Source organism: Caretta caretta, chromosome 10, assembly GCF_965140235.1.
Source record: "Caretta caretta isolate rCarCar2 chromosome 10, rCarCar1.hap1, whole genome shotgun sequence".
In the NCBI taxonomy this organism is placed as follows: Eukaryota; Metazoa; Chordata; order Testudines; family Cheloniidae; genus Caretta; species Caretta caretta.
This window is the reverse complement of record NC_134215.1, coordinates 67,271,162-67,343,250: the sequence shown is the minus strand read 5'-3', so window position 1 is coordinate 67,343,250 and position 72,089 is coordinate 67,271,162. Positions and strand designations below refer to the sequence as shown.

The window sequence follows — 72,089 nt, the reverse complement described above, 5'->3', positions numbered from 1 at the left end:
CAGTTGGGCCCAATGTGGCTCAAAGTATTAGAACACGTTACATGAAAGTTGAATTCAAGTTTTACTTTGCTTTTAAGATTTAAAATTGCATGGAGTGTTCTAACAAATTACAAATTTGGGGTCTGCTCTTAGTTGAATGTTGTTTACAAGTATCCATTTTTCCACAGACCTTGACGGAGGAGGGGTGTAACATATATTGGTGCCATTTGACCTTCTTGGTAACCCTCTTTCATTAGGGAGTTGCTGATAGGAACTGTCATTCGACAGCTATAAAGCCCACAGCTCATAGATAGGCCATCTGGAAAGACTACAGCCTAAGCTAAATCTGAAGTCCACTGAGTTGTGGAGGGAAGGCAGGTGTGAGGAAGGAAAAAACTGGAGACGCAGCTCTGAGGAGTATTTTGTCAAGGCTTTACAGTGCAGTAAGCAAATTAATAATACATCAGGATGAGCTGGTAGAAAATGTCCAATCCACACCCCGATCGATACAACTGTTCCTGATCTTTAGAAAAGTTACAGTAACTAACATATATTGGAATTCATGCATAAGGTGATTAACATCTAATTTTTTAATAGTGCCCGTTAGTAACAGAGGTTTCTATGTACTGACAATACTTCTTGTCATTCAGTGTGTATCACAGTATTTCTTATATATACACAATATTTCCTATATATGAAGGAATCCTCTAAGTAGTCAAGGACATAAACAGAGGATATACTTACCAGAATTTTCACCTAAAAGCAATGAAGCAAGTGTAGCTACAAGAATCTGTCTCCTTCATTTTTTCCATTAAATAGTCTTCTGCTAACACAGCTGTAGCTAAGGTTATGTCAGCATTTCCACTTTCAGTATTTCTAACCCAGCCATAAAAGTTAACTCTGGGCTGAAACTTGGCTTACATATTAGTTCGGCAATGTTCAATAGGTGGGGGAAGGAACGAAAGATGAGAAACCCTATACAAATGCAACCTTAAGATTGCACAGTTAAAAGTATTAAGGTCAAGAAATGCTAAGGTTTAAGTCTGTACATCACTATCATCCCACACGTGCTGCACATATGTAGTAGTTCCTAGCTAAAGTCATAGGTTGACAGGTTACTGATTTTGAGTAAAAATGAATATCATAAAAAATACAAGCTGTGCAATCAGGGCAAGTTAATGCTGCTGTAGGAAAGTTAAATTTTGCATTTCCTGAGAAGTAATTTTAACTAACCGTAAGCCTGCATAATGTAGGGGGGGAGTTGTACTTAATTTCTTTGATTTTTTTTTTTTTTTAAGGAAGAAGTGAAAAATATTGCTTCTGCAAAGTAATGTCAGCATTGAAACACTCAGCAGGAAGTTTTGTAGTACACATTTAATTTATGAGATGTGTGAGGGTGTAGTGGGGTCTTCTGCAGCCTGTGTGCTCACTCAAGGCCAGGGGTACCTCTACTGATAACAATTGATCCTTCTTCGAGTAATTGCTCATGTGTATTCCACAGTAGGTGTGCGTGCTTGCCACGTGCACCGGTGCCGGAAGTTTTTCCCCTAGTAGCACCCATAGGGGGAGCACCGCTGCACCCCCTGGAGTGGCACCTCCATGGCACAGTATAAAGGGAGCTGCACACTCCCCCACACCCTCCATTCCTTCTTGCCGCCAGTGAAGGTGCGTTGGAACTATTCTGCTCCAGCTAATCTGTAGCTTGTCCCCAGAACTTTTCCGTTCGCTTAGTGCTAGTACCTGTTGTTAGTCAGTTCTTTCAGTTGGTTCAGTTAGCTAGAATTCCCGGGCCAGGGCATGCCCCTGGCTTCAAGGCGTGTGACACTTGCAGGCGTTCTATGCCAAGAAGTGACCCGCACGTGGACTGCCTATGCTGTTTGGGTGAGAGTCACATCAGCGACCGCTGTAAGATTTGTAGATCTTTTAAACCCTGAACAAAAAGGGAAAGAGACATTAGACTCCCAGCCGTTCTCCCCAGCTCGGGCATGCTGCGCCGATTCAGCTCCGATCACCGCGACTTCGGTGCGTGGCAACCCTTCGGTGCCTTCCACTAGCCGGCACCGCTCCCCATCTACGGGACACAAGAAGCCGAGGAAAGGCCCATCTTCACAGCAGCATTGAGAGAAAGTAGGGGCAGAGGCTAGACCTATGTCGGGAAGCCCTCGTTCCCCTCCAGCCCCTAGACCTCCGACTCACGTTGAACGGAGTAGCTCAGCTGCGTCAGGTCAGGCCTCTCCGGATGTCCGGATGCGTTCGACGCCGGAGGCCTTGCAAGCGGCTCGAGACGTCATGACCATGCCGGTAACGGGGGCGCCGCCGGTGTCGGGCCCCCGCTCTAGCAGCAAACCATCACTGGGCTCCCCACAATCGCCCCCAGCTCGGCGCAGGTCTTGGTCAGGAGACTGCTCCCGACCCTGCTTGCCACCCAGCAATCATTCGGGACGCAGTCCTCGTGCATCGCCGTCAACGCCCGCTAGACTGTCTGGTTGGGTGCTGTCCAAACGGGGCTCCCGGCACCATTCCACACCGCGGAGTGATTGCCAACGTGACCAAGAAAGACGTTGCAGACAGTCACCGAGTTGTTGGGGCTACCACAGTCAGTCACGGCACGGGCGCCATTGCCGCTCCCAGTCAGACTCCTGCTCCCGCTCCCTGCCGAGACACCGCCTCCGCAGCTCAAGGCATAGATCTCCGGCACCGCGCCATCGAAGGTCTGCGTGTCAGAGTAGATCACGGAGCAGAAGCTATGAGTGGTACCGCTCCTTTCCATCGGGGTCATGGTTCCGTGGACGCCATCGCTCCCGGCACCACTGTTCCTCCCACGATAGCGCCAGGTCACTTTTCAGCCCAACCTCCACTCGCAGCCGCCCCTCCTTGGGTCAACCTAGTCAAGCCAACCAGCTGGTGCCGCAGCAAAGGCAATGGCACGGGGCCCCATGGCAAGGGCAGTGGTACCAGTGGGCACCGTGGCCTCCGACATAGCCCCAGGTAGGAGCTCACTTGGTAACTGGAGCTTCAGAGGCGCTGTTCTCCTTGCTCTTTAGGCCCACAGGAGCTAAATCGGTGGGACATGCATCCTCAGCACCACGCCCGGAGTCTGACCAAGGGCTGGACCCTCCGGTGCCAGCAGACATTCAGAGCTCTGTGCCGGCCTTCTCCCCCACTCCGGATGACACAGTTGAGACCTCTCCGCCCAGCAGGAGGACTTCAGAGCACACCAGGAGCTCCTCAAAAGGGTAGCATCAAGCCTTAACCTCCAAGCAGAGGAGATGGAGGGGCCCTCGGACTCCCTTTTTAATATTCTGTCCTCCCCGGTGCTGGGCAGGGTGGCTTTGCCCCTCCACAAGGGGGTGGCAAACATTTTGAATGCCTTGTGGCAAACGCCGGCTTCTCTGGCCCCCACTTCAAAGAAGGCAGAGCGCAAATATTTTGTACCTGCCGAAGGGCATGAATACCTTTATACCCACCTGGAGCCCAACTCCCTGGTGGCCAAATCTGTCAATCACAGAGAAAGACAGGGCCAACCAGCTCCCACGCCCAAAAAATAAAGATTTAAGGAGACTGGACTCTTCTGGTAGGAAGCTGTATTCATCTTCAAGTTTCTAGCTGCGGGTGGCTAACCACCAAGCTCTCCTGAACAGATAAGAATTTAACTTGTGGTGCACACTGCCAAAATTCGAGGTTTCCCTCCCACAGCGAGACAAGAAAGAGTTCAAGGCGCTGCTGGAGGAGGGTGTAACTGCCGCCAAAGCTGCCCTACAGGCAGCATCGGATGCGGCGGACACGGCTGCTCGATCCATGGCCTCAGCAGTATCCATGCGGAGGGCATCATGGCTTCTGCTGTCCGGGCTATCCACAGAGTCCCAGTCAATTATACAGGATCTTCCGTTTGATTGTAAGGCCCTGTTCACAGAACAAATGGATGCCAGGCTGCATGGCATGAAGGATTCCCGCACGACCTTGCAGACCCTGGGGCTTTACATACCGCCGGCCAAAGCCAACTTCAAGCCGCAGCAGGCCCCTGTTCAGGCTTCTCAGCCTAGATATGAGCCCGCCTATAATAAGTCTAAGGACTGTAAGGGGCGCCCTCAACGGCAGTCACATCCTGCCCTGCAACCTGGGCCCTCTAAGGGCAAGCAGGAGGGAAAAAGGCGCTTTTGATGGGTGCCAGGGGGTACCCAGGCAACTCCCAAGGGGATTCCCCCTTCAATAAAGCTTCCCTTCCACAGTTGCTTGTGTGCTTTCCTCTCGGAATGGTCGTGACTAACCTCAGACCAATGGGTCCTCAACACCTTCTCTCTGGGCTACACGCTGCAGTTTGTCTCGCCCCTGCCCAACCACCCCCATCCCTCGCTCTTCTGGGGGACCCATCACATGTGGACCTGTTAGAGCAGGAGGTGTGCTGGCTCCTCAGTCTGGGAGCTGTGGAAATGGTGCCCGGGAAGTTCTTGGGCAGGGGGTTTTACTCCTGTTATTTCCTTATCCCCAAGGTGAAAGGGGGTCTAAGGCCTATCCTGGATCTGCGGGACCTGAACCAGTTCATGGTCAAGCTCAAGTTCCGCATGGTCTCCCTGGCCTTTATCATACCCTCCCTGGACCCCAGGGATTGGTACGTGGCTCTGGACCTGCAGGACGCGTATTTCCATGCTCATATATTCGAGGGGCACAGGTGTTTCCTCCAGTCCCTAGTGGAGCAGAACCACTATCAGTTCACGGTCCTCCCGTTTGGCCTATCCACTGCCCCCAGGGTGTTCACTAAGTGTATGTTGGTGGTGGTGGCCTACCTCAGGCGCCGGGGGGATCCAGATCTTCCCCTACCTGGATGACTGGCTGGTCAAGGGCAGCTCCTGGTCGCAGGTGCTGGACCACATGGTGCTCCCTTTGTCCACTTGTTCCAACCTGGGTCTGTTAGTAAACAAGGCCAAGTCAACATTAGTTCCAGTCCAGCAGATAGAGTTCATCGGGGCGCTCCTGGATGCCTCGATGGCCATGGCCTCCCTCCCACTGGGCAGGTTCGAGACCCTGAAAAGGCCAATCGCCTCAGTCTCGAAATTCCCTGTGACAATGGCTAGGGTGTGCCTACAGCTCCTGGGTCACATGTCGGCGTGCACGTACGTAGTATGCCACACCAGACTCCGGATGAGGCCCCTCCAACTTTGGTTGGCCTCACAGTTCTCCCAAGCCCGGAACAGTATGGACAAAGTCCTCACGGTGCCCGACCCAGTGATTGCCTCCCTGAGTTGGTAGCCCTCCCCGAGCAACATGCTCCAAGGGGTATCCTTCCAGGACTCGGCCCTGTCGCTGGAGCTAGTGTCTGATGCATCAGACCTGGGTTGGGGGGCCCATATGGGGACAGTTCAGACCTAAGGTCCGCTGTGGTTGACCACGGAGTTGTCCCTCCACATGAACGTCAGAGAGCTCAGGGCGGTACGCCTGGCATGTATGGCTTTCCGCTCACACTTAGAGGGCAAGATAATCAGGGTCCTCACGGGCAGCACAGCCTCGATTGTTTTACATCAACAGGCAAGGCGGGACCCAGTCCTTGGCCCTCTGCCAAGAAGCCTTCAAGCTGTGGGACTTCTGTATAGCCCACGACATCTCCCTGAGGGCCTCCCACCTGTTGGGAGCCCGCAACACGCGGGACGATGGTTTGAGCAGGGATTTCTCCTCCCAGCATGAGTGGTCTCTCCACTCAGAGGTGGCTCACCAGACCTTCCGAGCGTGGGGAATTCCCCAGGTGGACCTGTTCACGATGAGGCAGAATAGGCGTCGCCCCCGGTTCTGCTCCGGGGGGGGGGGGGCGCTTGGGATGGGGTGCTATCTCAGATGCCTTCCTCCTGCCGTGATCAGGCCAGCTTCTTTATGCCTTCCCCCTTTCCCCCTCATCAGCAAGGTCCTAGAGAAGGTGAAGTTAGACAAGGCATGGGTCATTTTAATCACCCCGGCTTGGCTCCGGCAGCATTGGTACGGGACCCTCATGAGCCTAGTGGTGGCCCTGCCACAGCCATTGCCTCTCTGCCCAGACTTGCTCTCCCAGAACCGAGGCCGTCTCCTCCACCCCAACTTAGAGGCTCTCCACCTCATGGTGTGGCTGCTCAATGGCTAGGCGAGGAGGAGCAGGTGTGTTCGGAAGGAGTCCAGCGCGTCCTCCTGGAAAGTCGGTCGCCGCCCACACGCCAAGCCTACTTGGCAAAGTGGTCCAGGTTCTCCAGGTGGGCTGTCGAGCAGGGTGTTTCCCCGACGGCCACCCCGATTCAGCTTATCCTGGATTTCCTCCTCCTCCTTAGGACCCAGGGCCTGGACCCCACCTCGGTCAGGGTGCACCTGGCAGCCATATCTGCCTTCCATCCACCGGTGCAGGGTCTACGGTGTTCTCCCATACTTTGACCAGATGGTTCCTCAAGGGATTGAACTGTCTTTTCCCATATGCTAGGCCCCCTGTCCCACAGTGGGATCTGATCTTGGTGGTGTCCCATCTCACGGGACCCCCTTTGAACCTTTGGCCATGTGCTCCTGGTCTCATCTTTCATGGAAGGTGGCCTTCCTGGTTGCCATCACGTCGGCCAGGAAGGTATTGGAGCTCAGGGCTCTGACCTCTGACCCCTGTACATGGTTTTTCACAAGGATAAGGTCCAGCTCCGCCCACACCCCATGTTCCGCCCTAAAGTGGTCTCCGCCTTTCACATGGGCCTGGACATCTTCCTGCCTGTCCTCTGCCCCAAGCCTCACGTGCCCAATGAGGAACGCCGCCTCCACACGTTCGATGTGCGAAGGGCGCTAGCTTTCTACCTGGAACGGACTAAGCCATTCAGGAAGTCTTCGCAACTGTTTATTGCTTCGGCTGAGCACATGAAGGGGCAGTCGATTTCCACCCAGCACCTCTCTTGCTGGATCACCTTGTGCATCTGTACCTGTTACAATCTGTCAGGAGTTCCCGCATCACCGATCATGAAGGCACACTTGACATGGGCACAGGTCTCGTCAGCTGCCTTCGTGGCCCACATCCCAATTCAGGACATCTGTAGGGCTGCTGCCTTGTCCTCTGTTCACACGTTCACCTTGCACTATGTGATTGTCTCCCAAACCAGGGACAACGCTGGGTTCGGTAGGGCTGTACTCCATCCGGGAATCTGTGAACTCCTACCCACCTCCAACAGATATAGCTTGGAATCACCTACTGTGGAATACACATGAGCAATCACTCGAAAAAGAAAAGACAGTTACCTTTTTCCATAACTGGTGTTCTTTGAGATGTGTTGCTCATGTCCATTCCACATCCCGCCCTCCTTCCCCTCTGTCGGAGTTGTCCGGCAAGAAGGAACTGAGGGTGGGGGGAGCGTGCAGCTCCCCTTATACTGCGCCATGGGGGTGCTACTCCAGCCAGGCGCAGCGGTGCTCTCCCTACAGGTTCCCCTAGGAGAAAAACTTTTGGCACCGGTGCATGTGGCGAGCACACACACCTACTGTGGAATACACATGAGCAACACATCTCGAAGAACACCATTTACGGAAAAAGGTAACTGTCTTTTCAAAGGACTTCTTAAACGCCACAGAGGCTTTTCTTGTCCGTTTGCCCCTTTTTTCAGGGCTCTGAGCTTATTCACCTAAATAAAGCTCCAAAATGAAACTCAAGGTCCAAAAACACAGTCCATCAGCTTTACCCTCTTGTCAGGTCACTCCCACTCCCTGTAGTCTCACTGCACATGTTCCAGGTCTTTTTGCTGAAGCCTGCTCATTCCAAGCAGTCTCCAATTCACTCTGCTCCCAGGCCTTTCTGCTTTGGCAGGCCACTCCCAGCCCCTGGCTGGAGCGTTCGCTTTCTGGCTTTTGCCTCCAAACCCCCCGCTGTCAGGGTCTTCCCTACAGAAACCTTTCTTGCTTCCCCCTTCACTGGAGCCCTCTGCTGCCCTTTATGGGGAATTATCCTGCTCTTGCCCCGATGTGGCTCATTCTGTAATCTGGGTTGGCTAGCTCCAGGGCCGGCTCCAGGCACCGGCTTCCCAGCTTTTGCAGCTTTTGCGCGGCAGCTCTGCTGCTCTTTTGTTGCGGCTGCGGCAATTCGGCGGCTACCGTTTGGGGCGGCAAAGTTGGTGGCGCCGCCCCTGGCTAGCCCCATCCTTAATGGGTGAGCCACTTGATTATAGAGGGGATAGCGGCAATTCACACCTCATGGGGTTGGGGTTGAGTAGTGTGGATCAGGGGTAAATGACAGCCTTTGCTACAAGTTCAGTTTTTTCTGGAATTTTTTTCTACAAGATTCTCTACCTCTTCAAATTGCCCTACCTCTTCAAGTTGAGTTTAGTCCTTCTGCCATTGAAGTCAATGTCAAAAATCCCATTGATGTGAATGAGGGCAGGACTGAGCCCACTGTTTTGGCTGTATCTGAGCATTAAAAAGGTGTGTGCTTTTTAAATACTAGAGAGCCTGGAATTAATGGGATTTTGCAGAATAAAACAAATATTGTAGAGATACCCTAACCTTCTTGATCTGCCATTTTTTTTTCTTGTCCTCGACGTTAAGGCAGTGGTTTTATGGAGAACTTTGCTGACACACAGTATCTTGCAAAATATCACTTCAGCATCCTGGCATCAGCGGTCAGTTTTAATACCTGCCTGAACCCCCCTGGGAGGGCCAGGAATGGAGAATGCATAGTGTGATCTTACACATTGGGCAGGGCTTTGTTAGATTAATTAAAAACTCCTACCCGAGCATACCAAGGGGTGTTTTTTCAGTCACTTTGATAACTTTAACCATCACATTAATTTTTATAACCAATTCCCAGATGTACCTCCTCCTTTTTGACAACTATTCTACATGCCACATCCCAAAGTTCCACTATTTTTTGAGTAAGTTCAGACTTTTTTAAAAGGTGAATTTTTTCACCGTTGCGGAACAAATCCTCCAACTTTTTAAAAACAACATTACTCACCTTTGGACGCTGACCAGGCATGAAAAATTTCAATACAAAAGGTTAGTTTTTTTGGCCAGGGTGAAAACAGATGGTTTTAACTGAAACTGTTATGCAGCCTCAACTGCAGCGGTCACTACCAGATTATGTTCTCTCTCTCTCAATATTTTGAACAAATCATAGCCAAAAAAATTACTTGGCAAAATATGTAAAATGACAGTATGAGCTGTTATTAAAAAGAGTGAGGATATTTGTGCATTGAAATACACTTAGTAATAAGTATTTTATTGTGGTCGGGCTCAAAGTCCCAATCTTTTACATTACCTATATCCTGATTAAACTCTCACAGCTACACATTTTAAATTATTTTTAATTCTGTTACAGCTGCACTATAGAGTCCCTAATAACATCAAACACCTGTTCACAATTCACAATGTTTTGCCAACTTCTTTCCCTTCCCTCAACTATTCTCCCTCCCACAACCACCCCTACACACACTCTGCAGGGTGTGAGACCAGTTTGCTTTAGGGTGAGGAGGCCTGGGAGATAGATAAGATTGTGTGTGCATGAGGCGGTGGGGGCTTGGCTCTATGGTGACCAGATTAAACGGAGAAAATATCGGGACACCTGGGGGAAGCGCAAAAAAAAAAAAAAAAAGCGGCCGGAGTTGCCAAAGCAAAAAAATAACCAAAAGAACGCTGGAGTGGCCAATATCAGGACAAATGGCGATACCTGGTCGGGACATGGGACAAAGACCTAAAAATCAGGACAGTCCCGATTTTATCCGGATGTCTGGTCACCCTACTTGGCTCCCTTTTGGAGCCATTAGAACTTGATCCCTCATTTCCCATTGGCTTAACTAGGAGCACCTTGCAGAAGGCATGTGGTCCCTCACAGGATCAGACCATCATATGGTAAAGGAAAGGGTGCAGAACCACATGACCTTAAGCACTAACTACATACATCTTTATTTCCATCTGTTGAGCATGTTACTCCCACAAAATTCTTGGCACTTACTGCCTAGTGTAACGCGTTGGGGGAGTGTGTGTATATGTACCACCTGTTTTCAGGTGTTTCAGCTTCTTAACAACCTTAGCCTGTAGAATGTGGTTAGATGTGAGAGTCTCCATCAGCTCAAGCATCCGAACTCACGTGACTCTGTTACACACAACCACACAATGGCATTTATGTGGCTATGGATAGTTAAAGTGAAACTGGGAATTGTGTCTAGTCCTTTTGCTCTTGATAAAAACAGGTTTACTAATGTTAAAATTGTGATACAACCTAAATGAATTTCCCTCTCCCTCATTTTCTATTCTTAACTCTTCTTGTGTGCCAGTGGGCTCTCAGATCAGCACGTGAAATTTATATTTAATTTTAGGAAATTTATAACCATCACAAATTTGAGTCAAATACACAAAAGCACAGGGCAGACATTAGGCAGAATGAACATCCCAAAAATATTTCTATTTAATTTTTCACTTCTTGAGCACAATTATCTTGCTGATATGGAATGATGTAAGGAATATACATATCTGGCTAATGCCAGTTGTAACTTTGAAATTCTTTGCTTTAAAGCATTTCTCAAAACCTATTTTTTTAAAAAGCTTGAGCATGAATTTGAAGTTCATGCAAGTAAGAGTATAATAACAGTAGCCTCACTTGATCCCTGTCCAAACTTTCCCTACAGAGCTTGGGAAGAACTCCTCTGGGCTGGATTTGTGTTTCATCAGGTACTGCTTTAATTGAGACAAGGGACACAGTTTCAGAGTAAACCAACAGAAGGTATTAACAGAGCCTTTTGGGTAACATGAAAGAGTGCCTCAGTCCTTCTGTCTCTTGAGAGTCTAAACACCAACTGAATTGTCTCACTTCGTTTTCCCTTGCGGAAATGCTTAGCCTTACCAAACACTGCTTAGTCTTACAGGTATATTCCCACCAATTAAAGAGGAGAGGTTCCTCACAAGTTCTGCCAGTGCACCCAGCTAGCTTCAACAGAGGTTGCCAAACGTAATAAACAGTGTCAAAGTGTGTGGTGGTTTTGGGATCTGTTCCAATGGGGACCAAGGTGAGATGATCACACCCATACTCACAATCTTAACTATCCATAAAACTAGATCCTTGTGTATTTCTACAGAATAAACTTGGGGCCATATTCATCAAATTAGTGGAGTTGCACCAGGGATGCTTTTGGCTTGATGTTTTATAGACTACTTTTCCCACTGGCACAGTACTACCTACAGAGTGACCTACAAGGCAACGTTGAGATCTGAATTAGGTTTAGTTTAGGTCTTGGGCCTGAGGTATGAAGCCAAATCAGATTTTGGGTTCAGATTTGACATCACTAAAACTTCACAAAGTCTTCTTGTTATGTTTGAGCTGCAGATGGCAGAAATTTTATAAGGTTCCAAGACGTCTCTGCATCTGAACCAAAAAATAGGTGCCTTCGAATCTTGGATCCAGTCAAGTACTGAAGCCAGAGGTTTGGATTTGGAGGGAGAATTGAATCCAAAATCCCCTTAAATTTGAAGGGAGTTAGCCCAAAATCAGAATTCTGAATCTATCTTTAGTAATCTACAACTGTGCTAAGAGCACATTAAAGCCTAATTACTATTAGCATATTTACTAAGCTCCTTTTCATATCTTGCCAAATGGGAGCTTCTGCACAGCGATAATACATTTGGCATAGTGGATATGCATTGCTGTTTTTGTTGCTCTGTGACCACTGAGAAATGAGGAACGCTAGTTGTAAAACACTGCTCTACTCCACCTCCAAAGCATTGGAGTGAGTCAGCTATTTTCTATTCGAAAAACAGGTACCCTGCTTAATCTGATCATACATTAAGCACTACAATAGAACAAAAGACACAACCACAGATAATGCCATAAACGGGAAAGACAACATCTAGGATGGATTCCATCCAGTTAGCTGGAGTCATCGCTACTCCTGCAAAAGACCTGTCCGTGCTTGAACGAAGCCCCTTGCATTGCTGGGGGGGATCTGCCATCATTCTCCCCTGTGGAAGATTTTGCCACGGACAGCTTTAAAATCTAGAACAACCCTGTCAGTAGAGGCTGCAGAAAGCGATGCATTGATCAGGGCATCTTGGGCTGCCATGGGAATGAACCTTCTCTGGCCAAGTGTTATATTAGTCTTATTTTGGTACAAAGGGAAGGCAGTGGGTCCTTTCTGCCGGTGTGACCTCTTCTCTCCCTGGCAGAAGTCCTGTGCCTTGCTTGGATTGACAGAAGCCAGCATAGTAGCTCCAGGGTGAATTCAGCCCATTGGCTCTCTGTGGGGAGCTGACTCCGAGTTGCATGAAAACTACAAGCTGGTTCTCTGATTACTTTAAACTCTCCCAAATGTTTAAAATTTCAAATTTTATTTTTCTGTGAAACAATGTTCAAGGTGAGTACTTAGTCCCCTAGCATGGGCTAGAGCTGTAATTCAAGAGGAATAATAATAATTTACACTGTCAGCACCGTTCACCTGAGGATCTCAAGATAATTTAAAAAAAATAAGGTCTTACAACAGCCCTATGAGATGGGTAAGATTGTTGTATTCATCTCACCTGTGGGGACACTAAAGCACAGAAAGGCTTAGGTGACTTGCCCAAGGTCACATGGTGACTCCAGATTTTGTCATGGACTTTAGTTTCCCACTGTGACAATGAGAGAATACTGTTGGCAAAAGAGCCCACCCTGCCACTGTGTCCCAAAATTATTGTTTTTCAGCCACTGGACAACATTGGGGCTGTCCGGATTGGATTAAGGCATAGACCCAGTGGGCATAGACCCAATGCTTAAGGCCCAGCTCCTGGAATCATGCAATTACCTCAGAATGGCAGCCCTTTCTCCCTCTTATTTTTTAAGAAAATTTTTAACTTTCGTGGTTATGAAGAAAAGCTTGAAAACATGACTGGAGTGAAACTGATGCAGGTATATCTGCCTGAGACTCAGGGCACGTCTACACTACAGGGCTAAGTCAACCTACATTACGCAACTCCAGCTATGTGATTAACGTAGCTGGAGTCAATGTACCTTAGGTCAACTTATTGTGGTGTCCATGCTGGGTCGATGGGAGACACTCTCCCATTAACTTACCTTACGCATCTCGTTCTGGTGGAATACCAGAATCGACGGGAGAGCAATTGGCAGTTGATTTAGCAGGTCTAGATCTGCTAAATCGACCCCTGCTGTGCATCAATCCCCCAGTAAGTGAAGACAAGCCCTGAGACAATAGTTCTGAGAGGAGTGATAGTACCCATGCAACTCAATGGGGTGTTAACTCCAAGACTCATTGCTCTGTGGGGCCCTGTCAGTCCCAGCAGAGGACTGTGCGTGTCATAGGAGTAGAACTGTAACAGGCTTAGCCAACCCACCTAAGCAGATGCATCTGGGCTACTGGGGCGTGTACTGGGAGCTACTGCTGCTGTCCCTGCCTCTCAGCAGAGGGCAGAGGAGAAAGGGACCACTGCTGCCACTCTGGGAGAAGAAGGGAAGCGCTATACCACTGCCCTGCCTCTCTGGGAGGGGCAGAGGGATCCTCTATCACTGCCACTCAAAGTAGGAGGCAAGGCCACATGTCCTGGGATCCTTAATCTGGCCCTGGGTGTGGTAAGGATGCATGTTGCCACCTGGAATCACCTGCACACCTGGCCGTGATGGAGTCCAGCCCCTCCACAGGGGTACAAGAAGGGGAAGGCTCCCATCCACTTGCCAATCGGCAGTAGGCTGTGTGCTCTCTGGCCCTGTGTATCCACCAGTGTTTGGAAGTTAGAAATAGGGACATCTGAGTAGAAAAATAGAGACACACCTTTTCTCACCATTGAAATGCATTGGCTTAGCAGAGAGCTTTTGAGAAGGACAGAGAGGAAACAAGGAAAATATTTTGCTTTTAAAAAACAATTGCACTCTCTTTCTTAAAAAGGGCTGGCTGGCTCACGCTTACTTACTGCATCCTTGCTAACTGCCTGGGAAACCGTTTCCTGCAACTCTGTGCCTGACATAATTTATGTCAGAAGCACAATTGGTTGGGGCAAGTTTGTGATTGTAGCTGGCATTTCTGCCATGCCTCATGCTGACTGCAGTCTCTCCCTGCATCCCTGGTGTCTGAACACATTATATACTTTGCATGAGGAGAGCCTCAGAAGTCAGTCCTAGGGAGGAGAGCCACAGGGCAGACAACTGCACAAGCTGAATGAAAACTGAGTTATAATCCGTTCTAGGCTTATTAGAAAAGAGTGGGGGATAGACTTGCTACATCATGTAGAAACTGCAATGTAAATGCTGCCTAGCAGAGAAACCGTTTGATCAGAGGGAACATTAGCAAAATATAACCGCTGATGGATGATTCCTGCAGAACTAGAATACAGATCATTATACTGATGGGTGCTATTAACACACATTTTGTTATAATAGGCTAACCTATTTAAAGGACTATAGGGAAATGAAATGGCTGTTGCAATTTGCAGTGGGATTATATTAATTCCATTAATAATATTTGGCTGAAGTGCTATCCAACTACTGTATATTGTCATTTTTTTCATTTAACCATGTCATGACTGGCCTTTCAGAATTCTCCTCCCTGCCCCCTCCCTGCCATGCAGGCACAGTGGAACTGTTCTTTATTATTACAGACAACATGAAAGTGAATGAGGTAGCCTCTACTCAAGTTAGGAGGGAGTTACACCAGTAAAGATTTCCTGGGCCTAATCCTCCTCCTGTCTGAAGTCAATGGGAGTTTGGTATTGACTTCATTGGCAGCAGGTTGAAGTCCACTATTGGGCCTCTTCTCAGTGGATACACAACAAATTCAGATATAGAGCAGAGTGGAACTGGAATGTCTGTTCTGTGGGAAATTCCAGAACTTCAGAACTTGTTCTGAATGGGAATGAAAAAAGCAAAATTTTGAAACTTCCTGCAAAAGAAAATAATGGTCATTCAGGACCATCAAATCATTTCGCTTTGATAGTGTTGAATTATTTCAATAATGTCAATATGTTTCATTTTGACTTCTATATTACACTATAAAATTTAATTTAAGATTTTATATATATATATATATATATTATAACATTTAGTTTTGACTTCATTATTTCATATAGTTTTAGACTTATTTTAAACTAAATTTTAATGTTAATATTATATATAATTCGACCTTATCAAAATGAAACATTTTGACATTATTGAAATGATTCATTTAGATAATGCAATTCTAGGATGTATCAGGCAAGGTATTTCCGGTAGAGAGGGAGAAGTATTAATGACATTGTATAAACCACTGATAAGACCTCATTTGGAATACTGTGTACAATTCTGGCAGCCCGTGTTCAAGAAGGATGAACTGTGTTTGGAACAGGTGTAGAGAAGAGCTGTTAGGATGATCGGAGTATGGCGATCCTGTCTTATGAGAGGAAACTGGAAGAGCTGGTCTTTTTTTTGTCTAGCAAAAAGAATGCTGAGAGGAGATATGCTTGCTCTCTATAAATATATTGGCGGTTTAATACCAGAGAAAGCTAAGAGCTGTTTAAACTAAAAGACCACCCTGGCACAAGAACAAATGGGTATAAACTGACAGAGAACAAATTCAGGCAGGAAATTAGAAGAAGGTTCCTAACCATCAGAGGGGTGAGATCTGGAACAGCCGTCCACAGGAGTTGTGGGAACAAACAACTTAATTAGTTTCAAGAGAGAGGTGGATAAATTATTAATGTGATTGTAGGATGGAGTTGCTTGTAATTGTAGGGGGCAGGGCTCGACAGCCCTAGGGCTCACCTTTGGTTCGTGTCTGAGTTTGTTCCTAAAAGCTCATCCTTTAAGGTTTCAGCCAGACTTCTGCAGGAGTCATGAAAGGATTTTTTCCCTCCCAATGTATTCTGGGATTTTTTAAAAAGTGTTCCTTCCTTTGAAGCGTTAGGAATGGCCACAGCTGGAGATGGGGCATAGGATGGGATGGACTAGGGCTCTGAGGTGCTACTGAGTATTCTCTCTCGGCTGCTTGGCTGACTGGTTCTTCCTCACATGCTCAAGGTCTTACTGATCGTCATATGTGGGGTCAGGAAGCAATTTTGCCCCAGGTCAGATTGGCAGTGATGTTGGGGGAGTTTTGCCTTCCTCTGCAGCTTGTAGGTACAGGTCACCTTGCCATGATTATCTGGATATATCTCACTTAATCCTTTCCTTCCCATTGTGGGGACCTCAGGCATGGGTGTACCTTAGTCCCTCCTATTCTCTGCATATGGCACATAAATCTAGTGTTCTGTGGGCTTTAATACTTATGTCTAATTTTGGTTGTTGGGTTCAGTGTGGGGGAGTTGGGTGATGCTGGTGGCCTGTGATATACAGGAAATCAGACTAGAAGACATAGTGGTCCATTCTGGCCTTAAACGCTGTGCCTGTCTGACTCTTTCACGCTGAAATAGACGTGTTCCTACAAAATGATTTGATTTCTGACTAAATTGCATTTTTTGAAGGAAAACTATTCTGTAGAAAATTGGTTTTGGTCAGCTCTAGCCAGATACTTTAAAATACATAAATGCTTTGACTGAATTTTATTGCTCATGAAAATGAGAAGAAATGATAGTAGCTAGGTTCAAGTCAAAATGCTGCCAGACTGTGCAAAGATTTCCACACAGTTCTGTTAAGTCTTCATCCAGAGACCATTCAGTTCAGTAGAAAGACTCTCATGACTGAAGTGGGCTTTGGCTCAGGCTCTCAATGTCTCAGTCTAGCCTGGCAGCAGTCGTGCTGTCCTATGACTGGGCTTATTTAAACAAGACTGCTCAGTTTGAAATTGCCTCAGACACTGGTGATTTTGTGATGTAGACAAATGCCCACTAGGAACTAAAGGGAGTTAATCAAACTCACTTCACATTTGACCCAAGATTTCAAAGAGGGAAAGGCTGGTGTATTAATCCATTAGGCCACCAGCCCCTCACTACAAGCATATGTATGCTACTGTATTAAATATCTACAATATGATGTTGCTGTGCAGTATTTTTGTAGAACTAGTACAAAGTCGCATAGTGAATTCACATGAAAATTAGAGGGGAGTTAGATGGTCAAACAATTACACAATTGAGAATTGGAGCCCTAGTCTGAATTTAAAGCGAGGTCCTGTCTTTTTAATTGACTGACCCAAAACTCGAGATCTGACTCGCTCAGGACTTTGGGAATAGGAAAGAAAGTGGTGGAACGTGGCTCTGAATTTTGCACTCTAGTCCCTTCTCTGCTTTAGACTATAAAGTTATATTTCTTTGTCAGAAACCAAAGTCCTTTTGAGAAATCCAGTTTGTAAACATGCATGTAGCTTCTTGAAGTGGGTTGTTAACAAGGAAACTTTAAAATTCTATCAAGGGTTTTGGACTGTGAGGGTATTACTGTGTGTGTGTGTGTGTGTGTGTGTGTGTGTGTGTGTGTGTGTGTGTGTGTGTGTGTGTGTGTAGATAGATAGATTGTTTATGGTTTGTGGTTTTTTATTTTTGGTTTTCTGGATATACTTTGAAGTATATGGGAATGGGGAGCTCAATAGGAAAATCTAGTGACTGGCATAATTCTAAATCTAAACTGAAAAGCAGAATTCAACTATAGGCAGATGTTTTTTATACTGCAGGATTTTTGCTGCGTTTATGCTAAATGAGACTTCCTGAGATAAGACAACAGAGGTTACATTCTGACATTAGTAACCTCATTGAAAGGAGATTGGGTGGAGGGGGAAAGTTTAGGGAGCTCTCAAGTATAACTTGCAACTTCAGGCACTTCTCTGCTCCTTTTATCTTGGAGAACTGAAGAGCACAAATGGCAACAAAAAATGGCACGTCTTACTGCTATGAGGGCAGGAACTATGAAGGGAGCTTTAAAAAATCATTGATTTAACATGTTACTTCATATAAACATTTATATTCTAAAATTTTGTTTGGCATCCCAAAACTTGGCATTTTGATAAGGAGAAGAAGCAGATTTGGGTGTTAGATGAGTGAATCAGGTCATTGGGCCACAGAATTCCTGAAATTTCATCCTCTGAAAATAAATTAATATTTTAGAGGGCATTAGGAGAGAGAGGTTTTTTAAAGTGAGTAAATCTGACTTCTGTAACAAGACTTTTATTTCACGTCACCTGTCTGTTTTTATTATATCTTTCACTTTGCAAGAAGCATAACAAAAATCTGAAGAGGACCCTTGCCTGTAGCAGGAAGCATAATCTCTGTCTCATTATTATATGCTGGCATCAGCACACTGACATTGCTAATTGCCTCCACATTATACTGGCTGAATTCCAACCATAGTGGCATAAAAATTAATGAACAACACACAGCTCACACATAAGGAACATATGGTGCAATACTGGTCAATTACATTTTAGTTTAAAATAATGTATTGAGGGAGCCCTGATCAAAGCATTTTCACAAAATGACAAAGGGCCCAGTTCAGCTTGCCTTACTTATACAAGCATTCCCATTGTCCTGACTGAGACTGCTCATGTGAGCAAGGCTGGTACAATATTGCCCAAAATTGTAAACAGAGTGCCAAAAAAGTTGTTTCAGTGTAGCAGCCGTGTTAGTCTGTATTTGCAAAAAGAACAGGAGGACTTGTGGCACCTTAGAGACTAACCAATTTATTTGAGCATAAGCTTTCGTGAGCTACAGCTCACTTCATCGGATGCATTCAGTTGTTGGGTTTTTTAAAATATCCTTTTGTGCCACTTTATTGGGAGAAATGTTTTGTTTTAATTTACTTCAGTGAAGCATGTTACAGGAAATAATTGTTGACTTCTTTGAAATATGTAGTGAATTCTTTAAAGATGTTATCTTTGTCTACAGTAGACTGCATAACTTGATCTGTGAATGCATTGTTGCAGAAAGATAACACACAATTATTTCCCATCAGAAAATGCATAACCCAAAGTTTAACTGCATTGTTTTTATCTATGTAGATGCTGCATACAAAATCCAGATTTAGAATTAAGATTTTAATACAAGGCTCTTTAAAGTTTCCTTCAAATTGAAAAGCTTACTCAAGATTAATGGTAGACTTTGGGTTCTGCTTTCTTACTAAAGCACATGCTGGGTAACCCCTTGTTAATGTTATTAGGAGTTAAATATTTGCAGTGAGCGAATTGTGACAGGGTTTTACAGCAATTATACAAATGTATAATGTAAGAACACTGCTCACTTAATACTCTCTGCTGCCCTAATCTGAAGTAAATAGATCCCATAATACTGCGAGGACTGCCTATTCAATAGAAATTGTTGACTTTGTCATGCTGGCGATTTCCTATTGTTACAAATACAAGACCTGTTCTTGACCTAACAGGCACTGAGCATCAAAAATTCCCATTAACTAATACAGGCCCTATCCCATACGACTGAAATCAGCAGCCTAAATTAATTCCTGGGCAAGAGCTGAGCTCTATGCAGGGCTCCAGGGCAGATGAAGCTGACTTTCAGTAACCTTTGTGCTTCTTGTGTCGTGGGCCAGACAGGTGCCAGCTTGGTCCCTGCTGGAGGTTAGAATAGCCTGAGGGTTTCCCAAACCAAAGTTTGGCTTCTGATGGCCCCTTTGGGCCATTACAGCAGCTGGAAAGAGCTGGGTATAAAAATGCTCAAGCTGTACCCCCAAAATGTTGCCGTCTGTGGGAATTCTCTGGGGACAGTATCAAGCTGCTTTATAGTCCTTTCTATGCTGGTTCTGACAGCGTAAAGAATCCATGAGACAAACATGAATTGGGACCAACGGGAATTTAGTGTGGCAACTCTTCACCTATTTTGCTGAATATTTTACTATTTTTAACCTACTATAGAGGAATAAATCTTTCTTCTTGAAAAGACCCTTAAAATACCCTTTCTGAAATATTTTATAATCTGGATTTTCTCTTCAGTATATGCTGACATAAAGCACTTCAAGTATGCATTTGTTTACTTGTTCTGGAACTGTAGGAAATAATTGTATAAGGTGCTGTTTTTCAATTTTTAAAAGCAAGTTAAGATTTTTTTCCTTTTTTTAGAAAAAGATAAACACTAATGTCTTAAGAGGAAAAAGTAAAGCAGTAAATAGTTGAGAACACAGTACAGGGAATGCAGTATAATGGCACTGATACGATGCTTTTTGTTTGGAATGCAATTAGACATGTTATTCTATTGCAGTCAACAGACCAAATGCCACTGTAAGTATTGCACTTGTATAAATCTCAAATAACTCTATTAGCTTCAATTGAGTTTCAGTATTTGTTTTTTACCACTGCTGTAACTATGAGTAGAAGGAATCATAGAATATCAGGGTTGGAAGGGACCTCAGGAGGTCATCTAGTCCAACCCCCTGCTCAAAGTAGGACCAATCTCCAACTAAATCATCCCAGCCAGGGCTTTGTCAAGCCTGACCTTAAAAAGCTCTAAGGAAGGAGATTCCACCACCTCCCCAGGTAACGCATTCCAGTGCTTCACCACCCTCCTAGTGAAAAAGTTTTTCCTAATATCCAACCTAAACCTCCCCCACTGCAACTTGAGACCATTACTCCTTGTTCTGTCATCTGCCACCACTGAGAACAGTCTAGATCCATCCTCTTTGGAACCCCCTTTCAGGTAGTTGAAAGCAGCTATCAAATCCCCCCTCATTCTTCTCTTCTGCAGACTGAATATTCCCAGTTCCCTCAGCCTCTCCTCATAAGTCATGTGTTCCAGTCCCCTAATCATTTTTGTTGCCCTCTGCTGGACTCTTTTCAATTTTTCCACATCCTTCTTGAAGTGTGGGGCCCAAAACTAGACACAGTACTCCAGATGAGGCCTCACCAATGTCAAATAGAGAGGAACGATCACGTCCCTCGATCTGCTGGCAATGCCCCTACATATACATCCCAAAATGCCACTGGCCTTCTTGGCAACAAGGGCACACTGTTGACTCATATCCAGCTTCTCGTCCACTGTAACCCCTAGGTCCTTTTCTGCAGAACTGCTGCCTAGCCACTCGGTCCCTAGTCTGTAGCAGTGCATGGGATTCTTCCGCCCTAAGTGCAGGACTCTGCACTTGTCCTTGTTGAACCTCATCAGATTTCTTTTGGCCCAATCCTCCAATTTGTCTAGGGCCCTCTGTATCCTATCCCTACCCTCCAGCATATCTACCTCTCCTCCCAGTTTAGTGTCATCTGCAAACTTGCTGAGGGTGCAATCCACACCATCCTCCAGATCATTTATGAAGATATTGAACAAAACCAGCCCCAGGACCGACCCTCGGGGCACTCCACTTGATACCAGCTGCCAACTAGACATGGAGTCATTGATCACTACCCATTGAGCCCAACAATCTAGCCAACTTTCTATCCACTTTATAGTCCATTCATCCAGCCCATACTTCTTTAACTTGCTGGCAAGAATACTGTGGGAGACCGTGTCAAAAGCTTTGCTAAAGTCAAGGAACAACAAGTTCACTGCTTTCCCCTCATCCACAGAGCCAGTTATCTCGTCATAGAAGGCAATTAGATTAGTCAGGCATGGCTTGCCCTTGGCGAATCCATGCTGACTGTTCCTGATCACTTTCCTCCCCTATAAGTGCTTCAGAATTGAGGACCTGTTCCATGATTTTTCCAGGGACTGAGGTGAGGCTGCCTGGCCTGTAGTTCCCAGGATCCTCCTTCTTCCCTTTTTTAAAGATGGGCACTACATTAGCCTTTTTCCAGTCGTCCGGGACTTTCCCAGATCGCCATGAGTTTTCAAAGATAATGGCTAATGGCTCTGCAATCACATCCGCCAACTCCTTTAGCACTCTCGGATACAGCACATCTGGCCCCACGGACTTGTGCTCATCCAGCTTTTCTAAATAGTCCCAAACCACTTCTTTCTTCACAGAGGGCTGGTCACCTCCTCCCCATGCTGTGCTGCCTAGTGCTGTAGTCTGGGAGCTGACCTTTTCGTGAAGACAGAGGCAACAAAAGCATTGAGTACATTAGCTTTTTCCACATCCTCTGTCACTAGGTTGCCTCCCTCATTCAGTAAGGGGCCCACACTTTCCTTGACTTTCTTCTTGTTGCTAACATACCTGAAGAAACCCTTCTTACCATCTCTTGCTAGCTGCAACTCCAGGTGTGATTTGGCCTTCCTGATTTCACTCCTGCATGCCCGAGCAATATTCTAGCCCCTGCAGGACTGTCCCTCGCTAACTAGCAGCCTTTGTTTCGTATTGGCCCCGTTCCTCCAACCCCACTCACAATTCCAGCTTTACGCACCCATCAGTCAGGGTCTCAGACAAACATCTTCCAGGCCACCCTCTGCTGGGACCGAGCATTCCAGTCCCTCCTGAAAATTCCTTTGTGTCAAGGCACTTCTTAACTGACCAGGTCACCCCTGGTACCATGTACCTATCGCACATATTGGGGGGGCAGAGCCCTTTACAATGAAGACACTAAGATCATGCGGTGTAAAAATTCTTAGTTTGTTTTTTCCCCAGGAGTTCTAGTATCTCCATGGTTTGCAGCAGGACTCTGAACTCTGGCTGCAAGACAGCCCTGAGGTCAGGGAAGTACCTTTTGCAAGCCTGCTAAAAAGGTATGCAGGTTTGACAGAGCTATTGCAACTTACCATTTCCTGCCCGTGGATCACATCATGCCATGGCTGTTGGCAACACACCCAGCATGCTAACCATTCCATAGCACTGCATACTCATACACAAGGAGCCCACAATTCCAGGGTGTTCTGTACCCTCTTTGGAATTATTCTGAGTTTACACCATTGCTACTGACAGCAGTATTTGGCCCATTGAGTCTAGATCTAAATATGTAGAAGCAGTCTTTCAGCAGTAAGAAGGCCAGGGGACCAGCTGGCATCTGGTAGTTTTCCTTCTAGCATAGAATTTATTTCCAAGATGTAGAATTGTGAGGATTCCTTAAGTCATCCCCCTAGAGTCACAAGTTTGGTATCTTGCCAATGGCATGTAATACACTTCCTGGCACAGTAAGAGAAGTAAAATTAGTTCAGAACTTTAGAATTGAGTTTTGTTTACTATATTCTTTGAACGGGCCTGGTAAAGGACCAGTAGTTAGGTTTTCATTAACCATTTTACTTCTGAGTTATTTACACCCGAACACCATGGTTGCAGGTTTGGACAATTCCAAAAATATATAAACAATTGAATCTTTAGCATTTTGACACCATCAGCAAATATCATCCACCATTTAGCCAGTTCCTGGTACATAGCAAAGCATGTGAGTAAAGGGGGGAAATGGGAGATGTGGTATTTTGGAAAAACCTAGATTACTATTCTTACAGAAAATATTGCTGTTAGAATGTTTTCAGGAATTGCAGTTTCCAGCTGAACTTTTATAGATGTTTTTGCAGATGTGGGGAAAGAAAGATAGGTAAATCCGAGTGATTGATTACTCTAGGCTATTTCTTTTAAGTAAAAATTTTATTGGTTTAAAGATATGGGAAGAAAATCCTTTCTAAAAGTTGTTGAAGCCCAGTGATTAATTTGTAAAATGGCTATTTCTTTGTTTTACAGATTTCAGTGAAACTTTAACAACTGATTGAAAGTCAGGAGAAAGTTTCTCTCAATGGGATCATGAAATAACTTCACTACATTTAGCCATTGGATGTAGAAATACTTGCCATGAAGGCATTGTGCTTGAATATTTCCCTATAACAGGGATACTTGAGAGTGATGACCAATACCCAGTGCTGTTTTAATTTCTCTGCAGATTTAAATGAAGAGTTTAATTACAATGTCATGTGCTTTTCTGCCTGTTGAATCTGCTGGGAACCTGAAGAGTAGGTGTTTTTTAAGTTTAAATTGTTTGTTTTTAAATTGCATTTGCCTCTATGAAAATGTTGGCTTATTTCTTTTAGAGAGATAATTCTGAGTCATTTTGCATGCAGCTGAGTCCCCCTCCCATTTTTTATTTGGTGCTGTGGAGATGAAGTACTTCCTATATTGGTTTTCTATTTTCCCCTTGTAAATCATCTCAGAGTGCAAGGATTCAGGCTCATCACTCTTCACACATGTAGATGTGTTAGCTCAGTGCATATTTATACATCTTTAAATAAGTTTGTTTCTGTATATTTAGACTTGCTCTAATCCACATTTCTTCAATGTCTGTAATTGTTTTGAACTCCAAAACCAAATGACAGCTAGAGGAAAATGAACTTTCAGCTCTGTCCTTCTGTGACAGATTCCAGAACATCTCTACCTTGAGGCAAGTTTGGTCACCATTTTGCCTGTGTGACCCTTCCTAACCTGTACCAGTCAGCAGGCTAGCACTAATGTCAGTACTGTTTACTTGGACAAGACTGATAGCATCCAGGTGGGGTTTCCAGTCCTTTTTTTTTTTTTTTTTTTTAATAAAGCCATGGAATTCAAATGCTAACCTAAAAGTTAAGCAGCAAACTTCTTAGCAGATCAGCCAGGTCTTTACTTTCCAAGCTAACGCTCTGTGAGGACTTTCCTTCACAAAAGCATAGTGCCAAGTCCTCCGTTGGTGTAAACTGGCATAGTTCCATGGACGTCAGTGGAGCTACACCATTTTCCACCCACTGAGGAGCTGGCTCACAATTTCTGAATTTTCCGCTTATTTTACCTGTTTCTAGTATGTTGTTTTTTTTTTTTTTTGCGATTTGCAATGTGTTTACAATGCTTCAGTAAGCAGCTGGAGCCAATGAGAATGCCACGGGTCTTTACGGTATTATGCAACCTTAGAGTTGATTCCATCATCTGTATGCTGATTTAATGATATAGGATTGCTCCTATGTCTTTTCTCTGTTTTTTTTTTCTTTCATTTTTCACAACTTTTTCTCCTTGGTGAACAGAGCTGTGCAAATTAGCATAAATCCGTCCACTTACGACTTCTGACTTTTATGATCTAGCTACTGAGCTACAGCCCTTGATAACTAAGGATTGTGCAGTTTTACTCCCTTCTAAATTTTAGAATGTAATTCCTATCAATTAATAATAGATCATTAGAGTCACTCTGAAAATACCATGGCTTTGAATTGTGGAAACACGTTGCCAGAGAAGGGACATAGGCTGCAGTGGGTATATACCCACCACTGCTAGATTAACTCCCCTGGCCATCATGAAAGGGGAGAGGGACCAGCACTCAGTCATGTTTTTGAGAACCACTCCTTCAAAGAGTTGGGTGATAATTCAGCATGGTAAACTGTGCTTAGCACATGGCAGGTTTAGACCCAGGAACCCCACTGTTCAGTGTATGCTACACATCCCCCTTTCTGTGCTTGATCCATAGAGGCTATAAGTCTGTTATAGCTGCCAAGCAAGGGATTTAGACCTCCAGTTCAAGTTGTGGAGGCTCACGTCCTTAGCTATGGAGAATGTATTCATTTCCTGGTGACAGTTATGCAAACACTGGGTTGAGGCTGGTCCCTACTCAGACTCCTTTGCCCTCACCTGCATGACCTGACAGAACTAGCCGGTGTGGCCTTATACCATTAGGGGTACTTAACTGAATGGACCATTTGATCTTTCAAACAAAATGGCCATTGTCAACAAGTGAGAATCCCTAGTGTGTTTTGTTACATATGACACTGAAACTGTCTTCTCTTCCTGTTTTGTGGGTGGCAGCAATTCCTCCTGCTTCCTTCTGGTCAGGGCTAGGGCACCTTTCTTAACCTGGCATTAAAGATTCCTGCATGGTGAGCTGAGGTTAGGATGAAAAAATAAACCCTGTAGGTGTCAGCATGTCTGCAGTTCAGAAATAAGCCACAGAACAGCCAGAACTGTACTAGAACAGCAACTATTATAAATGCTAGTGCCTTTCTTTCATTTTGGACAGAACTAGAAGGAGGTGCTCTTTTGATACTTTGGAAGCTGAGGATAGGAGTGTCTGTGACTGCATAATCTGTACTTTAGGTGATCCCTGACTACTTCTTCCCGGTGACTGTGACATTTAAGAGTTAACTCTTATGTAACATGACCTGAAGAAGAGCTCTGTGTAGCTCACAAACTTCTCCCTTTCACCCACAGAAGTTGATCCAATAAAAGATATTACTTCACCCACCTTGTCTCTCTCATATCCTGGGAGCAGCATAGCTACAACAACATTGCAAACTTGTTTATTGTCGCTCCTGTTTTCCTATGCCTAAGTGAGGCACATTTGGTTTCACTGTGTTCAAGTCCCATCTCTCATGACAGTTGCAGATCCAGTTGTAGTCATGTTTCAGAGGAGCAGCCGTGTTAGTCTGTATTCGCAAAAAGAAAAGGAGTACTAAGACTTAGAGACTAAGTCTTTTATAGATGTTCACAGAATAATTATCTGATATGGCTCTATCTTCACTTGAAAAGTTTTCAGGAAGAAACAGTGAGTTTGTTGTAAAGTGCCAGTTCCTAGAAATGGACAATTTTTTTAACATATCTCTTCATCTGGACCTGAAATTGAAGTACAATATAATGGCAAATGAATTCATCCTTGTTTACATTTTTGCCTTGTGGCAAATGTGGTGTGTTTTTGTGCAGCAGCATTAAGTTGCTTTATTTGTAATTGTTTCTCTCACAGATAACTTACTGGGGCCTGGTTTTAATTATATTTGGGAGAAAATTTAAATTGGTAATCAGACTGAAGAAAACACTGCCAACTCAATACTTGTCAGGGTATTGCGAAAGAATTATAGAATACATGGAAATTCACTGAACTATCAAGACAAGAAGTTAGGAAACAGCTTAGAAGCCTTTTAAACTCATCTGCTATTTCATTTGAAGAATCATTTACTGGTTAACATGAAAATTAAATAGGAGAAGAAAAATAATTCCTAGCTCTGATATAGTGCGTCTTCATCAGTAGATCCCAAAGTGCTTTACATAAAAGGTTGGTATCGTTATCCACATTTTACAGATGAAGAAAGTGAGGTTACAGGGAAGTGATCTTTCCCAAGGTCACCCAGCAGGCCAGTGGCAGAGCTGGAATGGCTTCCAGCTCTCCCAACTCCCAGTCTAGTGCTCTATCCATTAAGCCACACTGCTTGGAAAACTATGATCAAGAAGATACAGCCGTGCAAACCAAAAGTATTTGGGCCAAACTGGTGTCCTCGGGGTTGCTATACCTTGTATAAAGAATTGTTCAGAAAAGTTAGCTTATTGTTGGACAATATGGTGTGTATTTGATATCTAGTATTTGGCGGAGAAATTATTTCCTTAACAGGTAAATGCTTATTTACAACATTAAAGTTGCTACATTTTGAAAGCTGTGAAACACCCGTCACCAACACCACCAGAAAAGACAATCAAACAGAAACAAAACCAAATAAATAAGTTGTGCACCATGCACTCAGGTCACTAGACTCGTGCTCTGGCAAACTGCCAAGGGGAGCAAATTCCAAAGGCTGGGGCCATCAGTTGAGAGAATCTTACTGCCAGCCCCAAGGGATTTTACCTTAAAACCTGACAGTGAGAGCTTCCTAGTTGATCTTAATTGCTGTGACTGAGGGTTTATGGTCAGAGGCTGTCTCTGATCATTTGGTCCAGGGCCATTCAAGGTTTGAAAGAATTTTACAGCCCCTTGGATGGCTCCAGGAAGTAAACAGAAAGCCAGTAATAGACCTGAGCCATTGTGTTATATGCTCACAGAGGCTACAAGCTACAAACAGAGCCCTTTGGAGGCCAGTGTTGACCCTAATCTGATATTCACCCTTGCAGTGGTAACGTGTGATACAATGATTAAGGTGGTTTGATGCCTATGGTTTCCCTTGCAGATGGTGATGTAAGGTACTGTAAACATCTGATGTACTGTTATATGCCAAATCCTGTCCTATACTCATGCAAATCCCTTCTCATGCATTCCCAGCCTACCTGTAATGGCACAGACCTAGCATGCATTTGGACATGAAAGGGGCCTCCAGGTATCGAACTATGGCCATGTTTGATAAAAGTGTGTGTAGACAAACCACTCCCAGAGCTGTATCTGCATGCTAAGAAACACAAGACAGTGAGATTAGAAATCTGTATGTGTGTTGCTGCAGATGATGAGATATAATGCATCTTTCACAAACACAAACCGCCACAGAGAGAGAATATGGCCATTAGTGCTTAACCACCTGTGGCTCATTATTATTCTACATGAGATCCTTACATGACAAAATTAAATTTCACTAGTCTTAATACGTTTAATTTGAATACAGTGTGTTTTCTTTCTTTCTTTCTTTCTTTCTTTCTTTCTTTCTTTCTTTCTTTCTTTCTTTCTTTCTCTTCATAATATTCTCCTAAATCCAGACCACATCACTGGTGACAGGAAATTGTTCTGATGTACAGAAGTGATAATGGTGGGGTCTCAGGCTAATTCCCTCCGGACAGGAGTTCACATCACAGAAATCACCACCACAATTTTTAATAAAGACACCATGTTTGGCAGTCTCAGGAAAAGCCCGTATTTGGATGAATCATGGAGCGGGAACTACCCTTTCATGTGTTCCATGAATTGTCCCTTCAGATCTGGATTTAAGTGCATAAGTAAGGCAACATGGGAAAGTGTAGACTGTCACTGCTCACGCTGTACATGTTCTGTGATAAACCGGGCACCTCAGTTTCCAGGGCTGTCCATTTGGTGCATTTCACATACACTAAGTTCAGACTAAAATAAAATCTTAAAGAAATACTTCTTTACCCTTTCTGCAGTCAGCCTGTGGATGTCACTGCTGTAGGAGCTCAGAGAATCCAATTTTTTAAAAGAACTTCATAATTTTTTGAAACATTTGAAAATTAAGTTATTTTTAAAAAATGCACTGATATAAATTTTTGAAAGGGTAACAAATTCTTATATTTCATGGCATAAATGGATCAGTGCAAGAGTCACTCACACATGCATGCATACACCATGTGGCATTGCACAACTAGCTATGTACATTATGGGTGGGAGTAGGGTTTATCTTCTTCCACATCAGAGGCAGCTTAATGACTTAGTATTCCTGTTGTCCGAGATCCCTTTTAGTCATTCTCAAAGTCCTTAGTAAAGAAACCTTGTGATTTTAGCATGTGAGCAATTTTTTTTAATATGCATGTGTGTCTTTTCCCAAGATGACTGTTATTTTATCAGATCGTTTATATTTTTTCAACCACATTTCATAGTTAGCTGAGCATTCAGAGCTTGTAATAGATGGTATAAGGCCAATTGATAATTTAAAACCCTGTATACAATTATCAATCACTTAGGGGATTACAACACAGAATTCACACTGTGCTTATTTACTAGTGATGTAATCAGGCAGGCTTCTGATATACACTCTTGCTCACAACTGCTCACTGTGGCAGTTTTTCCAATTGTGACTGGCTAGTCATGGTGTAACATTTTAATTGGTAAGTAAAACTAGCAGCATGTTCAACTGCTGCTAGCTGGGGCTCTGCAGAGCAGCTTCTAATTAGACTAAAGTAGTGCCAAATATTGGCATTTTCACAGTCTGGCTTTGCAATAGTTTATTTACACCACAAAAATTCTATATAAAAACATTTTGCATCCCTCCTCCCTTGCAAACATCCCTTAAGCACTTGGTGGTGATGATGCTCCCAAGTGAATGGTGCCCAAATAAGGTAGTTTGGAATACAGAGGAAACACTTTGATAACTTCAGTTCTCTCCTTAGAAAATTGTATATATTGGGTTTTTTAGAGCTTTTTCTAAAGAATTTTTTAAGAAGATAGGTGAATACATTTCAGAGGAAATAGTATTTCTGTTTACTGGTTAATATAATAGGGTGGTTCTGCAGAAACGTGATTTTTATGTTTAAAGAACATACTGTTGTAAGTATACTCAGAGAAAGAGTCTATATGAGCAAAGATTGTATTCCAACTCTGCTATTTACAGAAATAATGACAAATCAGTGTGAAAAGTGCTACACTTAGCAAGGTGGCTGGAGTACAATATTGATAGATTGACTGTTTGGGTTCTATTCTTAGCTCTGTCACTGACCTGCCGTGTAAATCACCAGACTTCTCTGGGACTCCATTTATCAATCTGTAAAATGGAGATATCGTGATTTATGCCAGCTGAGGATCTGGCCCCCTGTATTTTCTAACAGGCACTTTTTTCTCCAGTTATAACTTTTTAACTATAGAAAAAAGTAAAATCTAGCCTAAATATTAGTTTAATGCCTATTTTTAAAACCCTCAAATGCACTTAAATAAAGATGGTTCTGACTAAATCTGAAGTTGATTAACTTCATTATGGATATTCAAAAAGGAAGAAAGCACAAAATAATGGTTATGTACAGTATAATGTTTTAATCCTATTCAGATTTTTGTGATCTGTTGGGTAAATGAGGATAGAAGCATATCCTGGTGTGTAGTTAATGTAGGAAAATTTGACCAGTCAAGGGCTTTGGAATAAGTCATAGAGTAAGGCGAATAAAAATGTCTCATGGTTATGCTCTAGGGTTTGATCCTACTCTTCTTAAAGTCAGTGGCAAAATTCCCATTGGCCTATATGGAAGCAGAACTGGTTCTTTAGTTTGTGGAGACTTTGCTACAGGGGGGCTTTGTCTGAGTCAATGAAGAAAGCACTATAAAAGTAGCCTTGAGTTCCCATTAACCTCTTTGGAGCTGCCGTGTCTGTCAAGTTATATTCTTGTTTGTATTCCATGGTGTGGAGATTATTGGTTATGAAGAGGAGAAGCAGATGGTAAGAACCTAGAATAAGTTAGAATGTCAATGAAGTATTAATGACAGGTTTCAGAGGAACAGCCGTGAGTATTCATGGAGAACGATATTGCCGATTTGTGCCCGGTGAAGTAGCAGCACATGGGTCATGAGAGGAAAGCAGGAATGGACAGGTGAGGGGAAAGATGAAGAGAGGTTGCTGAGAGACAAGATTAAGATGCCATTTTATGATGGATCAAAAAAGAGACAAAAGGAGAAGGCTCAGAAAAGGGATGGGGGAGATAGGCCAGCAACAGCAACCAACAAAAAACAGAAAAGTGAAACAAAGTATCATGGGCCACAGGGTTGCATGTGTCCATAAAAGACTATGTAACCCTTCTGGGGGCACAAACTTCTCTGCACACATACCTGAAGGTGCCTAACGTACTTATGGACTTTATGTAAATCATAATATGCTGCACAGTTCCATAATGAGAAGAAGCTGACAGTGGCAGAGGAACAAATTTTGCCGTGTTACATAAGTGAAACCTAATTCAACCCAATAACCAGGGCTGCATACAGGTAACTTGGGGGGAGGAGGGGAGATTTGGCCCAGGCTGTGAAGAAGAGGGCCAGAGCTACAGACAACACACAATGTTTTTATTGCCTCCAAATAGGTAAGACTGGAGAAGGGAAGATGGAAACTGAGGTAGTGATCGTAAGCAAAGAATTGTAACTGTGTTAATAGATTGGCAACATGAGTTGAAATCTGAGTATGTGAACTGGAAATATTTATGTCTTCCAGCAAGCGCTGGAAGAGTACAACAGAAAGATCACCGTTGAAAGTAGATTAAAGCAGTACAATCAGCATGTCTTTTTAATCACTTTCTACATACTACTTGTAGAGGATGTACTTCGCTCATTTACAGACCCACATAAAAAACATAGTTAAACTATGACATGGTTACAGAGCTAACTGCACCTCTGTCCCTTTTGTCTCTGAGTAGACCTCCTCAAGTGTCATGACCTCATGCCTTTACCTGTCCTGGGTGGTATTCCACGATTAACCCACTCTTAGACTGTATCCTGGGCTACAGAACCCTCTGTATCATCCATGATTCCCCACCAAGTCTGACTGAGTTCAGATCCCAGTTGTTGTTCTCTTTGGGAGTCTGTGACCAATGGCATTCATCCACAAAACAGCTGTCTTAAACACCTACCTATTGCTTATTTTAAGGGTAAGAACAAGCATAAGAGGAAAAATGGACTGTAAAACAGATGGTCTACATGCATGTCTATCTTACCTAAATGTTTACCATTCCTGATGGTTACCAAAGCAGACTTAACTTCTTCAGATATCCCAGCGAGTGCCTGTCTCTCAGTCTAGTTGCCCAATTCCCCTGATCCACTGCCTCTTGAGAGAGTCTTCATTTTTACACCAGCCATATTTCTGTTGATCTTTTAGTTCCCAGGCCTCTTCCAGATCTGGCATTATCTCTTAACAGTTTGCAAGTGTTTGATGAGAAGTGACTTTTCTTTGGGCCATTCTTTCCTTTCTTGCTTGCTTTTCATTACAGACACCCATTAAATTAAACCAATATATGCATACAGAGAGCATCCCAATGGCTAGGTCAACATACAGTATTAATCAGTTTTTATAGTGCAACTTCACTTCCATCACAAACTCCAGTTAAGTTTGCTCAAGTAGATTTTTTTGATCAACACAGTCACTAAAAATCAAGGGATGCAATAGTTAAGGCAACATTACAGTTCACCACTTCATTGTACATGTGTTACCACCCACACAGCACGATTTCCAAACCCTCTCACTGGCTCCTTTGCTCCAGAACAAACTAACTGTCAATTCCAACATTCAATGAGCCATTATGCATAAAATCCAGTTCCTCAAAATCATACTCAAATACATGAGTTTAATGCCAGCCTCAGCAAGTTTAAGATATCTAACCAATAGACATGCAGTATAAAAATTTAGAATGGGTGACCAGAGAGGTTGAAGTGTTCTCCTACTGGTTTTTGAATGTTATGATTCCTGACATCAGATTTGTGTCCATTTATTCTTTTGCGTAGAAACTGTCCGGTTTGGCCAATGTACATGGCAGAGGGGCATTGCTGGCACATGATGGCATATATCACATTGGTAGATGTGCAGGTGAATGAGCTATGATGGTGTCACTGATGGTGTGGCTAATGTGATTAGGTCCTATGATGGTGTCACTTGAATAAATATGTGGACAGAGTTGGCAGCGGGCTTTGTTGCAAGGATGGGCCATCTTGATTATCACTACAAAAGTTTTTTTTCTCCTGTTGATAATAGCTCATCTTCACTAATTAGCCTCTCACAGTTTGTATGACAACTTCCACCTTCTTTGTATGTATATATATATCTTCTTACTATATGTTCCATTCTATGTATCCGATGAAGTGGGCTGTAGCCCATGAAAGCTTATGCTCTAAAAAAATTTGTTAGTCTCTAAGGTGCCACAAGTACTCCTGTTCTTTTTGTGGATACAGACTAACATGGCTGCTACTCTGAAACCTATGAGGAGTAGAGAGAGTTTAGGAGGTGAGATCTGGAATTCAGTTTTGACCACGTGGAGTCTGTGATGACTATCACCATTTTTGGTCAGTGCATTGTTCATAACTTGCTGCTGGGATTCCAAATTTGTACAACATGGTAATAAAATAAACTCAGTTATGTGCACTAGAATTTTTGAAAAACATTCTGAATTTTGACATATAAAGCGAGTGGGTGGGCTTAAGTCATTTTGGCTGGGATTCGCCAGGATTCCAGCCCAATACAGCATGCTAACACTACTTGCATTGTCTAGGTATGTTCAGGGATGTCACCAGCTTACCATACAACTTTATCACTGCAAATTTTCTCATATAGTATCTTTCTGTGCTCTTATCTCCATTGCCCATTGCCAAAAGCTCCTAGCTTGGAACAAAGTGCAATCAAATCTCAAACATAATGAAAAAGGAGAAATCACAAAAGGTGGAGTTATGGCTGTAGCTGCAGCTGTGGATCCTATTGCCACAGGCTCTGGACAATCTGGAAAATTAATCAAAGTTCAGTCAAGGATGTATATACAGCAGGATTTTATACTGCAGCAATGTCAAGTGGCACCTGGGAACTGTCCATTTTTAAAAAAAAAACAAAAAACAGCTCCCTGAAAAGAATCGTAATACTGACATTTGACTCCCAGTTGAAGGGTAAAGTATGATAGTATACCAAGAGAGCACGGTGCCTTCTTCCTTCACCACTGAATAAACTTAAAAGATCCACGTGTATTTTAGAGGTAAACAGAAATGGACAACTAGCAGGAGGTGTTTAATGTGGAATTAGTGACTTGGGAGTTTTCAAAGGAGTCTGTTCAGTGGGAGTCAGGCACCTAACTCCCTTACACTCCTTTGAAAATCAGTCCGAATGTCATTGTGCTATGGGTACGTGTAAAACTCCATCAAAAACATCTGCTGCCCAACCAGGGAGAAGGGTTATGAAACTGGACAGAGACTTGCTCTGGAGAGGGAAAGCAAGACCTGTAGCCCTGGCGCAAGCACAAAGCCTGATCTGAAAGCAGATTGGTGTTCATTGTGTATGGGAGTTGGTAATGCCCATCCATAATAAATGTTGATTTAAAAAAATTTAAATGGCTGATAGGCTTGTCCAGTCAGGAAATCAGAACTATGTGATCACTGCAACCAACTCAGATTAAAATGCGAAAAGGCTTGCAAAAATCTGCTGCAATTGTTGTTAGTTCTTCTCATATTAACACTTTTCCACCAAAATTTTTCATTTTAAAAAGGAATGTTTAACGGTTTGCTTCCTTTTTGCTACCTACATAACAAACGCTTAACCTGTCGCTAAAAGAAAACCTACACGACTTTATGACTAAATTCTGGCAACGCTTTAGGCAGGCAAAATACTTGTCTCATTCATTTTATCAGTCTGCCACTGAGACACATCGTAGTCATCTGTGTAATATTCTAACACTCCCAGGAAACAAAGCAAAATTGCCACCATTGGCATTGCTGGCATGTTACTCACTGGCTATTATACTCCATGCTTTAAACACGTAATAAAACCACTAACTGGTACTAAACAGAGTGAAAATCCCAGTGAAACACTGGAAGCTGTGAAAATGAATGAGGCTTGTTTCTGTAGGCAAGGTGTCTGCCGTTATGAGATATATTGATTTGGGCTTGCATCACCTTTACTGGTGCAATATCAGTGTTAAGGTTTCAGGGTACCATACTACCTACCCTTCTTTTTTTAATTATCTGTACCTTGATTTTTCCCAGTTTTGTGACAAGTCTTCTGCCCAGACTTTGGCACACCCATTAGCCCAGTGTCACACCTTTTAGCCCAGAGATAAAAACAGGGTTGGTGACTCTTCCTTTTATGACAATGCAGTGTCTCTGGCATTCTGTCTAGGATGCTTTTAATTAGATACTGCAAAAAGAATCACCAAGCTAGTGTCTGTTCCAATTGTATGCCTGGTTTAGTGTAACTTAACTTACTGGTATTTTTGATAGGCCATTAGAATTAAGAGTTTTTTTGTTAATTACTAAACTCTTACTGACAGACAAATCCTGCCTGTTAAAACTTGTGTTGTAATTTGAGGATTAAATGCCGCACCTCTGGGAAATGTCAGTATCAAAACTGATTTGTTGTAGGAGACATATGTTGTTGGAAGCTGCAACTCAACAAAGTAGATTCTTCTGTAATGCTGTTAGTAATTAAATTTTGAAAATTGTTAAGTTACAAGATTTGTGAGAAGGCAGTTCTTAAAAGTGCACATTAAAGGGAAATGCATAAAGATAAGTTTAGTTTACTCTTCCTATCCTCCCCAAAAATGCCATTATGTAACTTCTGCTCTCCTACCTTTTTTGAAAGTACTTTTAATTGTTGAGGGGCTAGTGGAGAAGAATGGAAAATGATGTGTTTCAATTGACAGTGAAGCCGAGTAGATTTTTCAGACAAATAGTTGACTTGCTGAAAAATGCAGTTTGGGTGACCTGAAACGAGTCACAGATTTGACACAAATTGGTTAAACAGTTTTCGCCAAAAACATTTTTGGGGAGTTAGGCACCATCACAAACCAGCTGGAGGAGTAGGTGGTATATTTCTTATATCCTTTAGTACATTGGTCATGGCATTCACCTGGGATGTGGGAAACCTGTGTTCAATTCCCTACTCTGCCGGATGTGGAGCAGGGATTTGAACTTAGGCCTCCAGCACTGCAGGAGAGTACCCTATCCATTGAGCTATCCTGTGGCAAGGCTCTCCTGATGAAATTGTTCCACTTTGTATAAAGTACTTGACTAGTCACTGAGCCAGAGAGCGTGAGAATCACACGCTAGCCTGCTTTTTTTTTTCCTTTCAAAACTACCAGTGAACTGAACAATCACTTATTACCCAGCTCTAATTGATAGGACTTTTTCATATTAGCCAAAAGACTGTGGGTTCAAATCCTATACTAGCCCTTCATTGGGCACCAGATCTGAATCTTCTTTAAATACCATAATGGCTAACTCACACTTTATTACTTTAAATACAAATTAGCAGTGAAGATAACTAATGTACCAAACACTTGCCTGAAAATCATAGCCTTGGAGGGTGTGCCAGAGTAACTAAATGTTAAACAAGCTCCCTACCTTATCATGTTCTTGAGCCCCATGGACACACGGCTTTAAAGCAAGATAGGGATCAGTTTATATGTGGTTCAAGCTACAACAGCTGTGAACTCAGTTTGACTGGTCGCTGTGAATATGGAGCCAAACAACATTAGACGCAAAATTTTCAAACACATGTAAAATGACTTAGGAAACCAAGTCCCATTGTCAAAAGTGATGTTGGGACTTAGGAGCCTGTATCTCATTGAAAGTCTTCTAAGTGCCTAAGACACTTTTTAGAATAGGATTTGGGCTCCTAAATCAATTTGGTGCTTTAGAAAATTGTAACCTAAAACTGGAGATGGAGCTGAGGAGGAGAACCCTCCTCACTTTTGAGACAGTTAGGAGCTATCGGCATAAGTTGTGACACAAATGAGCCCATCTCTAGTTAAAACAGTGGTTTTAAAAGTGTGTTCTTTGAGGCTAGCATGTTAGTCCTTGTCCCAGTGCATGCAAACTAGTCTGATTGCTAGAAACGATTGTGTTTGGAACCCTATTTAAACTTGGGTCCCAAACTGGATTTAAAATCAAGCTGTTTGAATAAATGACTTTTTCATTTGCTAGCAGTTCACACCAAAAAAGAAATCCTTATGGGTAGAACAAAATATTTTGTTTGACCTGAAACTAAACATTTCATTTCAATTTTGAGTATTTTGTAACTTAAACCAAAAAAAAAAAAAAAAAAAGTTGAAGGAAATTTTGAAACAAAAAATTTCTTCAAATCAAAAAATTGAAACATTTTGACATTTTTGGAATTTTGTTTTGTTTTTGTGTGCCGTCCACCCATCCACCCCAAAAATCAAACAGTTCATTGGAAACAAGATGAACTAATGAACTATTTCAGAGTCAACAAATCTGCAGAAAAAAAATTTTACCAAAAAAAGTTTCAGCCAAAAATTTTACGCAACTCTTGTTTAAAACTAAGGGCCTAAATTCTCATCAGTGCAGAAAAAAAAGAGTTTTTTCATTATTGGGCCTTCACTCACCTTTCACTCTCTCTTCTTCAGTATTCCAGTACGGTGAATGTGTTTTCTTTGTTTCAAGGTTCAAAGCCCCCTCACACCTTCTCTCCTATTCTGTCTCTTGCAGATTACTTCACTGACTTCCCCCTACCTGAAAAACAAACCCATCCCAGCCTCATTCAGACTGACCCCAGGGCACAGAGTTCACAGTTTGAGTAATACTATGCAAAAGGGCTGAGACACTTTACATAAAATGTAGCTTGAAAATTGTCACCATTTTGTTTTGGGTGAGGTTTGTACCCCTGACATTTCACCTGTCTGCCACATTTCAGAGAAGCAGTTCAGTTTTGCTCTTTGCTAAAATCTGTGTGGGCACATGCGTGCGTGCACATGAATGAGAGGGAAATAATTTTCACTTGAAATTTCACAAAATCTCAAGCAAAAGTGATACCACGGCCATCTGTGAAATGTTCCTTTTGTGTACTGTTGGTGAGGAGGGAGGGTTAGAGAGGCAGACAAATTTATTATGCAGCAGATTGTTGCTACTGATCCCTGTCACAGAAGAAACTCTCTGCTGTCTTTGCTCCTGTATCCTTCACTGCACAATGTTATAACTCCTCTTCACCAACTTCTTGTGTTCCCTCAGTATTGAACCACACTGTAGTGTGACAACTCTCTTATCCCTGTCATACTTCCCTCACCTAAAAGTGACCCATTGCTCTGCAGACTGACCACTCTCTTCTCATGGCTGTTGTGAGGTGAAATGTCTAACCCACACAACTCCCCAAGGCAACGAGTCAGCAGACGATAAGATAAGTGCCAGGATCTTTGCCAGCATTGAGTTAAATAAGAGGGATACCGGGCATGTGATGGAATTTAGGTCAAGCAGGCATGACGCAAAGGTCAACATCACTGCAGCAAACTCCAGCAATAGGAATGAGAGACAGGCAGCGCTCAGATGAGAAAATAGGTGCTCATTGGAATACAAAAAGCAGCTGCAGCAGTTAGACCAGTTCTGTCCTCTCAGTGTAATCAAAGCATTAGTGGGGGGGGGGGTTCTATCAGTAAGATGAAGCCACAAACTTCAGATCTGGATCTGGATCTCAAACACCTACAAGTTCCACAGTGTTGGGGTCTGGGGGTTCCGTGCTGGGTCTGTCTTTGTGTTGCACCTACACAGTCCCAAAAGCAATGATGATGTCCTTAAAAAAACAACCAAACTGGAGCAAAAGAAACAGCCTTCCAGCCAGCTCCCCAATAGGAGCTCTTCTCTTTGCTATAAATAAGTAATTGAAGCACTTCACCTTCTGACCTACATACTCATAAACACTCCTGTGCTGCACTGAATGTACAGGCTGAGCCATGGGATGGGGAAGAGGGTAGGGTAAAGGGGGAAATAGGCTGGGGCAGAGACTCAAAGAGACTATACTGGAAAGAAAGGAGCTCCCCTTGAACCTCCATTATGCCTTGATTCCACATACCTATTATCACTGCTTGGTATTATGTTAGCACCTAAAGACCTCAACCCACTGGACTGAGCTTTGTGCACACAAATAGACAGCCCCTGCCTCAAAGAGCTCACAGTTCAAATAGACAAGTCAAAATGGGAGAAGGGGAAAGAGGTGAAATAACTTCCCCAAGGCTAAACAGCGGGTCAGTAGCAGAGCCAAGATTAGAATGAAGGCCTCCTGACTCTGAGTCCTGTAGTCTACCCCCTAGACCACACTTCCTTATACCCCCACTTTTTCCCTCCACAGCTGTATCCCCTTTAATCTCTGTTCTTCAGCGGAGCTTTGCAAGACTTTCCCCAGTTTCCATTTGTCTTAGTTTTTACATAGCTGGATAATCACTGCACAAAAACAAGCTTGTCCATCTCACTGAAACATATGACGAAAAAGCTATTATAAATGTGTTATGTGTAACATAAATATGTTAATATTCTATCATTTCAATAGACGTTGATATCAAGATGGATATTGTCACTAGCACATGTGAAGGTGCAGCCAGAGCTCATTTGCTTAGACTGCAATGGGGCCAGACAGTAACAAGTTGGAGAACCACTGACCTAGTCATAGTTGATAGTTTGCAAAGAACAGGGCCAGAATATGTTCACACAAAGTGTTCATTGAACAATTCTGAATAATGAAAAAAATGTGTAAAAAATCAAAATCTGATTGTGGATAATACATGAACAGAGAAAGCTAAATTAGTCAAATAAATGGTTCACTATAGCTAGTTTGCCAATTCTGTAATGAGAATTAAATCTCTTCCAGGTGAGTGGCAAATAGTTAAGAAAGAGTTTCTTCCTCTGAGCTGACTAGAGAGGAGAACAGCTTGCCACAGATCTAAATTTTAATCACTTATCATTTTTGAAGTAAATTCAGGCCACCTGGCAGTTTATATAATCTTAAACCACTCTTCTTGCTTTTGTTGAAGAATTGTCAATGAGGTAGACGCATCCCTGGTATGACATTCTGCATTGCTGCTTATTAAGTTAAGAATGAAATATGGTCTTACTAATAAGGAAGGCCATTGGCTTTACAAAGACTCATACAATAGTGAACATGTGGTTAGACTTTGTCTTCATAACAGAATTGTATCATGTTAGAAGACAGCTGTTGAAGAGTCAGGTTAGCTAACAGTATGCTGATCACAACTTTGTGATTGCTGTTTTGTGTTGGTTAAGAAACTATTTTTCCACACAGCTTACAAGCTGAAAGACATTGACAGTAACTATCAAAGGGCATTCTCTGAGGGGCTGACGTTCCAGTGCAATCTCTATGTAGACCCATGGCAATTCAAGACTAATTATTATTATTTATTGTTTGTATAACCATAGTACCTAGGAGCCCTCAGACAGATGGGGGAGTACAAAATAACAATGGGTATGTCTACACTGCAGTTAAACACCCATGGCTGGCCTGCATCAGCTGACTCGAGCTCATGGGGCTCAGGCTGCCAGGCTATAAAACTGCAACATAGACAGCTGGGCTTGGGCTGCGGAGCCTGGTCTCTGGGATAGCCCCCCACTGTAGGGTCAGATGTTTACACTGTAGTTTTATAGCCTTGTAGCCCAAATCAACTTACATAGACCTGCCGCGGGTATTTCATTGCAGTGTAGACATAGCCAATGAAACAATACTGGTCAGCTTGACAGGCAATGGTATCAGCATTGGTAATAGAAGCCAAACTATTGTCAAGTTTTTTATAAACATCAAGGTAAAGGAGAGCTTTGAGGAGAGTTGTGAAGGAAGATAATGTGTATGTTTTGAAGATGTTTATGAGGAGCTTCTCCTGAGGGTGAGGGGCAGCTTGGGAGAAAACATGAAGGTTCTTGTTTGAAAATATAACAAGTGGGTGATGGAGAATGGCATCATGGGACAAGCAGAGGCAGAAGTCTAAATCTCACTGGTGAATGAGAGAAAATAGGTAGAGGGGGATAGATCGTTAAGTGCCCTGAAATTGAAGACAAGCAGCCTATGTACCTATGTAGCCCTAAGCAGTTGACTGTTCAGACACAGATACTCTTTGTCAAAAATGACCAGCAGGCAGTGGTGGAAGCTAAATCTCCCTCACTGTTTTCTGTTCTTGTTAAAGTTCGGTGTGAGAAACATCATGGGGTGTTGGAAAGCAGAGACTTAGAGGAACATGTGCACCTCACTGTGAGATCTTGGGGCTGATTCTGATCTCACACTGGTTTTATGCTGGTATACTCCATGGACTCCAATGGGGTTATGCTGCATTTATACCAGTAGTAAGTGAGATCCGAATCAGGTTCTGTCTGTAAAACATCATACACACCTATAGCAAATAACAAATACAATTAAAGGAAGAAAATCCTGTCAGTAATTGTTACCTAAGCTGACTTCTCTCCCCAACCATCCTACTTCCTGCTGCCTCTAGTATGGGGGTACAAATCTCCTCCTCAGCAAATATTATCCTCAGATGCTCATAAAAAAATTCCCCTTGAGTTCAGTGTGAGTTGTCCAGGTATATCACAATTTGTCTCTATAGGAAATACTAACTAATATAAAGGAGGCAGAACAGGCACTCAGAGAATGGGATTGACAATGTATTTATTTTATTTAATTTTCATTTATTTTTGCTTCCTGTTTCTTGGCAGTTGGAATCCTAACAGCTCAAGGAATAAAATTTATCAGATGAGGGATGACTAGGAGACCAAAATTCTGTTCTATGTCACCTGCGTACAACCCCACATGTGGGTAACTGAGAACAGATTTTGGCCCAATTATGGTAATTAATTCTCTGCTCCTCTTTATTGCTCATATTTTTACCCACTGGAAATCTCCAATTAGTATATTTTTATCAAAGTCTTTCAAACCTTTATGTTCTGTTCATAAAAAGAAATAAAACTCAATTAATCTTCCTGAAAAGTAAGCTGATGGGGAAATTTTAATCAATATAGCTTTTTTTAAAAGAAAACAGATTCCAGTTAAAATGAATTAACATTTAAGACCTGCAAATGCTAAATAAATAAATAAATAATCCACAATTCCAAGTCTGGGGAAAAAAACCCTACTATGTAATGTCAGTGCTAAAAATAAGTAATTTAAAGAATAAATACCTCATAGCTTATTTGCAGATAGTTGTACATTTTTAGAGGAAAATGGTAATAGGCCTTAGGTCAGCTGCATTGATTTAATGCATTTACTTAGGCTGCCAGAGCAGAGTAGAATCTCCTCACACTGCATTAGGAGTGCCTCAAGCCTCTGTGACTCCTTTTGATCAAATCTCTGTGAAAGATGAGTGTCATGGCCTCTTCAAGCCAGCTGTGAGGGGCTGCCCTGTGACTGGAGGGACATGCTGGAACACACCACTCTGGGGCATTGAGGTGAGAGCTCACTGCAGAGGTGAGATGCAGACACAACTTAGTACTGTAGGTCTGGAGAACACCAAGAGGGAGGATCTTATTTCACTCCCCTGTGCACAGTCTGAGCATACATCAGACCTGGAGGTGCTCAGATTCAGACAAGAGTAAAGAGGCGTGTGATGATTCTGCCTTAGTACTTGTACAGACAGGAGTGTTTCCAGCACTTCTTTGTACAACTCGCTGAGGGAATGGGAACCTGTTTTTTATAGCTCTGGAAACATATGCACAGTAAGAATGTCTGAGGTAAGGAAAGTTCTTTGCAGTTGTATATGAATGTATATTTTCACTGTACAACTTCTACTTGTGGCTATGTACTGTGGAAACATGAAAATCTAAGGTGGTGTTGATTTGGATAATACCTTTAGTGATTCTTGAACCACAGCTCTCCATTTCTGCCTTAATTACTAAAAGAAACTGTGGAAGCGTTAGGCTAGTTTATTTACAAAAGCCTGTTATTCTACCTGAAATACATAGTGAACAGCTCTATGGTTCTATGAAAATAAATAATGCAAAATCTTAAGAAGGCTGTAATAAAACAACCGTTGCTTGGATAATTGTTTTCCTATTGAAGTAGTGACATCCGTAAATCATAAATACTTAAGAATGTTTAATTGTACAAGTCCTGAATATACATTAATAGCAATAAAATCTGTGATTTGCGACTTAAATGTATTCTGAGCCAAGTGCTTTAAGCAAATACATTATCATTATTGTGATGTATATATGCACTGGAGACCAGACAACAATATCATTTCACTATGAAGTTCTAGTGGAATTAGCACAAATTGGAGCCTAATGTATGCCCTTTATATACAATTCACTGCTCACTATTCAGCATCCAGAAAAATAAGGCAGTAGTCTTTTTCTTAGAGATCCAGTCTGCATGTCTGTATTTCAGTTTTTACTTTGAAGTAATTAGGAGGCTTAAGTAGTGAATCAGAATTTAAGACATTCATTTTATTTCTTATGATTTTTTGCCACGAAGAAAAATAAATATGGCATTAACTGTCAACTTAACTCAGTGCTATTTTGGTAGATGTGTTTAAAGAAAAAGCATTTTACTTTCTGCTCTATTAATTGGTCAAGTACCCTAGCCTCCAGTTTAAGAAATGCTTGTTTTAAAAATGAAGAGTCGGCGTATTGCAAACCCATGGAGAGGGTTTCTGATATATACATGCTATGGTTAATCGTGTTTTAAAATGCTATGGGTAATAAATGACAGCTGCTTTAAAAAATGTTTCTTTTACATTGGATAATTTAGGAACTCATGGGTGACTGTGATTTCGCGGTTTGAAAGGAAGAGGGAAAGGGAAAATAAAAGTCACTGTTTTTCATTGTTTTAATTTAAAACTCCTCGTTATTTGAAAGGCAACTAGCACTTAAATTGCACAGCTGATCTGGAGTGGTAGACTGTGCTGTGTTCATTTGGTTGAGTTTGCTATTCAAGCGTTTTATAAATCCCTTTTAAAAAAAAATCATGTAACTACTTGGCTTCTTGAACCTCAGGAGCTGATTGTTTGTCTTATCTTTTGGTGAGCTAGCTCTGTGTTATGTTGCAAAACCTTCAGGCATGTTGTGTTTCTTCGTGTTCCTGCAGTCTGCAAGTGAAGTCAGCTTCATTAGTTTCATGATGGCACATCAGTGCATGGCTGGTGTTGCCGCTTCCTTCAAGCTAGTCCTGGAGCATGATCTGGGTTGCCTTGGTTTGGATAAGCTTGTAAGGATTTGTCAGCCAGATGTGACAAGATTGTCAAGAGGCAAGTAAAGAAGGAGATCTGATATTAATCAGTGCATAGCTTGGAGCCAAACTTTCTCAAATGCAGTGTAGTAACATGTTCTTCTCATTTACTGCTTCTCTTTGTGGCTATGGAACTGCCACTGTCTGAATCTGACGGTTAAAGGGGATGCCAGCTAATAGCCTTTAATTGTAAGGATAAAATTCTAGGTGGAAAAAAGATCATACGTTTTTATTTTTTTAACGTCTTTTCAAAAATATAGTTCAGCATACTGAAAAATACATAGGCACTTGATTCAGGTAAGAGTCTCAATATTTCTATAGTCAGATTTTTAAAATACTAAAACTGGGGTTCAGTTCCAATCATTCAGGGAACATGACTTGGAACATGACTCGGGGAGCCCCAGTGTTCTTTCTGGTTCCAGGCTGATGAAGGATGCCAGGGATATTTTCAATTGCTGAGAATAATGTGGGTTGTTTTTCTTATTTTGGTGATGGTGACAGAAAGAGACCAGTATATGCTGAAGAATGCTCCCCCTCCCCCTGTTTTTTTTTTTCAGCTGAAAAGGATCATTAGTATATTTAATTGACTTTCAAAGAGCATACCCCCAAATTATTACGTTGTCTGTATACCATTAGGTTTATCATGCCACTAAGTTTTCTCTAACTGTGCATTTTGATGAGAATTAATCTTTGGTATTAGTGAACAGACACAGTATTTCATAAACAGAGTTATATTTTAGCAATAGGTGAACAAATGTGAAAGACATTTCTAACCATATACATGAGGAAATTTATTTTTTCCTCTGAAGACTCCAAATAAAACTCCTAGAAACACTAACTGTAACAAGAATGTTTAATTGTTTTCCATATTCTTTAATCTTTCGCACCTTTCCTTCTTGTACTTTTCCTTCATATCTTAACAAGAATGATAAATGCAAACACATACATACTCACCGGAAATGTGCATCTTTAAAATAACAGAAAAGTTTTCTCCAAGTTTTCTGCACTCACTGAAAATTGAGGTGAAATCTTACCTGACTGCAGCAAGAACAGGTTTGGGCCTTTTGGTACCAAATGTCCTGAATAAAGCAGACTTGTACCCTCAGTAACATTGAAAAATATTATAAAAAATCTGTTCATATGAATGTATAGTTTCATTTCCAATCAGATAATCCACAAATTAAGATGATATTTTCAGTAATAAAGTAGCAATAGTTCATCTAAATAATATTAAGAGTGCATCATATGCAAGCAGATCTCAGTTCTTTTTGTTTTAAAACATGGTTTCTGCAGCATGCTTTATTTTTTTAAAAGCAGTTTTTATATATTCTGGTATATGGTAAATGTTACCATGCAGTTAAGCTGAAATTCAGGACTGAATCTTGAAGTCCTTACTCAGGCAAAACACCTAGTGAGTAAGGACTACAGTTTGGTCCTTTGGGCCTTATCCTGTTGTAATTGGCTTCTTGGTGCAGATTCAGGCCCTCTATTTTTGTTATGTTCTCTTTCTGCAGTCACCATTTCTGTCTTAGCAAGTGCTAGAGGTAAGATGGTAAAACAACTTTCATTGCAGCCCCCTCTGTTTTTAATTGCCCATAACTGCCTCCAAAAAATTTTTTCGTTGGACTAAAACTTTCCATGCTCAGGCTCTGCCCATAGATGAATTTTTTTGGGGGGGCGGGGGGGGGGGGAAGAAATCTCCATAGACATTTTAGAGTTATGAACAGTGAATATCCATTTCATGCCTTAAAATCACTTTAAGATTTTTTTAAACAAACACATAGATAATGAAAAAATGCTCACACTTTAATGCTTCAAATTTCACATGTGGCTAGCCCACAATGAGAAATAGTCACTGTGTGTATTTGAAAATAGGTATTAAATTACAGTGTTAGAAGTCATTTTAAAATTGGTCTCATTCATGCTGAGGGAAAAATTACTTATTTTTAAATTGTGTATCTGCCTGCAGTGCTGTGGATTTGCACAAAATATTATGTAAATTTGTAGCATCACAGACAGTATCGTGTGTGTGTGTACACACAGTGTGATTGAGTTTAAAATTTATGGAATTGTGTAAAGCAAAATTGTGCAAAGCAAAAAAAGTCTATTGCAGAGCATGGTTAGTGTTTGTTCCTTTTTAAAAATATAAATATTTAAAAGTATGAGAGAAAAATTAAATGAAAAAAATTAAGTCCATACAACATTATGGCTGCAGACTTAAACAGCGAAGTGAAGAAAGGAAAAAGTTAAGATTATCTTTGCAACATTAACTCACCTACATTGCTCATCTATAGAACTTTTTAATACTAGTAAGACTGTTACTGTACGTTTTCAAGTGTGCATTTATGTGCAATGTGGGTAACTTAATATTTGTATTTTTTTCGTTTCCTAACTATTGTGTGTAAATTTGACACATTAAATTTGTGTTAACCTAGGATTTTGGTTTTTTAATTAAACTTTAGTGGTTCTCTAGCTTCAATGTGTAACATGGTGTTGTATATGTAGGTATGCAGGGTACACATAAATATGTGCAAACTGTATGTATGCAACATCCTATGTATAAGATTAAATGAGAAGCAATCAGGTTTATTTTAATAACTTCCACATTGTTCAAATTCAATGACCTATCCCTACCTCTCAATCCTTAACTAAAAACTTTACTGTTAAACAGCTGTGGTTTGTCAAATGAGTATGCAGTGATCTATTATTCATTGTTGAATATATATATATATATATATATATATATATATATATATATATATATATATATATATATAGTGGGAAATTTTCCTATGCTACCAGAAATAGGTTGCCTTATAAATTTACTTTAAAAGAAACTTCTCTGCTTCATGTAAGGGGTATTACATAATCCCTTAAATTTTGCAGGGTATTACAGTCTATACATTCCAGTATTGTGGGCAGTTATGTAATGTGCATTGTAACATTGTTACTGATTCAGTATGTATGAAAATAATTTCAGTTTGGTTGTAGGGTCAAGCTTAAATAATACCCATGAGATGATGACACTGAGACAGTTTCTAGCCCTAATTCCCACTTCTCTTTGTTCTGTGCTAATTGGATAATAAAAAAGTATATGAATCTTTTTCATGGTTTGAGAAAACAATTGTTCAGTGCACACCTGTTATTTATAAATATGTAAGATTAATTGCAAAGATCATGTACCTATAAATGTGTTGTCTAACAGCAAATTTGGGCTTTACTGTCCAGTGTGCTTTGCTTTAAAAAGTACCAGTTGTGTGTATGTCCACGTGCGTGTGTGTGTGCTTTCTTTTGTCTTAGTAATTATTTTGACAGTAGCCATTAATAGAGGTTGCCTTGAGGGGCCCTGGAGGGTAAATGGCTTGTATGAGGAGTGTTTTTCATCCCACAAGTTATGTTATCATTAAGGTCTGGCCTTCTGGTATGTTACCTTTTTGAGAAACTCCTCCATTCACTTTCTCTCCCAGTTGCACTATCTGAGGCTCTCAGTTCTAGACACCTAGCCATCAGCTACTAACATTGCTGTTAAGCAAAACTGAATGCTTGCATTAAATTTTGAAAAAGTCTTTACTTTGTATAATCCTCTATTGCAGACATTTGCTTTCAATGCAATATTTTATTAGGAGAAGTTTTTAACAAAGAGACTGTGAATGTGTATGCATTTATAGGCCCATAAGTCTGAGGTCCATTCCAACCCTTGAAGTTAATGCATACGGGTGGTTTGACTGAGTAGAGTCATCAATATTGGGCTCATATATAGAAAACATACGTAGACAGTACTAATTCCATCTTGCACCGGACTTCCTTTGCATCTTCAATTTTATGGGCACAAAATATTGCAGAGACAATTTAAGCATTTCAGTATCTGAGCATCAATTTTTACCCACAAGTGAGATACTTGGGGTTAAATTCAGCACTGACGTATATCTTGTTCAAGTCAACAAAAGGCAATGGGATAGCATCAGATGTAAATCAGAACTTAGTTTGTAGACATTCAAATTATATAAATTGTACCTCCATATACTTGTATCCTCAAATTGTATAAAGGGAAGTCAGGTTTGATTATCTGGCTCAAAATACAAAATATTATCCATAGTTGAATGCATACACTCGGGATCCAGATAATTAACTGTGTTTTCTGCAGTCTTCTTTTATAAAATATACTCAGAACTAGTAAACATTGTGAATGAAAGGTGTATGCCTACGGGGTGTAATCTCCCAAAAATGCACATTTATGCTGAGTTTAGCGATGTCACAAGACTGGCCAAAATTTTCAAACTTGAATGCCTTAAATTAGACTCCCAAATCCATAGTTAGCTTCCTACGTGAAAGCTTTTTTGCTCAGATTTTCAAAGGTGCTGAGCATCTGCCGCTCCTTTTGACTTTAGTGAGAGCTTGGCTGCTCAGCACTTCTGAAATCGCGGTCATTTATTTAGGAGCCTAATCATGGATTTAGGAGCCTAATCATGGATTCAGTACCCAGGCATGACAATATTTGTGTGTAGGTGGGATTTTCAAAGGCAGTCTGCTGTCATTGAAGTCAGGGGTTGAAGTTGCATGTGCATCATGGCCTGCCTCCAGTTTGGGGAAGAGGAGTCTATCCCATCCCTGTCCTACATGCTGGTCTCTTGCATAAAGCCCTTTGTGCAGAGGACCAGAATTTCACTGAACTCTTTTGCTACTGAAGAAATAGGTTGCCTTATAAATTTACTTTAAAAGAAACTTCTCTGCTTCATGTAAGGGGTATTACATAATCGCTTAAATTTTGCAGGGTATTACAGTCTGTACATTTCAGTATTGTGGGCAGTTATGTAATGTGCATTGTAACATTGTTACTGATTTGCTACTGAAGAATGTGCAGAAATTATCTGCGTCAGCTGGAACTGATATTCATAGAAGTTCAATATGGAATAAAGCTCTTGGGTCATGCAGTCCATCCTAATGTCCTTGTAAAAACATTTTCCTATCATAAAGAGTGTTACTCAAAAGTTGTATATGTTCAAAATATCCATGTGTATCTTCTCAGGTCAAAACACTATAAAACTTGTTCACTGGAGATTCATGAGAGAATTTATATTACGCTGTCTTCTTTTCATTAAAAGAAAAGTACTCATTTTGCATTGATGATACGTTTTTTGTGGGCTCTTAAAGGATCCATGCTTGAGATGTACTCTCAGTTTATCATAATATCTTCTCGAGAGAGATTTTGTTTATAAAACAAAAAGATAATGTGTCAAATCCTGCAGGGCTTTAGAACCTCAGTATTTGGACCAATAGAAATAGAAATCTTAAGGATTCTTTCCCCCCCCCCCAATGAAAATAGCTTCATTTATTTTAGTCTAAATATTCTTCAGCATAGTGGTGAACCTAAATACAACAACATGATACCAGTGCATGAATGTTAGAATCTGAAATGGACAAGTATACTTGTGTTGGATATAAACACACCATGAACTGAAAACTGATTTAAGTGCAGAGATTTTCAGAGGAGTTTAGAAGATTATCATTAAGGGAAGATATGGGGGAGGGATAGCTCAGTGGTTTGAGCATTGGCTTGCTAAACCCACGGTTGTGAGTTCAGTCCTTGAGGGGGCCATTTAGGGATCTGGGGCAAAAATTGAGGATTGGTCCCCCTTTGAGTAGGGGGTGGGACTAGATGTCCTCTTGAGGTCCCTTCCAACCCTGATATTCTGTGTGGCTAAATTTGAGGCATTGTTCTGAACAATCTCAACCAAGAACCCCAAAAAAGAAGTATAATAAACACTGAGTGTCCAGAGGAGGACCGTAGAGCAATATATGAAGTCTGGTCTTAATTAATAGACCAGATCCTCAGCTAATGTAAATCAGCATAACACCATGGACTTTCTGGAGATATGCTAGTTTACATCAGCTGAGGATCTGGCCCATTCCTTTAATTCCTGCAGCCACCTCAAAATCCTTTAATGATCTAGAAGAGGGATTCAAAATCTTTTTGATTCTTTCCCCTGTATAGAAAGGTTTCAGCCATCCAGTCTGGGAGAAACAAGAATACCATGTGACTTAGGTGACCAGTCACACACTATAAATAGTATATGGTCAATGACATATATTGAGCAAATATTTCACAAACAACCCCTGGGCTGCAATTAAAGGTAAAATTCACCACTGTGGAGAGGACCAGCAAAGACCTATATACCACTACAGTGTACCCGAGAACATACGTGGTCCTCATTTTGGCCTTCTTCACAGAGGTCAGCCTCACACAAAGTGTTGACTGAATAATATGCAATAAGTTGAATTACTAAAGTCTGTTCTCAGATGGTTAACAAATAGAAAATGGGTGAATTTTATCTATTCACATTACTCCCTACAAATAGTTTGTCCAATTCTAGGCATAAGTTTACAATGTGATATGGCAGCCAAAAATGACAGTGCAGTTTTGGGCTCTGTAGAAAAATCATCATGTAAGAAAGCAGGGAAATCCTAGTCCTGGCTTTTTTGTGTCAACATCTGGTCTATTGTGGTCAGTTATGATAAAATGTAGGAAGCTTACCAGAGCAACAAAAATTAAGTGCTGGAGGAAAGATTGCAAAAGTTGAATATATACAGCTTGAATAAGAGCAGATAAGATAGAACTCTACAAATATGAGGATATTAATTATCGGGGAGGAAGCAATATTATTAGGTAAGACAAGGAAAACGGAGGCTGAGTATTTGTAAAGCTTTCTGACAGTGAGACCTATCAATCTGTGAAATAATTACCTAGGGGAAGTGGTGGAAGCCTCATTGCTTAGCAAAATTAAAATGTGCTGTAGGGCACTGTCCTGCACTGACAAGAAGATGGGCTAAATAACTTAATAGGGCTGTGCTTGCCTCTAATTTCAATGATTGTCCAAAGTGAGTGAAATGTAAAAGTAAATGGCCATAAACAGGGGAAGAAAATCAGATTTTTTAACTTTTCAGTGGTAATAATCTGAGTTATTAGCAATACAGGACAAGAAAATTAGATAGGAGGCCCAATTTTGGCCTCAGATCCCCATGTGTAGCTCTCATTTAAATCCGTGAGAGAGAGAGACATCAGATCTGAATCAAACTTTGATTTTGCATTTTACAGTGTTACTTTAAAAGCACACTAGGATGTGTACATCCTTTAATGTTGTAAATTGTTTAACAGATATAAGCAGGAAAATATTTCCTGGTAACCAGGCACACATCCTACTTTTTGTGTTATTTTTACCAACCAGAAAAGGGAACTGAATCTCCATGGATCCTTATTATCCAGTTTCTAATATGAAGGTATAAAATCCTTCACATTCTAGCCGGGGGAGAACAAAAAGATGATAATTTACCAAATGATCAGCCCATGTCTTTGTTGTAAATACCAACCCCTCCTCCACAGGTGCAGAGGTCTCTCTTACACAGGAACTGGTGAGATTCTACTGCACAGAAGTTGGGCAAGTTTCAGTTCGCTCCCACATATGATGCGCATCTCCTGTACTCTATGGAGCCCAGCTCCACAGGGGGGGCTACGTGGATCCAGTGCGATTTTTTCTCAGGGTTTGTGTCCAGTGGCTGGAAGACCTTCCACAGGGTGCACAGAGGGCTGGATCTGAAATTCACATTTCACATGCAGTATTGAAAGTTTCTTTCAGATTAGGTGTAGTTCATACAGAAACCACAAGGACACCTCCCTTTAGACCAAGGAGGGAAGCTACTAATCTATGGCAGCAAGAGACACTGACGGCATGCAAGCTTTGGCACTTCATCTGTAACACCATTTTGTTAGTGATCTGGGTGACAAAATACAGATGAGACAGAGCCAAAGTCTAGAGCACCCCAAGCATTGGCAAAAAGCCCCAAAGTGGCTTTGCAAGGTGAAGCTTTATACCATAGAGAAGATCTCTTTGGTGGATGTCTACAGCTTCCCTAAGAGGGGAGTAAACCAACGTGTTGTCTGTGCATCATAGAGATGAACTAGGCTAAACTGCATGGGAGAATGAGCGACCTCATTCTGCTATTTCTCCCTATGCCTGCACTAGCAGCTATGACCCAGTGCAGATATCCTGGCTGGTTGAGCTGGGAATCTGTCCCTCAACCATTGGAGTTTTTGCACATATTAAATTTCTTTTACTCCAAATCTGAACCTCATTGAATTAGATTCCTTTTAGATTTTAATTCTGAATGTGCAATCAGACTTGAGACAGACGAAAAGTCTCCTCTTAGCTACACGCACATACACACTGGTATGTTTTGTATTCCTATTATTTTTGTGCCATTCTCATTTTAAAGTCGCCACTGTTGCAAGGTGAACTCATAGCCCACAAACACCTAGTATTAACTTCAGGAAACAAATGTTAGATGTATGCCAAGTATCAGGATGAACTTGTTATCTTGTGCCTCACTTTAGCTACAGAGGCTGAAGACTGGGATATGAAAAGGGATCTTCAGTGTAACCTCACAAAGCATAAGCCATGTCAATATCGCAAGAAAGAAAAGTCAGAGGTCATTACATTTAGGTAACATGTTTTGGCAATGATCTCTGCCTTTCCAATGATTAGTTGTTAGCTTTTGAGTATTCATTTTGATAATAAACGTATACCTCTTGTGACAATGGCTAAGATGCATTCTTACTAAAAAGTTGTGGGCCAGATTCTTGTCTCAGTTGAGCTGATGTTACCAAGATACAAATTTGGCCCCAGATCTTCAGTACTAGTTTTAAAAGTATCTGTCTGGGTGGTGATAGTTCTGGAAAGGACACGTTTAGGAAAGAGGGAGTAACTGAAAAGCAATGATAATATCCTTGATAAGATCAGAAGACTTTAAACATCTGCTGTATGTTTCAAGAAAATGAAACAAAGTATTAAAGATCTGAGTGAAAGGATTACACTTACATTTTTTTTTTCATTTTAATTTCCATCTGTACTTCCAATCCTTTAATTAGGCATCTGAATTTTTACATGTATTAAATGTGGAAAATTATTCTTTTCTTCTACAGAAAGAAATTCTGTGTACATTCTAGTTGGTGGGATAACAAAGCACATCAAGCAATTATATATCAAAAATATTCTAAAGCCCAGTAATTATGTGTTTCTTTATAAAAGAATAGCATATTATTCTAGATGCTTGATAAGTTTTTTGGTCATTAAACCTTGTTAACATTAGTTAATTTCGAACTAATCTAAACACAGCTTCCACAAATTTCTTTACTAGATTGAATAATGAATGAAAACTTTTGAGATCTTGAATCTCAGTTGAATCATGTTAAAATCTAGCGGACCACATTACATTTTGCTCTTCTCTGTACAACTTGAAAAATCACCTCTCTGAAAATGCTGTACCTAGTGTATTTACAAATAATCCAAAGATGACTATAACTGAAAAAAAGTATGTGGTATTTTTCTCTTTTTCATGGGGGTTGTTTGTATGTAATTTTTTTTAACATTGATGCATTTCCCAGCACGCTGAGCATTTATGCACATGGAAGATTGGGGCCTGTCACTGTTCCTTCTCATGGACGTAGGCCTCCTGGTATCAGGGCATGACACTGCATTGATCTGCACCTCTAGTATCCCCTTTGGCCACTTACTCTGCCCTACACCGGCTTGCCTTTTATCTTTGTGTCCTTTAGCCTAGCCTGCTCACTTCTCCAAAGACCAGTGTAATAAGTTCCAATCAACCATAAACAGAAAGGTCCTTCTGGCCCTCCCGAGGTACAAGATTGCCAGCTTCCCTCTCAGTCCTCCCATCTGGACTTCCCTTCTTGTCCCTCATGATTCTCTCCTTGCAGGAGAGTGCTGCCTTGTCTGCAGTTCCTCCCCTTACTGAGGTCTTTCAGTCTACTTATAATGTCCAGATGTCCAGTGAATCCTCATCTAGCTGCGCCCTCTCTGGCCAGAAGGCAATCAGCCAAAGCACCCCAGAGATGTTGAACATGCATTCTAATTGGCAGTTTTCTCCCTTCTCTAGCCGGTGATGGGAGAACCCCATCACAGGGCCATAATCAGATTCCTTGCTGGAAAAACCCCTTGTAAACTTCACTTAGAATGGATAAAAGACCTTTATAAACATGTTTAAAGAAATGTTTTAAAACAAATTTCAGGCCTGGCTATTCATGAGTGTACTGTCAGTAACTGGAATGTTAAAAATGTAGTCAGTTTAGAAAAATTTGATTTAAGAGTTGTTGTTTGATGAGAGACCAATTCATGAGCTAGCCACATCTAAGCATGCTTCCAATAAGCATCAATATCTGGATTTTTTTTAAAATACAGTTTTTATTTTGAGGGGGGACTTATATTTGCCCTTCTAATAGCTACTTACATGCATGTAAAAGTCCCTCTTTCTTTTTCCAGTTTTTTTTAATCGAAGAAATTTTACATATCATATATACACAATAAAGATAAGAGGTCAAGCGAAACAGATACATGCATCATACAGGAAAGGTGTATACAAACCTCTGAAGTGCAAAATTAAATGCACTTTAACTATCTTAGTTAACTACTAGAAAAAGAATTCAAAACAGGTTTAGAGGTCAGTAGCATACAGAATGCAACGGAGGAAAAAAGAATGTGAAAGCTTGTGAAATAACTTCAATTAACTGACTATAATGACAGCAATTTTTATTGTACATCTTTCTATTATTCCTCACAGCGAAAGAAAGTTCCTCTTTTTAACATTGCTTGGAGGGGCTGTTAAAGAGACATTTGTGAAATTCTGATCTAGTTTATGGGACTAACAGAATAGCCTTATGGAAGAAGGTGCAATCTATGCACGTTATAGTATATTATGGCACAGGGAGGTAGCAGAATTGAACTACGCTTTATAGTTTGACATCTTGTGATGTAACTGAATCATCTGCCTAGCACAAAATGCTTTTTTTAGCCTTATAAAAGAAATTTATGGCTTTTTACTGTTCTATTAAAAGATTTCAGCATCCAAGCTACAATATATCCTGCACTAAAGTGAAGCAATTCACGGTGCCTCATGTGTATTTTATGACTTTATACGGCTCTCAAAACTTTTCTCAAGAATTTAGCATTTTGCGATGGCTTTTTTAAGGGATTAAGCAAAAAATGGTTCCGTTGGCTGAATGGCCATGTTGCCACTTGTTCCTTCAAATAAGAATGAATCTCAGCTTGTAGTCTTTAGAACCTAGTCATTTGTGTGCACACTAATATTCATCATATTTCAGGGTAAGTACTGTAGATACTCAAGCAGCTGAGATTTAAAATTCTAAATCTAGCGACAAAAGGCACTGTATGCTGGAGTGCCATGGACGTGAACTTCTAAGGTAGGGTTCTCCCCTGCCCTCAGTGAGGATCAATGGCTGAAGAAATGCTCATGGCAAAGAGCCCCATCTCATGTGTGACATACTGAGATATTTGGTCTCTCCATCCTCTCAGTCTGATGGCCATTTACGACCATTTATTAATAAATACAGCAAATTCCAACTTTGCCTAAAGTTTGAAGAAACTGGAACAGTCCCTGAGACCTGCTGAATGGCAGATAATAGCAAAGCTGTTTGGGAGTAGCTCCTGGCTGTTGAAACCATGCAGGTTGGGAGAGTGGCCCCAAATAGCTCCTCCGTGATGAGGTACATCCAAGGCCCCAGTCCTGCAAAGAGTTTTGTACATGAGTAGCTTTACTTACATGTCTTTACAGGATTGGGGCTTCAGGTGGAGATGGTGTGTGAAACAGAAGGCCCCATGAAAGTGGTTGCTTTTCAGTTTGTATATTTTCTTAGGTGTGGGTCTCCTGAAGAGCGGAAGAGGAAAGGAGAAATGTTTAGAAAGTTCAGCTACTGAAAGCCAAACTTATTTGAAGTTCAGTATGTTGAAGGAAAACTGCTTTGAATTTTTACCACTGCTTTAGAGGGGTACAGAAAAATCCATTCTAAAAGAAGCATTTTCAACTATGAAACTCTGAAAATGTTTCAAAATCTCCATTAATGTGAATTGGACAGCTGTGGAATCCCTGGGGATGCCTTTTATGAGAACTGCAACAGGAAATGCAGCCTGATAGCATTACATACATACAGGAGGGCTAGAATTGGAGTGAGAGACAGGGAACAAGAGATTTCCATAACGCTTTGTAAGTAAGATCTCCATTTTTCTGGTTTGGAGGGAAAAGGCTGTTTGTTTTATGATTTGGTGTTAAAGGCCCCCCTCGCCCCCCCCCCCCCCGCAAAATCAGAACATACTTTAAAAGAGCTGCAGAAATTTCGTAAATCTCATCCTGTTTCCTGTGTCTCTTGCTGCAGCTCTTAATGTCCTGTTTTGGTGCACATCACTGGGATGACTGTTTTCCTTCTTCATTATTTCATATTAACATTTTTTGTTTTAATATGTATACCCTGTATTTACTGTACAAGGTGCTTTAAAAATAGAGTAATCCAGACATGTTTTAGATCAGATCCAGTCACTATGAAGTGTGTTATATTCCAATGCGCTTTCTGATGCATGAATTCCTTCACGTTAACTCCTCCTTAATAAATATTTCATTTATGTAAAAGGTATATTCAGGACACTAAGTGCTGTACTGAGAATAACAAAGATAAGAAATATTTGATTGTGCAAATGCTGTACTCTGTAGCAATCCCTGTGGAGATTTAACCAGGACCTCAAAGTTGTCTGTCCACTTCCTGCACAAGATGGGTCTGTAAGGAGGGAAGTATGTATTCCAGGAAACACAGCTACATTGGCCTGTTGCAAATGAGCATCTGAATGCTAATTTGGATTTGTATTATAGATGACCCCAGTGAAAGCAAAGTGGTACACCCATTAAACGATGCAACAGGTTGCTAATCTATCTGTACTTTGTGTTTCATCTATAACCCCTCAAGAATTTCTCTTATATTACCTAATATTAAACATGCCTACCCGATGTATTGAATACATGGAATAAACATTAATGAGGATTTGTAGTACTTATTCTGAACTACAGTGTTGCTACTGAGAATGGGGCGACGGACTTCTTTTGCCGCTGGGAGAGTACATCCACCATGTGAACACTGCTAAATAATCCCTGCCAGGGATAACTTTTAGCCCTGGATCTTAACGATGCTCTGTTGAGCAAATATGTTGTTTATACGATGCACTAGATTGCACTAAATGTCGTTACCTCTCACCTAGAACTGGGTGAAAAGTTTTAGCTGAAACTTTTTTTTTTTTTCAAAAGATGTAATTACCGTAACACTGAAACTGTTCTTGAATTCACTTTAGTTTCACTGAATTGTTGTGGTTAAAAAAAAAAAAAAAATCCAAAAAACCCCAATGTTTTGTTTTGACATTTTAAAAATAAAATATTTCAATTTGGTTTGAAATAAATTTTCATTTTAAAATTTCCTTTAATTATATAAAACAATCAAAAATATTTTTAAATGGTCTAAACTAAATGTTTCATTTGCCCTAAATGATCAGGGAATGGAACTTTTATCTCTCTGTGCTCATTTCTCTTTTTAAACTCTGCTGGAAAATGGATTTAAAGCTGCATGTAAGCATAGCATAATTTTCTAACGGATAACAGCAATTTATTTTAATGGTTATTTAAGTTATTTATTTGACACACATCTAGGGACAGCACTAGCAGTTCTACTGCTGCTCACCAACCAGCCCCAAACCACCCACAAAAGTGTTGCTGAATATTTTGCTGCCCATAATATTCTGCTGCTCTAGAGGATGACCTGTAATGGCAGTTCATAGCGGCAGCCCTATTGACTTTCACAGCTCAGGTGGTAACTGGGCTGTCCACCTGGCTAAATCTATATGTGTATTCATATGTGATCTATATGCATTATCCATATGTATTTTTATACTTCATTAAAAAGTCTGTATGAATATATAAATTTATTGTGCATGCTCCAGATGTTGCTTGTTACCAGTAAACCTGTTTTGTTAATTTCCAGGCTATCCGATGCACTCTGGTGAACTGTAGTTGTCTGTGTTTCAAACCTGGAAAAATAAACCAACGACAATGTGACCAGTGCCGACATGGATGGGTAGTGCATGGTAATATTGCTTTTGTAAATCTATCTATCTAGGTTCTTGTATGGCCCTCCTCAACACAGTATCTCAGCTCTTGGATTTTTTAATATACATCACACTCAGTTGTGTATAACTCTTGCCATTCATGTCTTTTCTACTTTGTTTTAATTTTAATTTCAGCCCTAAGCAAATTAAGGATCCCCAACCTGTATCCAACAAGCCAGGTAGAGATAGTACAATCCAATGTGGTCTTCGATATCAGTAGCCTCATGCTGTATGGAACCCAAGCCATTCCTGTCCGCCTTAAAATCCTGCTAGATCGTCTCTTCAGTGTCCTGAAGCAAGAAGAGGTGATACAGATTCTCCATGCACTGGATTGGACACTGCAGGATTATATACGTGGATATGTGCTACAGGTATTGTAGTGAAAGCCTAGTCAATACCGAAAAAATAATTGACCAAAGTAATAATTTAAAATGTCTTTCAGTTGAATCTTGGTATCCATGGATCACATTGAGCCATCTATTTTTAATTGAATTCAGTGAAGAATTCTGCTTAAAAAGTTGATCGCATGAGATGACTTAAAGTCAGCTATACACTTGTACAAATTATGTGGGCCTGACTCAGTTTTTATTTAGTTTTTACTCAGATAAATATCTACTGACATTGACCAGCCTAAGGGGAAAGAAGTCAATAGCAGTCTGTCTAAGTAAAGGCCTCAGGAATTGACCCAAAGTCTTGTTTAACAATTTTATTTTGTTTTTGTATGGTGGGATAATACATTTACAAGTTAACCTGTCAACATTTAAACATTATGGCCTATATTCATCTCCAATGTAACTCCACTGACTTCAGCGGAGCTACACTAAAGATGAATCTGGACCCCTGTGCTTACACAGATGCTACTAGCTGGAAATTACCTTTTATGTAAAGTAGCATTATGATCTTATATTATGACACAAATCAATGTTTAATGGTCTTGATAATCTTGCTTTTTAGTGTTAGGATTAAAAATATGGAATCAATTACCTTGAACCTCTATCAGATAAAAAATTTATGATGTTACGTTCATCATCTTAGAAACTCTTACATGCACTGTGAAAAATCTCAGTAGGCCATCAAATACATGTTCTGTGATAAAATATTTATTGTAGTTATTGGGAAAAGTTAGGCATAGCTAGAGTTTGAAAGAACTCCAACACTCTAGTGTAATTACAGCTATGCTCTGTGAACACTGGCGATAGATCAATACAGGTTCATTTGTTCTCTGATCTTAGTTACTTGGAAGATTATTAAACTTGCAGTGAAAGAATACTTGACTTAAATGTGGAGCTAAATATTGGTCTGATTGCTCCATCTCTGCTCTTTGTACTTACATGTTGCTAACTGTTCAGATTATACGTGTCTTAATTTTTGTGAAAAAAATTTACAAAATAGCTTGTTAGACAGTATTACTATTAGTTCAGAAAGACATAAGATCACCACCATGTTGAAACTCAAAAGACAATATCACAAAATTGCCATCAAACTGTCTGTAAGTAGAGTAATTTTACAGACTTGCTGGAGAAGGATTTCTGAAAAAGGGGATTCTGAAATATGTTTAAATGAACGTATCACTCTTTTAAATATGTTCTGTTTTAGGATGCTTCAGGAAAGGTGCTGGATCACTGGAGCATAATGACTAATGAAGAAGAACTGGCTACTTTGCAGCAGTTTCTTCGCTTTGGAGAGACTAAATCTATTGTAGAGCTAATGGCAATTCAAGAGAAAGAAGGTCAGTCAATTATAATACCTACAACAACGACTAATTTGGATATTAGGGCATTTATAGAAAGTTGCAATCAGAGAAGTTCTAGTCTTTCTTCTTCCATGGACAAAATGAGCCCCGCCAACATTCATCACTTTGAGAACATTGTAAATAATATGGCTTTCATGCTGCCTTTTCAGTTTTTCAGTCCAGTGCCTCCACCTTTGATAGGTTCACCACCAGAAAGACATTTGCTTGAACAAGGTCAAGACCACAGCAATGAAACTAAACAAGATGTTCCGATACCATTTTCTGAAAGCAGCTTCTTGACTTCCAGTTCTACTTCATTTCAAGTTGAAAATGAGAGGAGCGTAAACAGCCCAGATGTCACTACTAAAACAGAGGATGATGCCCCTTTAAGTGATTCTAGCTCACATCATACAGTAACAAAGCTTGAAAGGACGCAGTTATCTCCAGAAAATAAAATGAAATCTGTTGAAAAAAATGGCATTGGGCCAAGAAAAGGGCGCGTTTTCTGCACGGCCTGTGAAAAGACATTTTATGACAAAGGAACTCTGAAGATCCACTATAATGCTGTTCATCTGAAGATCAAACACAAATGCACAATTGAAGGCTGCAATATGGTGTTTAGTTCTTTGCGAAGTCGAAATCGTCATAGCGCAAACCCCAACCCAAGACTCCATATGCCAATGAACAGAAACAACAGAGATAAAGACCTGAGGAACAGTTTGACTATCTCTGGACCTGAAGAAACTAAAAGGACGGACTTTACCATTTTAACCCCAGATAGTAGACCTATTACCAACTATGTCAGCTCTTGCACAGATTCAAAGGTGCAATCCAGTTTTCCCAGTATTGGACAGAACGGTGTTCTCTTTCCAAACTTAAAGACTGTTCAGCCAGTTCTTCCTTTTTATCGCAGTCCAGTCACACCAGCTGAGCTTGCTAATACCCCAGGCATACTCCCTTCTCTACCTCTCATTTCTTCATCAATACCTGAGCAGCTGGTTGCTAACGGATTGCAATTTGATGCACTACCCAAGAAAAAATCTCGTAAATCGAGCATGCCCATCAAAATAGAGAAAGAAGCTGTTGAGACAGCTAATGAAAACAGCAACCTTGCCAGCTCGGAAGATGATACACCTCTGCAGGTGGTAAGCGATGGAGAGCTGGAGACCTGTGAGCATAGGATTGAAAAGCAGATGAGCGACAGGGTGGAAAAGCACCCCATTTCAGGTAATTCATGGAAATCTCTCTCTGGGGTAGAGGGTCCAAAATATTTTGATTCTGTCATTGAGCCAAATAACACATACATCAAGGAAACCTCTGAGAATGAATTAGATTACTCTAAGAGAGAGGTTATGCCAGAAGACAACCAACCATTAAAAATAGCTTCTCGTGAAATCATGTATGAAGATCCAGAACAACACCACAGTGATGTTATAAAACCAGTGACTACATCCTCTCTTTATATTAAAGAGCAGTCAAAGCACCGGATTCCTAATAACGATTGCACTGAATTGCACCACCACTTGCTAACTGGGGGCCTTTTCAGTGCTTTGTCAAACAGGGGTGCTGCCATTCCTTGTTTAGAAGACCCTAAAGATATGGATCATATCAGTCAACATGCACTAGGGATTCAGAAGGCAGAAAGCCGCTTTCATTGTGACATCTGTAAGAAGACCTTTAAAAACCCTTACAGTGTAAAAATGCATTATAAAAATGTACATCTGAAAGAAATGCATATTTGCACAGTTGAGGGCTGTAATGCTGCTTTCCCTTCTCGTAGAAGTCGAGACAGGTAAGAAAATTACAAACAAAATTATATTTATTTTACATTCACAATGGGGGCCTAATTTGAAATGTAAATAAGTGTTTGAGGAGTATGGAGCTGCAAAGATTTTCTGTGTATCCACCTATTACAGGTATGATAACTTATCAGAATGTTCATAAAATGAAAATCCATTGAAAGAAACATTTTCTTTCCATTAGACTACAAGGTTTTAAATAAAGCCTTGAAAATTTCATAACTGATAAAGATTGCAATAGTTGAAAGAATACTTTAGAATATCAATGAAAAGGCATAAGGTGTGACTTCAACACTTTTCCAGCATATGCACATGTGGGTTCGTGAGTTTAATATGTACTTGTATGTATCTTAATGTTTTTTTTAAAATGCAAAAACTATGGGGCAAGCTCATAATAGCTTCACTCCGTTTTCATTCTTTCCTTGCTTTATGCAAGTAAAGTCCCACTGAAGGATTTTAAACCAAGTGGAGAGAAAAAATAGATAAGGACAACAGGATTTTTCCCTTGAGGTACTGCAAAGTTAATATTGCACGGTACAAGATCAGCATATGCAAACATTAAAGGTGAACATGCAGCATTAACTACCCCTTGTGTGTGTATGTGTCATGATACTGTCTTTAATAACAAGTTCATATAATACTTCATAGATAATGAAATACCATGGGCCCAAGTTACTGCTGGTACTTCTGTTTTATGCCACTGTAAATCCATTGATTTCACTGATTTCAGGTCTGATATGCGTAAGTTAATAGAGAAACAAGAATTGAAAATGCTCCATATGTGCAACTTTATGTTGAAACCCTCAATTTTGTATATTTTATTGGGAAATGGTGGTAACATTGTTAAAGATTATGAACTTGACTCATTGCATTGATTCCACTGTGTAACACCACTGTAACTCAGACTGCAGGCCCTGGTTGTAGAAAGTCTGCCTGGATGGAGCTCACAGTGACACAAGGTACCAGGACTATATATTCTGCTGGGAGACCTGAAGCCAGTTGATGCAGTACAGGAAGTGGGCAGAGACAGTCAGGGAGAGGTGTGGCCATTACAGCCAGGAGATGCGCTGAATTAATCTGCTGCTGGCAGGGCTTCTGTGATGTCCTGATTAGAAATGAAATCTACTCCACAGTGGCAGAGTCCCAAGGGAGGGCAGTGACAGGGCTGCTTCTTCTCTTTTCCCTGCAGTGAATTCCCTTCCAGTGTAGCTGTGACAACAGATGGGTGAATGAAGCCCTATGCTGCAGTTCGTACACCAGTACTGCAAATGCCTTTCCACACCACTGTGTTGTTTTAACTTTAATTCTGCTACCCTCAAGCACCTAGTTTAAAAAGAGAAACAAAATGATCCCACAAGAAAGTTCCTGAACTCTACATAGGACAAGAATTAACTGCAATGCTGTTCTAGCCTATAGTTACAGGGCAGAAAGTTTTCAGCGATAACCCCCTGTTTTCATGTGCTGATAATGTTCTGAATAATCCATCCTTTTGGATGAAACTGTCTGTTGAAAGAAATTTTTTTTCTTGTTAAAGTCTGGATTACACCCTTGCAGCCATTTTTGGAGTTAGATAAGGGTAGAAGTAAAAAAAAAAAAAAAAAAAAAAAAAACCCCTCTTCTTTTTATATCAAAAATGGCTGAGGTCTGGAAGTTAGCTATCAGAGATGAGCAACAACTGCCCATGTGTGAAGAAAATTGGTTTAGCTTGAGCAAAGTGATGCCTGTTTGAAAATTGCATTGTGGATATAGCAAAACATTCTGTCGAGTGCAGAAGTGAGCTCTTCAGTGAGACACACCGGACAGATGGGTGCAGCTGCAGCAGGACACATGTTTCATGGTATCAGGCAAAAGTCTTCAGTGACTTGAGCCCTCTATTTTCTGGCTATGGAGCAGGTCCAGGGGCCAGTCTCTTTCACTTCTTTGTCCTGGGGGGAGATAGGTTCAAAGTCCACTGTCTGGCTCATCTAACCTCACTCAATCCACTCCTTGATATCTGAGTCCTGCTAGAAGAGGTTATCTAGTCTAAGCAATTTATTTGAGCATAAGCTTTCGTGAGCTACAGCTCACTTCATCGGTTGCATACTGTGATGAATACATCCGATGAAGTGAGCTGTAGCTCACAAAAGCTTATGCTTAAATAAATTGGTTAGTCTCTAAGGTGCCACAAGTCCTCCTTTTCTTTTTGCGAATAGAGACTAACACGGCTGTTACTCTGAAACCTGTTATCTAGTCTGTTCACTAACCCCTCTCGGCCAGCAGTAGGTCTAGTGTGTGAGTGAAGCATGAAATAGCCACACCACAGGAGAGTATCTGGGCTGATGACTTCCATGGAGTTATTCTTGATTCACACAGGTACAAGTGAGATCCGAGGCAAGCCAAATACCTGTACAGATGTTTGAATTTTCTCCTTTAATCTTATAGTGGCACTTAATTAAACATACACAGTTCACGCAGACTACCAAATATTGGTTACTATTTCTTTATTAATAGTTTTCAAACAACTGATGTTAGGTATTGATGAAAAAATCATTTTTGCTAAGCTTCTCTTTGTTCTTCTAGACATAGTTCAAATTTAAATCTTCATCATAAGCTTCTGACCAAAGATACACTGGAATTCAAGGACAACTATTTCAATGCAACATACCTCTTGAAAGACATGGCTAAGGAGGTTTGTCAAGATGTGTCTTTAAAACAACATGTTGGACAGACTTCTGTAATCTTCAAAGGAATGAACAGAACAGGCAGCTTGGTTTTTCCACTGAGCAAAATCAGAGAACCCTGTTCTGAGAATTTTGGATATGATCCAGTGAATGATGGAGCTGTTCTGGATTTAAGCACTACTTCCAGCATTAAGTCTGAGAGCAGTGCACGTTCCTCTTGGGATTCTGATGGAGGAAGCGAAGAATGCATCATGCCTTTGGATGAGAGTGATGAAAGCTGTGAAGGACCAAGCCTAATACCCAATGAAGAGCTGTACCCGGGCTGTACTGTAATTGAGAAGGCTAATCAAAGCTTTACAAATTTACCTTCCAGTTTGCCAATAACTTGTCATATATGCCAAAAAAATTACAGTAATAAAGGAACCTTCAGGGCCCATTACAAAACTGTGCATCTCCGCCAGCTCCACAAATGTAAAGTCCCAGGTTGCAACACAATGTTTTCATCTGTTCGCAGTCGAAACAGGCATAGTCAGAATCCCAACCTGCACAGAAGTCTGACCAGATCACCAAATAGCCTCCAGTAACAATATACTAATCCCAATTGACTTTTTGCTAAGTGTAAATCATTTCAGATAAGAAAGAGTTAGAATGATTTTTAAACAAAACAAAAAAACCAACCTCATTTGATGCTGGGCCCATTGAACATACGGGGTCAAATTCTGCTCTCACTTATATGGATGCTCTTTCGCAGCTTCACTGAGCAAAATGTGGTGCCATCATTTTTAAACCATTATTTTGTTTGACATTAAATAATAGAAACTTCTTTAAGGAAAAGAAAGCAGTACTGGCATTGGGATGAATGTGGCACCATTAACTGAAGTTTTTTTGACAGTTTGCAAAGTATTATTCACTTATAGTACGAAGTTCAAAGGAGAAACCTCCATCCCATTGGATCCTGTTATGTTTACATGTTAAATGGGAGTAGTATTCTAGGGTGTCAATAAAGATGGGGGGGAGGTACTTTGGTTGTGTTGGGGCTTTGGGGACTGTCATTTTATTCCTGAGGCCTTTGTCAGAGGCTCACTTGCAGTATTAAATATATTATGGTGTTTTCAGTTTAGTTTTCACTGCATTTCAAAAGCCAAAATACAAATTTAGGAGAATGTGGGATGAGATGCAAATTCTCTACAATTTCTGCAGTCCTTACTCCTTGATTTCAATGGGAATTTTACTTGGATAAAGATTGCAGGATTCTGGCCTTTGAGAATAGACCAGAACTAGATTTAAAACAGGAAATATTTCTTTCCATGCAAGAGGGTCTCTTCGTTAAATCTGAGAGATCATGACATGTATCAGCAGAAGAAAGCTAAGCATGTTGGTTCCAGAACCACAGCAAATATCCTGGAAGTAGAAAAAAGTAAATCCTATATTTTTATTGCATTTTTTTACCTCTACTTTCACAAAAAGTGGAATATTGGGGGGGAAATCCCCCAAATTATTCATAATTTTAAAGGTATAGTTTCAAACCTGTGGGAGCTATGGAAAAAGAAACAGTTTAAAAAAACTTGCAGTAGGTGTCCTTCATGATCTGTTGATTTTCCTCATCTGTGGGAAGAACACACTGATCTGTGTAGTAATAAGAAAAAGAGTGCATTTATTCTGATTCACACACTTTTCTTGATATTAGAACCTTGCTTGAGATCTGTTAAAATGTTTAATATCCCTGTACTTGTCACTGTAATTAACAGTATTCTGCATTATGTTCTATGCACTTAAAAAAGACTGGTTTGCATTGTATTTAAAAAAAACCACTTGGATAATATTTAATTTGTAGTTATGTCATACCAATGCTGTGTGTGTATATGTGGTGCAACAGTGTGCTTGACTGAATCATTTTTCAATAGCAGAAAGAAATGCTAAAAATCAGGCTTTATAAAACCACTTTTTAAAAAAGTTTAGTAAACTTTTACATTTTGAATCAAGTGTTCATGAGTTGTAGTGGGCAAGCATGATAATGACAGCACAATTTGTACATATTATACCAAAGTGCTTAGAGTATTTGTGGTTCCTAGGACTAGTCTGGGTTTCCAGTGTAACTGGATCTTCATCTTTATGCATCTTTGTGACTGAACAAGATTAGACTGAATTTCTGATTTAGGTTTTAGGAAGACTAGTACAAAGCTATTGCCATATGTCTTGATGTTTAACTTATTCTAAAATATACTACAGTATTGTAACCATTTTATATTGTATAAAGGAAGCTGAAGTGGACTAAATATTTCATTAATTCTTTTGAAAATCTGGGTGTGTGTGTGTGCACAAGAAAAAACTATGACATTTGCAGTGTTGTAAATTTTTGTGCTTACTAGAAATGTGTTTCATATGTTGTGTACAGTAATTTTATTTTATTTCTACAGTAGGTCTCTGTGGTATTGAAACACTCACTAAAACAATTTGGGCTTGAAGCGGTTAAAAATGTTGTTAGGCTAGAACTAGATTGTGTCCTCACTTTTTAAGCAGGAATTAATATCGATGGGGATTTTAGCTTAAAAACCAATGGTATAATCTTGGATGCTACAAGGTCTTCTGGTGGCACAAACAAATGACTTGTTACCAAGGATTTGGTGTGCTTTTTACATATATATGTGCTGGCTTAATCATTAAGGGTCTGTTTGAAACCAAGTGTGATGTAAACAAATACTGTAATGCCCAGTTATTTCGTTTTTCACTGTTTCCAAAAAGGTAACACAATTTGTATACCCTACAAATTTTGTATGTGTTAATAAAAACATATGATGATGTCTTTGATTCAAAGCAAAGAGGTTTCTATAACTGGAAAATTATCATTCTGCCATTTTATTTTTAAATAATCCTTTAAGCACATTCTCTCTACTAAAAGAACCTTGGTTTGACAGTTGTCGTAACTGCTGCCACAAAAAGGAAGCATAATTACTTTAACGAGCTATTATAAATTAGGAGGTAATTGTTACCAGATCATGTATTGATTCTTCACCCTGTAATGTGCAGTTCATTTAAATATAGTTGCACACAGTACACAGAGGTAAATCACTCAGCATTGAATATTGATTGAGTTAAATATTTTGGCCTTACCTTAAGTATTTATACTTGGGAAAGTTTTATCTTTCTTGAGACTTTGTTGTTTACTCTCACAGTTTTGAAAAGATGCAAGATCCCCTAAGATTCTTAAACTCACTTAGTCTCCACACTGCTAGCCTTGGGGGCATGGATCAGTGTTCATGTTGCACTCCCTGTCAGTACCCAGTGGGGGAAGCTAATGATCCAACCCGTAGACCAACTTGGGTGATGAATCCTGGTCACGTGCCACCTGTGGCACATTGGACCTGTGCTGAGAAGACTGCCTTCCTGTAGTTTTGGAAATATATGGTGCTTAGAACTGCCTGCATCCCCTATCCAGCATGGAAGTCAGGGAAATAACATCATGGCAGAGCGATAGCCCTGGTACTTTTGGGGCATGTTACACAGATGCATAAAAGTTATATATTGATATTGCTCTTTTGGGGTCTGACCCAAGAGTAACCCTGCAGTCAATGAAAATCCTTCCATTGAACTAGGGCTCAATCAATCCTGCAAATATTTACAAACATGCTTAAATGTATGCACAAGTAGTCCCCTTGATTTTAATGAGACTGCTCATGGGAAAAGATAAGCGTATTGTAAACATTTGCAGGATCAAGGCCTTACATGGGAGTTGAAATGGGCCTGTACATGCTAGCCCTAATAAAACAAATATTGCTTCCTCTGTATCTGTTTCCACTGTGCGCTGCCTTTAATTTTTTTATTTAAGCTGGATCCTGTCACTACTTTGGGATTCCCAAGGAGATAGCATTCAGGAAAACTACAGTATAGCCAAGCTTTAAGTTTGAACATCTTGTCTGCTCAGAGGACAGCGTTGTTGGTTTTTGTTTTTTTTTGTTTTTGTTTTTTTTTGGGGGGGGGGGACTAAATAGTGTCTGATGTCTAGTAGGTGTAGTTGTGACAAAGTGTGCACTCTAATATACACAGGAGTATACTGCAAAAGGCCTTTCTGGAGTAAGTGGGCCTGATCCCCTGCTGGTGTAGACTGATGTAGTTCAACTGAAGTTACCCCAAGGATTCAGCCCAGCCGTACTACTTTATGTACTATGACAAGAACTGCAGCAAACCTCAGGCCACTGAGGATGGATTTATGGTGGATTTATCTTTCCTGAGTCTTCAATGCAGTTACAGTGATGTAAAACTGGTTGCGTGGTGTGGAGTGGAGTGGAGAAGCAGGCCCTGAAGCAGGGGCATACCGAGAACTTTCCTAAGGAGGAGGCCCAGATTCAGGGGTGCTGGAACAATGTGTATGGGGGAAAGGTGCTGAGAGCCATTGAACCAAACTGTAAGCCCTGCATATGATGGAAACCACTTCAAGACGGGATTTGGCAGCACCCCCAGTTCCAGCACCTATGCCCAGATTACCTGCCAAATAGCAGAGGTGTATGGGGAGATTAGTCCCAGCTGAAGTGGTGACCTGGGGGTAGTAGGGGAGCTGGAAGGAAAATAAGTGCAGTGGAGGAGCTAGGTTCTCTGCCTCCCCCCATCATGCCCCTGCCTATTAGCCTCCTTGCATTGATGTAAGAGCCTAAAAAAACACTTAAAATTGCATCAGCAGGGCCATGTAAATGTACTAAGAGACCTTCAAAATCTGGGTTGGTTCACAGTTAACTCCTGTCCCACCAGTAGGAATGGCCTGAACTGCAAAATTAGTTTCAACGCAGCCTACCCCCATTTGAGGTGTACACATTCAGAGTTGTAATTTGATCTACTAAAGAGGGAAGCACTGTTTGCAACAATCAAATGTGGGTTTGGGTCTGAAAATCAGAGAGAAGCCAACAGTTTAAGAGGGGAAGGGAGGCTGGATCAAGGAGTTTGTGGAGAAAAGCAAGACAAAGGCTATGTTTGGAGGCATACTAGGGGAAGAGTCCGTTTGGGAGGGAGAGTTCGCAGGTATGATTATGGAGGTTGGGGGATGGGGCAGTGATGTAAAGTGTGGTGACTTTCAGTTCCGTTAGTCCCAGCTTTAGTCTTTGAAGATACTGTAAACTCTTTCAAATGGTCCATTGTTGCACTCAGGTTTCTCTAACCTAATGGCAGTCCAATGGCAGACTTCGGCTTTTAATTCTTCTTTTGCCATTTCCTTTTCCTTAGACTAGTAGATTTGCTAACTTGCAGAAGTGCCTTTAAAACCCCATCTTTGTTGAGCTCTAAGCGTGTCAGCCCAGTAAAGTCCTTACAAGTTTGTTTGTTCTTTAAAGCCGATGGCTTGTTTAAAACAATCTGTATTCCTGGTGGGCAATGCTGATTCAGTAAAGATCTTAGCTAACTAATTCTGCATCAATTTATGGCCCTGGAGATGCACACAGACAGGTGAGAATTGGTTACAGTGTGCCTCAGTAGACAAACAGACTGTGGTCTGAATGATACCGCTTTCTGAAGAAGCGTGTATGCTCTTCAGCTGCTGCAGGCAGCTACATAGGTGCGTGTCACTTGCATAGTACTTGATCCTGTCCCCAGGGCTGGCCCTAAGTGTTTTATTGCAAAGGGCATAGGGGGAACAATATAGCTCCTCCCAAGATGTTGATTTGGCACCAGTGGCTGCCACCCAGATCGCTGGCCCTGCCTGCCCCCCACTGATACATTAATAACAAAATTCTCTTACTGGCTTCAGTGGGAGCAGGTTGGTCCATACTATGCCATTAATATCTGTCCGCAATTCTTATTTAGCTTCTCATTTGTAATAAATTAAGTCCCCATCCTGCTTCCACTCACATCATGTCAAATGGGAGCAAGGTCTTTAGATGGGAACTCTTAAATGTTAGGTCAGTTATCTCCTCATTTTATGGCTTCTACTTTTGTCTCCTGTGTAGTTTCTGTTACTATTGCTCCCAGCCCTCATTATCATCCTTTATTTTTAACTTCACAAATGTAGGTACATTTTTGAAATGTCCAATTGAGCAACATAGAGCAACAGTCCAATGGCCGTACAAAGTGTCAGGGCGGGGTTACAGCACTGAGTCACAACTCTGAGTAAGTAATTGCATGTTAGTACATTGCCTGAGCAAGAAACCCAGGAGGCATTGTGCTTTAGAGAGAACTCCTCAGGGGAGTGGGGGGAGGGAGTAAATTACTTCAGGCCAAATCTAAAGTACATTTGAGTCAATGGGAGTCTTTGACTATAGTGAGCTATGGAGGCCTTACATCCTTTTTGGGGTGGACCATGCTTCCTGCCCTTATCTCAACATCTAGTCAGCCATATCCCTTCCAAATCACTTCCAGGCCTTTGCTCTCCCTCCTGTGCTCAGAGTCACAATCCAGGTAACAGTAATGCTACCGTGTTGGGGGGTGGGAGACTTAGCCCCCTTCCCCCACTTCTCTATGCAGCCACTTTGGATCAGGGCACAAGCTAGTCCAAACTAATTAATTAACCTACAGAATTGCTGGGCAGTAGGTATTAGCCTAACTTTCCATACGAGACAGAGGTTCATAAGCTGTACCTGGAGTACGGTATGGCTAGTGCCTACCAAACAGCCCACGTTGTACACCTTCACTTCCTGTGGGTTAGTAAAACTCTGCTTAGCGTTCTGGCTGTGACTTGCCACCTATATCTCAAAATGATGATGATGATTTTTAAATGATAGCTATTCAAACAAAACAATTAAAGCTTTATAATTTTTTTCCCTTTTTTCTGCTCCTTTGGGACCAAAGTTATTTTGTTAGGGTTTTAACTGAAATTGTCAGCTTTTAAAAATGATAGCATTGTTCCACACTAGAAATTAGTTTCATGTTTATGCCCAGTATCTGTATATGTGCATATATTACACAAATATTCACAAGGATTTTTAGCACATAGATTTACTACAGATATGAATGGCTGGTTACACACATTGAGCTCCATTCTGCTCTCTGTTACACTGGTGTAAATTAAGAGTAACTATTCTGAAGTCAGTAGAGTCATACTTGTGTTTTTGTTTGTTTTTGTTTTTTAAACAAAGGGCAAATGTGATCAGAAGCAGGTCTCTGGGGATTGTTTAGTTTCTCACTCTAAATAGAAGAATGTTCATACTGGCCCAAAACACTAGCCCAGTCAAGCAGGTGACAAATAACATTTTGAAAGTGCAATTAAGTTCTACCGTGATATCTTTTTTTCCCACATATAAAAGCTGGTTTAGGGCTAGATCTTCCCATAGCCCATGCACTAAAATGCCTAGCAATTGCCACTACTACAAGAAATGGCTTGAGATCCTGAACAAAAGCCAAAACCACCCTTCTGACAGGATGTCATGGGGTAGATTAGGTGTTAGTGGGCATAGCGGCTGTGAATTCAACAAAGCTGTGCCAGTTTACACCAGCTAGAGATCTGGCCCCATTTTTCTTATATTAAAATGGTCTCCAGCCAAAGATCTTCAAAACAATCCTCACAGAGTACAAGCCTGAGAGTGTAGGGCCTGTGGAAATGTAGGAGAATTGGCAGCTGCCAAAATGACTTCAGAGGAGACTGTAGGAAAACAACATAACTTACTAGAGAAGAGACAAGTTATTGCTGCTCTGGGAAGCAGACATCTGCTTGGCAAGGGATAATCTAAACCTTACCATGGATTCCTGAGCATAGAGGGGCCATCTGCAAACAACGGGTGTGTATAGACCTGTCATACAGCAAGCAGCTTGGATGAGCCCTCTCCAGTGTTACAGGTATCCTTGCCTCTACATAGCCTGGCGCAGGACTCCATAACTGCGTCCGCAAACTTTCTTCTCTCTCCTCAGTGGATGCTTAAACCAGGCTGACAACTCTAGGGGGTTTCCTATATTGTGGTTTTCACACCCTACTATAGGTCTGAGGGAAGAACCTGTGGAAATCACCCTCCAGTTCACTCCCTTCCCTACTCCCCAGCCTCCTGGCAAGGGGCAGCCAGTCAGAGCTGCTCCATATGCTGAAGACATTTCTTCCTCTTTCAGCATACGAAGCAGGCCGAGCTGCTTCTCCTAAAGGCTACTAGAGCTACAGGAGTAGTTCAGCCCTGTTCCTCAGTTGGCTCTGCAGCTCCTCCTCTCCTGCAGCTCCCAGCACTGGGCCTCCTGACTCCTCCCAGGAGCGTGTGTTTGAAGA

The 72,089-nt window shown here is 41.2% G+C and overlaps 1 protein-coding gene across 1 annotated transcript; it reads left to right on the top strand.

Annotated features, from left to right (window-relative positions):
* Nucleotides 1–42,083: 42,083 nt before the first annotated feature.
* BNC1 (basonuclin zinc finger protein 1) lies at nucleotides 42,084–66,715 on the top strand. Its single transcript, XM_048866247.2, has 5 exons — nucleotides 42,084–42,233; nucleotides 57,608–57,710; nucleotides 57,867–58,102; nucleotides 59,328–61,255; nucleotides 63,822–66,715. The coding sequence occupies exons 1-5, from the start codon at nucleotides 42,225–42,227 to the stop codon at nucleotides 64,504–64,506; spliced, it is 2,961 nt and encodes a 986-aa protein (XP_048722204.1). The 5' UTR covers nucleotides 42,084–42,224; the 3' UTR covers nucleotides 64,507–66,715.
* Nucleotides 66,716–72,089: the final 5,374 nt, after the last annotated feature.

Excerpts from the sequence above, each read along its gene's own strand:
- BNC1 (XM_048866247.2), top strand. Across the intron at positions 57,711-57,866 it reads ACATGGATGGGTAGTGCATG|CCCTAAGCAAATTAAGGATC; the intron begins GTAATATTGCTT and ends TTTTAATTTCAG. Across the intron at positions 61,256-63,821 it reads TCTCGTAGAAGTCGAGACAG|ACATAGTTCAAATTTAAATC; the intron begins GTAAGAAAATTA and ends TTGTTCTTCTAG.